This window comes from Globicephala melas, chromosome 13, assembly GCF_963455315.2.
Source record: "Globicephala melas chromosome 13, mGloMel1.2, whole genome shotgun sequence".
NCBI lineage: Eukaryota > Metazoa > Chordata > Mammalia > Artiodactyla > Delphinidae > Globicephala > Globicephala melas.
This window is the reverse complement of record NC_083326.1, coordinates 69,603,713-69,675,801: the sequence shown is the minus strand read 5'-3', so window position 1 is coordinate 69,675,801 and position 72,089 is coordinate 69,603,713.

Here is a 72,089-nt window from a genome sequence, read left to right as displayed (position 1 = left end):
GACTGCCTTAGCTGAATCATTGACAGGCCAGCTCACTGTGAGATGCTCAGCAAGCCATTTGCCTGCTCTGAGCCTCAGTTTGCACATCTGTAGATTAGGGATGTTGTACAACAGCCCATCTTCCCACTATTTTCTGAGCTGCTACTCTGGGGCCAGACTGTGTGTTGGGTGCTGGGTACACAGGGATGATTCTGCCCTGTGGATTTTCTTGCCTGTGGACAATGTCTGGACTTTGCACCTTCTAAGGTGGCTGTGAGGATGGATTAGGAAAAGGACATAAAGCAGGTGGCAAGAAACTCTACAAACAGGAGACATTTTAGTCCTACTTCACGTTCTCCATCGTCTGGGCTTTTCAAAGCTTTTTCCACTTCAACGGGGACGCCCAAGGTCACCTGTGCTCATGAGGAAGGTGGTGTAAAAATCGACACCTGGAATTATGTTCCAAGCAGTATTATTTATGCTCTGCTCCCCCACCTTCCTTATCTGCATCCAGGTGCTTTTTAAAAGGATGCCAGACACCCACATTCTCCCTGGAGCTTTGCTTCCGAGTCTCTTTGTTTGAATCCAGGGGAACTAGCCAAACATGAAGCCATCAAAACCAAAGTGGCCCAAGATGTTCAACTGGCCTGAATTAGCCAGAAAATAAGTATTTCCTGGCCGTCAAAAGGGCTCTGTCGGACGCAGGGTCCTGAAACCTCCATCCCTCCCCTCCCCAGGAAGAGGAAGGAGCAGCTGGCTCGGGTCACTCTCCCAAATTCCTAGCCCAGCAGTGGTTAAAATGTGATCCCTTTTATTCAAGTAATAGAGACGAAGTTCCTGGGCCTTCAAGGAGCATCAATCCTGAGATTTATTAACCAATTTAAAATACTATTGTCTTTCACTTCAGAGCAAGATTGAGGGGTGTTGTTGGAGGAATGTAAAGGCGGAGTGACTGAGCCTCAGAGCCAGGAGGTGTCTGTACCTGGGACTCAATAGATATTCATGAACATTCCTGTATTTAGTGAAGGAAATAACTTAATACCGACAGTGCGATGGAATAATAGCTATTTCCTGGCTGACTTGCAGGCCTCAGAAAATGAGATTGTGGCGGCTTCATTTTTCTTGTCTTTTCCCGCGCGCTCCCTGCCAGAGAAGGCGGCCACCGCTGGGATTCTTTCTGCATTTCCAATGAGCTGGGGCCTGCAGCCCCCTCTCAGCCCTGGTGCTTCCCTTATTACCCCCTCCCCCTGCCATGACCTTGGCCTGGGCTTCCTCGAGAGGTCACCCTGTGCCTTGTTTAGTAGTCCAGACTGGGATTAAAGTCGTTCAAGCTCTATTCAGGTGGAGGGGCAGGCAGATTGGTTCACTGGTTTGAATATTTGTTCATTCATTCATTCATTCATTCCATATTCACTGAGTGTCTACTATGCACTGTATGCTGAGGACACGTATAGGAATGCCCTCAGATCCTTCTCCTCTGGTGCTCACAGGGCATTGATGGAGATGCAGAGAAAAGCATTCCAGGGCCCCCAAGAGCTGTCCACACAAGGTCCAGTGATGGTCACAGAAAAGTGGGGCCCTGATACCTCAAGGGACAGATGGTCAGGAATGGCTCTGTAAACCATTTGCTTCTTAAAAATCTCCTCTAGTATGACTCATTGAGTGACCCCCCTGCCAAGCACTTTGTAAGTATTATTTCATCTGAACCTCACAGCAGCTTCATGAAGTGGACTATCATTCTTCCCATTTTATAGGTGAAACACTGAGGTTCAGCCAGACGAATTGGCTTCCCCCAGGTCATGCAGCTAGAAAGTGGCAGAAACAGAACTGGAACCCAGGTTTCCAGGCTCTGCACTGTCTCACTGTCCTGTTGCCCAGGTGTGGGTGTGGGGAGGGCATTCCAGGGGGTGGGAACAGTCCAGATAAAGGTTTAGAGATGTGAAATGACCTGATGCTTTTCTGGGAACCATGAGATGTGGCTTAGGGCTTGAGGGTGAGATGGGAGTGGGTATTGGAGCAGGGGTGGGGTGGGGACAGGTGTAGGGAGTGAGGGGCCGGGGGCATCCTGGGGAGCTTGGAGCTTAACTTGTGGTCAAAGAGGAGCTAATGAATGATTTCAGCCTAGGGGGTGGAGGGCTGTATGTGGGATGTATCCTGCTTGACCCTCCAGACTGAGCTCCATCCTTCACCATCCTGCCCTGAGCCCAGGAAGCTGACCTGATTGGACATATCGACATGTTCCCACGCCCTGTGGCCCTGGCTGGGTTCAGCCAATGAAGAGACTGGCAGGAGATGAGGGGATGGGAGGAGAGGAAGGTTGGGTGTTTATCCACCTGGCCTCCTTGGGCTGACTGTGGCCTTCGAAGGTCATCAAGGGGGGTTGCTCTAACGCCACTCTCTTATTCCCTTCCCAGCATTAATAACCACCGAGGCCAAAGGCTTTATTAACGTGCTTGTTCATTTATTGTGTTTTGCAGGCTCCTTCAGGGCAGAGACCACGTCTGTAGTGGTACCTTGGGCTAACATCATGAAGTGATTGTTATGCACTGGACCATCTTCTGAAAACTTTCCCTGGATTAACTGTCTGAATTCTGACAACCCAGTTCCTCCCATTTTATTGACAGCACACAGAGGTAAAGTCATGTTCCCAAGTTCACACAGCTAGCAAGTACCCACACCGTTATTTGAACCCAGACCATGCCTAGCTCAGAGGAGGCGGTCCATAAATACTTATTGCAAGAATAAAGGAATGGGTTTTGTTAGAAAAGAGCTAGACTGCGGACTGATTGCTTGATTGTCAAACCTTGTGGTTCATCAAGTTACCAGAGTTCAAGTCAAGCTAATCAAGTACAGGTCAAACTGATCAAGTGCCCCCTTGGGGTCCCAGCCTGTGACCAGACCTGACCTCCAGCTCCCCAAACACATATGGCTGCAGGACTGCATCACGGCGTTCCTGGGCTCTACGCACTTTTGCCTTTGTGGGCCCCTTCCTCCATTAAAAAAATAATTAAAATTATATTTTACGACTGTTGGCACGAGAAGGAACATTATTCAGGCTGGATTATATTACAGTTTGTCTTTTAAAAGAAGTTAAACATTTTCATGGGCCCCTAAAATATCATGGTCCCTAAACACTCCGCCTTCTGTGCATAGTGGAGAAGTCAGGCCTGAGTGACTGAGCTCACAATCCTGTTCTGGGCTCAGAGCATTCGTCACTGCATTTAAATTGCACACAAGCGTTCATAGAGGGTGTGATTATGTCCATTAGAGAGATGGGAAAACTGAGACTTGGAGAAGTTGGCCAGCTCACCCAGGAGCACAGAGTGAGTCCATGGCGAAGCTCACGTCTGAGAGTTTGCCATGTCATCAGAGAAAGTTCCAACAAGGGCACTCTTGGGCTGTGCTGAGGATGACATCCACGTGGCAGTGAATTTGTCACAGCGTCAAGATAAATGTGGGGCCGGCACAGGGATGGCCGACGGAACAGAGAGATTTGGGAGACTCAGACAGATTCTTGCTTGACTTATGGCCCCAGAGTGGTGGTGAGGGTGGGGGTCAGAGGAAGGGCCAGCTCCTTGTCCTTAGACTTGAACTTCTGGGCGAAGCTGGTGGCCTCTGAGTCTGTGACTCTGTTGGGGTGGAGACTGGGCTATTTATAGGCTGGGAATGATCCCTCCCAGCTCCGAATGCAGGTGGTCGGTGATAAGGTGGCTGCTCTGTAATGAGCTCAGTGGGAAGTTAATAAACGCCATTATACTCAGAGAGCAATTGCAGACTTGAGCATGAAATAAGAGAAATAGCCAAGGGGCGGCAGGACCCCTGAGCTGAGGAACAGCTGCGATGAGCACACCCTCCCCCCGCCCCGCACCATGTCAGAGAGTCTCCGCTTCCTGCAATGGCTCAGCTGTTCCCTGGTGTGTGACCTTGGGCGTGTGGCTTCACTGTCTCACGGCTGCCTCCTCTGTACATTGGGGCTAATGGGAATTAAACAGCGATGGCACCGACATCATGGGCACGCTAAGATGCTGAAGCCGGGCATCCTGTTGAGGGCCAACGCACAGGGCTGCTCTAAACAGCTCAGAGCCAGGAGCTCTTCCGCTACAGGTGAAGGACTGGAGCTTTGCTGATTCAGCCCCCAGGTATTTACTGAGTTCCTACGATGTACTGGGTTCTCAGCTGGGTGCTGCATCAGACAGGTCCCCTGGGCCTTAGGTTCAAGAGGAGGGAGACAGAAAATAACACATAAACAAGGATTATACAGTATGTCAGAGAGAGGCAGTGAAGGAGGGCAGGGGAGGAGTGGGGGGCTGCTCTTTTACTGAGGGGGTCAAGGAAGGATGCTCTGGTAAGGTTACATGTGCACAGAGTCCTAAAGACAGTGAGGGGACAAGCCATGGAAATAGCTGGGGGAAAAGCACTCCAGGTGGACGGACCAGCAAGAGCAAAGGCCCTGAGGTGGGACGGTGAGGTTGGGTTTGAGGAAGGAGGAGGCCAGGGTGGCCAGAGGCGGGGGAGGAGAACTGAGGCCAGAGAAGTCATGGGGGCCAGGTTGGGTGGGGACTTTGTTAGGACTCTCCTTGGGGGAAGGGCTTGTGGTCGCGGTGTTGTCACTGGCCAGCGGCCCTCAGCTGTCAGCCCCAGGGATGGCGCAGCTGCAGGGAGCCACCTTGCCTTTCCTTGCTGTCCACGTCCAGTAACTGACAACGGTAGGGGTGTGAGGGCCGGGCCACTTCCGCCCGATGTGGGCTAACTCCCACGGGCCTTTCTGGCTCCGGGGCTCTCCTGGGCCTGCCTCTCCACCTGACTCATCCCTCTGCCCAGGCTTCCCTGCCCTCCCCTTCCAGCGGCGTTGATCCCGCCGGGCGTATGCTTCACCCCATCTCAGTTTCTCCTTTTAGAAAATGGCATTGATGACCCCAAAGATTCTTCCATCTGAACCTTCTGGATTGTGTGATAAAAGGCTGTTCTGGCCAGGGTGCGGGGTGGCTTTTCATGCCTTTGCTTGAAATCCAACCTGCTACAGCCTCGTAGGGAATTTTAAGGACTCGGGCTTTCAATGAGATGGAGAATGCTTGGAAGGTTGGGCTCCCAGGAGGGATGTGACCTGATCTGCCTTTTGGAAGGATCACCCCGGCTGCGGCCAGGGTTGGGAGGCTTGTGGGGCTCAGGTATAAGGCGACAAGTCCCCTTTCTAGTCTCACGGCCAGAAATACGATCACTGTGATTGTTGTTACTGCTATGACCGCTGATAATCTAGGCAGACGGGGGACAAAAGTCCCGGTAAATAGGGGAGGAAAAAAATCACTTCTGAGTGTTGCTCAGAGGGGTCTTCTGGGGCATAATCTTCCCAGGACTCTTGGGATCCCCATTACCCCGAATTTAGTTGGGGTTCACTCTTCACCTGTACCTCTTGTGTGCCAGGTCTGTCCTGGGTGTCGGGGATAGAGTTTGACCAGAGTCAGTCCTGTCCTTGATGATTTTATGATTTACTGGGGGAGATAGACAAGTGGATGGCAGATTGCAACCCAGTGAAAAGTGCTCTGATGGGGAGTAGAGGGGCCTAGGATGCATTTGGGAGGCTCCGAAATTAATTTAGGGGGTGGTGCAAGGAAAGAGGGGGTGATGTCCTAGCAGAAACGGAAGCATGAGTAGGAGTTAGCCAGGGAGGGGACAGCATGGGCACAGGCCTGGAGGTGAGGGAGATAGGGATGGCTCCTAGTTAGGACTTTATCCTCTTAGTCAAGGCTGTCTTGCTTCAATGTCACAGCTACTCACATAAGAATTTGTGGCCATAGCTTTCCCTCTCATGGCTAAAAAGGTGCCCAGAGAGTCCCCCTTACCCCCAGGATGGCCTTTATCACACAGTGGAATGTTGAGATGGAATCACCCTTGGGGTCGTCAATTCTGTTTTCTAAATCGAGAAACTGAGTCCCAGACAAGAAGAAGTGATTCGACCAAGCATGCACTGTAAAGCTGGGCCTTGGTGTGGGACTCGGGCTCTTTCCTGCCTTACACGTTGAGGGCTCGTCCCTAAAGCTTTGCCCTGTGGATTGAGCGAGCAGCTAAAACTTGGCTGAAGCCCCCAGCGTGGGCTTGGCACATAGTAGATGTGCACTTAATATCATTCTCTTTCCATCCATGTGTCCTAGCTCTGCCACCACTCCCTGGCTGTGCAACCTTTGGATAATACCTCACCCTCTCTGGGCCTCATGTGCTTGATGGGAAGGTGGGATGGAAAACCACCTGGGGTATCTTCCAGGGCTAACCTTCTGAGAACAGAAAGGGACGGACAATCATTTGGCTAGCAGGATAGTTGCATGATTCCATTTCTGCTAAGATTTTCTGCCTCTCAGAGCAGCCTCTGGGATGTTTTACTTTGCCCACAGGCCTGGGGTGCTAATTGGAAACAGAGGCAGGGGGTCCAAAGGGGAGAATCCACAAAAGGCCCCACGGTGTGTGTTTGCATTTGCGTTTCGTCCCTACAGAAGGCTTATTTCCAAGCCAGCAGCTGCCCATCCCCTTTGAAGAGCCTTCACGGCAGCCGCCATCCATCACCCGCTTGGCATGACTGTTAAGTACCAGTGCTCAGCGCCGAGCGCTGAGGGACGGAACTCCAAGAGGGGTCAGCCCAGGGCCAGGGAATTAGAAAGAGGCAATCGAAGCAGAGGGGCTGGAGCAAACTGGTTAACACGCAGGCTTTGAGTGAGGAGGCTCTGGGTCACATCCCCGTGTGGTGGGCTATTGCTGCTCGGCTGCCTCATTCTGCTCTGTGGGGTTTGAGAACAGATTCTTGGTCTTCCTTTGTGAGAATGTACCTTTCCTACACCCTAAACCCCTCCCAGCCTCAGAAGTGGGCATGCAATCCTGGTTCGGACAATAGTACCTTCCAATCCTTCTGACCACAGAGAGCAGGTTAGATGGCCACACAACCCTCCAGGTTGGTCCAATGATACTTGCATTTCAATGGTGGGTGCTGAGTTGGTTTGGGGTACACCTAGAGCTGCTTTTGGCCATCTTACCTCCACGAGGGAGAATTCCCCTGGGAGTAAAACTATCACAAAAGAAAGCACACCAAGAGATGGAGAAAGACAGATACCGAGTGCCTAGATCCAGCCATGCCTGATGCTGTTACCTTAGATTTTCCTGCTACATGAGCCTATAAATTCCTTTCACTGCCTTAAAGGTTTTTGTTTTTAATTGGAAAGAGTAGCCATGAGTCCCCACTATTACACCCATTAGGCATATGATTTCACCTCTCTGGACCTCAGTTTTTTTACCTGTAAAATGGGGGTGACAATAATACCAGGTAGTTAATATTTAGGTTAAATGAAATAATGTATGTAAAGCACTCATCACAGTGTCTGACTCTAATAAATGCTCAATTCAGCTATAATTAAGCCATCCCCATCCCGTTAGGGTCCACAGAGCCCTTTCTTGGCCTCTTGTTCTCATGTGAAGGGTTCCTGTGAGGCTTAAACAAGGTGTTATGAATGCAAAATGCCTACCGTGTAGTCTGGCACATTCAGGTACGGTTGTTCAGTGGTTTTCTGGTGAGCAGGTTATGGAAGCCCTGAAGAACTGAAGAACAGGTGAATTGCGAGTACTGCAGAGCCAAGAATGGAAGGCAGGGAGAGGTGGTCTAAATAGGACAAACCATCCACCCTGGGGACATCCTATGGGTCCCAGCAGCACACTCCCCTCTCATTACCCGAGCTATATGCTCTAGCGGTTCTCCCTATGAGGGGTGCATGGGTCCTTCTGTTGTGGCAGGCTATGTGGGTGGTCTTGTAGGCTTGGTTGGCCCCTGATCCAGTTGGTTGCCAGGCCCTGCCTTGTGTGGAGTCTGCCGGCCAATGGTTGGCAAGGCTGTGTCTCGAGGTGGCTGACTACAGAACCCTAGGGTACCCCGGGGCTAGTACTGGCTCACAGGTGGGCGGAGTCAGGATACAGAAGACTCTAAGGCTGTTGCCCCCCACTGGTGGGTGAAGCCAGGTCCTGGGGGGCTAGTGCCGGATACTGGCAGGCAGAGCGGGATCCTGGAGTCTGGCTGCAGGGCCCAGGGGTCCCAGAGCTGGTGTCAGCTCACAGGTGAGGGGGCAGTTCCTGACACAGTTGGGTACAGAGTCTGGGGTGTCCTGAAGCTTGTGTTGGCCTGCTAGTGGGCCGGGCTGGGGCCCAACTGGTCCCAGGGCAGGGTCGGGCCTGCTGTCAGCTGGCTGAGTCCGCAGACTGTGGGGTTGCGGTTTTCTTGCACGTTATGTCCGCCCCAGGTGGGTGGGGCTGGTCCAGAGGCTCCCCGGGGCGGAGCCTGGCGCAGGGGATTCTGGGACTGTGGGTGGAGCTGAGTTCTGGGCCCTCTTGCGGGCAGGGCTTCGTTCAGAGGCCTCTGTGAGCTTAGGGCGTCTTAGGTCAGCCTGACTGCTGGTGGGTGGGGCTGTGTCCCCGCCCAGTTAGTTGCTTGGCCTGAGGCGTCCCAGCATTGGCCCCAGCAGGCTGTCGGGCGAGGCCAGGTCTTGTCGCTAAGGAGCTGGAGGCCGGCATCAGCCTCCCTCAGTGGAAGGAGCTCCCAAATATGGCTGCTGCCAGGATGAGCCCCAGTCTTCCCGCCTCACCCGGGGACCTTCCAAGACCTGCAGGTAGGTCTGGCCCAGGCTCCTATCAAATGACCGCTTCTGCCCCGTGTCCTGGAGCGCGTGAGATTTTGTGTGGGCCCTTTAAGCCCTTTAGGAGTGAAGCCTCTCTTTCCCCCGGCGCCCTGGGACTCCTGAAATGAAGGCCCGCCCGCCTTCAAAGCCAAATGCTCTGGGGGCTCGTCTTCCCTGTGTAGGACCCCGGGCTGGGGAGCCCGACGTGGGGCTCAGAGGTCTCACCCCTGTGGGAGAACCTCTGCGGAGTAATTATTCTCCGGTGTGTGGGTCGGCCACCTGGGGGTATGGGATTTGGCTATATCACGAGTCTACCCCTCCTGCCCGGCTCACTGTGGTTCCTTCTTTAGTGGCGGAAGATCTTTTCTGGTAGGTTCTGGTCTTTCTCATCCATGGTTGTTCTGCAGATAGTTGTGATTTTGGTATGCTCCTGAGGGGAGGTGAGCGCAAGATATTTCTACCCGGCCACCATGGCTGATCTCTCTTACAACGCCTTGATGGTTAATTTTATGTGTTAACTTGATGGGATAACAGAGTGTCCAGACATTTGGTCAGACATTCTGGGTGTGTCTGTGAGGATGTTTCTGAAATTCCAAAACCGATGATAAGTGCAGTTGCTCTCGCCAGAATAATGATGGTGCCAATAATGCTGCAGAAACTTCATGTTTTTTACTTTGTTTTCATCAAGGCCCATCTGCCCCTCTTTAGAACATTTGTTAAGGAGAAATGCAGCATATATCCGAAAAAAGGGTATATATCTGAAAAAAACCCCACTAATACGAAAAGATACATGCACCCCTATGTTCATAGCAGCATTATTTGCAATTACCGAGGTTTGAAGCAACCTAAGGGCTCATCAACAGATGAATGGATAGAGGATGTGGTGTATATATACAATGGACTACAGCCATGTAAAAGAATGAAATAGTGCCATTTGCAGCAACATGGATGGACCTAGAGATGATCATACTGAATGAAGTAAGTCAGACAGAGAAAGACAAATATTATATGATATCACATATATGTGGAATCTAAAAAATACAACAAATTAGTGAATATAACAAAAAAGAAGCAGAGTCATAGAGAACAAACTGGCAGTTACCAGTGGGGAAAAGAGGGGTAATATAGGCGTGGGGGAGTAAGAGGTACAAACTATTCGGTATAAAATAATCTACAGGGATATACTGTACCATGTGGGAAATATAGCCAATATTTTATAATAATTGTAAATGGAGTATAACCTTTAAAAATTGTGACTCACTATATTGTACATCTGTAACTTATATAATACTATACAGCAACTATATTTCAATAAAAAATAAAATAATACTAAAAAATAAAAAATGTAAGGAAAGCATTACAGGACTTACAAATATGATTAAAACAGTTTTGCCCTTGAAAAGCTTACAAATTAGTGCCAGAGAGAGACTAGAGAAAAAAAGTGTTCTTTGTCAATGTTTTTTTTTGCGGTACGCGGGCCTCTCACTGTTGTGGCCTCTCCCGTTGCGGAGCACAGGCTCCGGACGTGCAGGCTCAGCGGCCATGGCTCACGGGCCTAGCCGTTCTGCGGCATGTGGGATCTTCCCGAACCGGGCCACGAACCCATGTCCCCTGCATCGGCAGATGGACTCTCAACCACTGCGCCACCAGGGAAGCCCTGTCAATGTTATTTTGATTGGTTCTGTTGAATTCCATGATTTTTAAAAAACATTTCTTTATTTTGGCCATTTTGGCCATTCCTGCCCAACCCCCACCCCCGATTTTGGCTATTCTAAATGATGTTTCTGAAATGTGTTGTTTTCTATTCTATCTTGGCCCTCACATAGACTCTTCCCATGTGAAGGAGGGCACTCTTTGCCCTGTCCTCCTTTAATTTGAGTCATCCTTGAGGTTGCAGCCTAGACACGCCTCCTCCAGGAAGTCTTCTGGGATGCAACAGTTCTTGATCACGTGCCCCTCCTTCCTGTAGAGCCCTGTCCTTCTCTCATCACAATGTGTGATAAGCATCAAATGGCTTGCTTCTAGCTTGACCTGGAGTTCTAAAGATCCCAGGGCTGCATCTTATTCACAGCTGTAACTGGTACAATGCAGCACAAAATAGGCCACACTGTAAATACTGGATAAATGTTGAATAAACACTGCAACACACATCCTTGGATCATCGTGGGGAAAGTATTGGCACCCCTGTTTGATAGATGAGGAGCTTGAGACTCAGAAGGGCAGCGAAAGCTGAAATGAGGCAGAGCTGCATTCAGAATTTATTGAATAGTTTCCTCTGATTCCAAAGTATTGTTTCCACTTTGCTATACCTCCTCCATTTCAGCACCTCGGATTGCTTCTCCCATTCCTTCCCCCAGCTTTCCAGCTCCTGGAAAAGGCTAGAGACAGAGGTAAAGAAACTGGAAAGAGGGCTCTGTAATCTGGGGAGCAGAAGACATCACCTGCTCCAGCAGGAGAGGAGCTGGGAATACTCACATGTGCCAGCATTTCCCATTATTTTTTTCCGGAGGAGAACCTGGCCTCCTTCCCTCATGCTGGGGACTCACAAAATCCGATTTGAAATCTACTCAAGTGTACACTAACCAGCTTCCTCTTGGCACAGGCTGGGGAGCCTATAATTAGAGCAGACACCATACCAGTTAGCGGGTTTCATTCACATGAACAGAAAGTGTGTTTGCAAAGGGAGATGGCTGGAGAAGCAAACTTGGGAAACTTCTCTGGAGGGCTTGCACCTGCTGAGTGCCAAAAAGATGCCTTTCTAAGTTCAGAGATAGTGGCTGGCTGAATGTGGGTGGGGACACCACTCCAGGAAGGTGATGCCAGGTAGTTCTTAAGCACATCCCAGCTCCAACAGTCAGGTAAGTAACTCAGCTTCTCTGAGCTGTATCCCATCTGTGCGGTTGGGACATCATCACCGACCTCGCAGGGCTGTGTCGCAGGGCAAGGTCTAAATGAGACAGTGTATAAACAAAACCAGAGCAGGTGCTCAGAGATAATAACAATACTTATTATTCTTAAAACCACCACCTCCACCAATAAAATAGCCAGCATTTATTGAGCATGTATTATGTCCCAGACCCTGTTCTAAGACTTTACATGTGTTACCTCAGTTTCACAACATTTGGTAGGCAACGTATTTGAGGAAACTGATACCCAGGGATGTCACGCCACTTGCGCAAAAATCACACAAAATGGGTAGCTTTTTACTAACAATCCAAGGGGCGGGGAGAGCATGGCAGTATAAGACAGTGTATGGGGTCTTATGAAATATACAAACTCATCAGCGCTGGGGTCCACATTTTCCTTATTAGGATCCTGGGGCCCAGAAAGGGGAGAGAGTTTGCAGTAAACTAATTTATTTGGCACATCTAGTATAACCTAGCTGCTTTTACAGGTATTATTTTATTTAATTCTTCTGCCCGGGACATTGCAAGTGTGAAAGGATACACTCAGAGATTGATGTGTCTTGCCCAAGGTCATGCAGAGCTGTGATTAAAACCCTGGACAGTCCAGTCACAAGTGAATTGCTCATTTTGTAATACCACAAGATCACCCGAGCCCGTCAGGACTCTTTTGGATGCAGGGGCTAACTTAAGGGAAAAAGGAAATTTGTTGGATCATCAAATTGAAAACTTTTGAAGGAGGCCTTCAGGCATGGCTGAATCCAGGTGCCTGAATAAAGCACGCAGGCATTTATCTTTCAACCTCTCTTCCCTCTGTGATAGCTTCATCCTCAAGAAGTTCTCTCCTCTTTGTAGTGAGATCTCCATTGGCTTTTTGGTATCAGGCATTGGCTGCTTTCCTCCCACCTCCCACCATTGGCTTCATTATCTCACCCCAAGTTAGAAGACGAGGTAAGGTGGTCCCCATGGGTCAGCCTCTTGGAACCCAGAGCAGAGCAGGGAAGGAAGGAGAATGGGCTTGGGATAGAGGTCGAAAGGAAAATAACCAACACTCCCTCCCACTTCCCACCTCTAGGCTCCAGTCTTGGTTCCTTCTTAGGTGCTGTAGATTTTCTGCCAAAACAGGAGATTGTCCTGAAGCTCAGTTTTCATCCTAGGGATTGGATGCTCTTTACACTCCCAGGCATTGGCTGGGCCTCCTCCCAGTGGGCCAGTCAGGAGGAAGCATGAAAACACTCTCCCTCTGGCTTGGGCTCTCTCTCTGTCAAGACCCGAGGCCGTACCTCTGGATGCCTGACTTTGGATTTCTCCCTCCCCTAGCAGCCCACTCACCTCTTGCCCAAGTCCACCCAACTCCAGTAACTTCCTTGGGCTCCATTTCTTTCTCGCTTGTACCCTGGCACTTAGCTCTTATTCTGTCCAACCACATCTGTTCCTTACCCCTCCCTCATCCCATCCCCCAGGCCTTGGCCCATTGAGGCCCTCTCTCTGGCTCCCACCTCTTTCCAGATGTGGCATCAGGGAACCAACCCTCCTCATTCCTTCTCTGCTTCTTTGGCTCTTGTCCAGCTGGGGATGATTCATCTGCTGTGTGATCAAGGGTCAGTTACCTTCTGCGGGCCTCAGTCTTCTCAGCTGCAGAAATGGGAGTGATCCTTTCTGATCAGTTGGCTGCAGTGGAAGCCTGAGTTTGGCGATTGTATTTACAGTAACATGAGCACAATATGTGAGGAATTACTAGGAGGCTCTGGGCTGCCACGAGGCCGGATTTGTACTGATATTGCCCCATTACGAGGTGTCATGTTGCATTTGCAGGAGGTGGCTGTATGGAATTCCACTCTCTTGCACCATATGAAATATTCACCCGCCTCCCCTGGAAGGGATGAGAGCTTCCTCCCTGGTTCCTGGCTGCTCCTTTGTGGAGGGAGCCAAGCCCCAGGCTGTCACTAATACAGGATGACACCAGGACCCAAAGCAGAGCCTTGGGCATCTGGGACAGAGGGGTGAGGCTGGCGGGTGTTGCAGAATGGAGGGAGGGAACGTGATGTCTGTAGCGGCCCAGGGTCCATCAGACTCATTACTCACCTGTTCCCCATAGGCAAGGACACATGGGTTTGGAAGGAGTTACAGGTTGAATTGTGTGTCCCCATCCCAAATCCCTATGTGGAAGACTTAACCCCCAGTATCTTAGACTGTGACATTATTTAGAAATAGGGTCGTTGTAGATGTGAGTAGTCAAGTTGAGTTCATACTGGAGTAGGGTGGACTCCTAGTCCAATATGTCTGACGTCCTTATAAAAGGGAGAGCTTTGGAGACACACAAATAGGGAGAACTCCATATGAAGACTGGAGTTATGCTGCCACAAGCCAAGGAACTGCCAGAAGCTGGGAGAGGAGCCTGGAAGGGACCCTTCCCTAAGGTCTTCAGAGAGAGCCTGGTCCTGCTGACGTCTTGATTTTGGACTTCTGGCCTCAGAACTGTGAGACAATAAATTTCTGTTGTTCTAAGCTGCCCTATTTGTGGTGCTTTGTTACAGCAGCCTAGGAAAATAAGACAGAAGGGAGTTCATAGATCCCCAGGGGGCCAAGGAGGTGCTACATGGTCAGGACATAGAGGATGAACTCTGGAGTCAGCCAGAATTGACTTTGAAAGTGAGAGTTGAAGTTTTAGGAGAGAATTTGGTGTTGAGAGTCAGAAATCAGGGCTCTGGAGATAGAATGTGGACATCCTTACTTCCTTACTGGGTGACTGGGTGACTCATCTAACTTCTCTTGGCCTCAGTTTTCTCATTTGTAAAACAGGGACGAAGTACTGTTGTCTTCGTAGTATTGTTGGGAGATTAAATGGTATAACACCTGGGAAACAATTAGCATCTGAAATGTTAGCTTTCCTCGTTGCTCGCTGAGTGACCTTAGGCAAGTCACTTTGTTTGTATAGGCCTCAGTTCTCTCATCTGTAAAAGGGGGCTAATAATTCTGACCTCACATTTTTGTTAAAAGCATAAGGAAGGTATACAAACATTTGTCCCGATAACTGACAGTAGGAGATAAATAATTGTTTAGCTTTATTCTTTCTATTTAAGTTTCCCACCCATGTAGTTGCTCAGCTTCTGCTTGAATACCTCTAATGATGGGCAGCTCATTACCTTTTACAGTGTTCAATTCTATAGAGAATAGAAGCCTCACACACAGAATCCTGTTTCAAGGGACTTTGTAAGGTCCCATACTCTTCAAAATGAGGGACCTGAGGTCCAGGGACCAAACAGAAAGATTAGAAACAAGGTCTCCCAAAAGGGAACCCTCCTACACTGTTGGTGGGAAGGTAAATTGGTGCAGCCACTATGAAGAACAGTGTGGAGTGTCCTCAAAAAACTAAAAATAGAGTTGCCATATGATCCAGCAATCCCACTCCTGGACATATATCCAGACAAAACTATAATTCAGAAAGATTATATGCACCCCTATGCAGCACTGTTTACAATAGCCAAGACATAGAAACAACCTAAATGTCCAACAACAGGTGAATGGATAAAGAAGATATGGTATATATATACAGTGGAATATTACTCAGCCATAAAAAAGAATGAAATAAGGCCATTTGCAGCAACGTGGATGGACCTAGAGATGATCATACTAAGCGAAGTAAGTCACAAAGAGAAAGACAAATACCATATGACATCACTTATATGTGGAATCTAAAATATGACACAAATGAACTTATCTATGAAACAGAAACAGACTCACAGACATAGAGAACAGACTTGTGGTTGCCAAGGGGGTGGGGGTGGGGGAGGGTTGAATTGGGAGTTTGGGGTTAGCAGATGCAAACTAGTATATATAGGATGGACAAACAACAAGGTCCCACTGTATAGCACAGGGAACTATATTCAATACCCTCCTGTGATAAACCATAATGGAAAAGAATACGAAAAAGAATGTGTGTGTGTGTGTGTGTGTATGTGTGTGTGTATATATATATGCGTGTGTGTGTGTATATATATGTGTATATATATATGTACATATATATATATAAAACTGAATCACTTTGCTGTATAGCAGAAATTAACACAACATTGTAAATCAACTATACTTCAATAAAAATAAATTTTAAAAAAAGAAGTAAGGTCTCCCAGCTCCTTCTAGGCCCTCCATGTTCCGGCCTGCACACAGACCAGCTATCTCTCTACACACTTCCTCTTGAAGCTCTGTGAGTGTGAAAAGGGTGAAGGGGGAGGGTGTGTGAAAATGTGGGGATGTGGCCCCCTGCAGTAGCCCCCTCTTCCTGCCTCTCTCTTCTTCCGCATTTGCCTCTTCCCCGCTATGGCCTAAAATGTGAATTAGCTCACATCCTTTCCTGCTTCTGACTTTCAGTGGGTCAGTCCCCACCCCTGCGTATGAGCCTCCCTTACTGTACCTGTGCATTTCCACCATCATTCATGGCACCAGTTGCATGAATATATTTATTCTGTGCTTGTTTGATGAATGCCTCGCATTCTCAGCAGACCCAAAACTCCAGGGAAGCAAAACTCATGTTTTTTTTTGTTTACAGGTGGCCCCTTGGCACCTGGTAGGACCTCAGTAACTGTCTTTTGAATGGTTGAATTGCTTGCGTTTGAGTTTGGGTCTGGGGTGTGCGTGAGGTGGGTGGGACGTGATTGTCTTTCCCAGGGGACTGACATGTATCAGATTTGTAACTCTGAGATGACAAACTGGTGAGTGACCAGAACTGTGTTTTAAAAGAAACAAGTGACTAAACTGTGTGTGTTAAATCTGGCAAGGAGTAGACTTGGGGAATGTGAGCCATGTCACTGCCCCCACTGAAGACAAGACTCTTCCTGTTCACCATGATGTCTCCAGAATCTAGTCCAGTCTCTGACACAGAATCTAACCTTGAGTGAGTATGTGCTCGGTGGACGTCTAAAGAGAGAATACAGGGACACAGACCTTGCCTCAGTCAAGGAAAATTCTTTGTCATGTTTGGACCTGGCGCATGCTTGGAGGATAGTGAGTGGCCTTCACCTGGGGTCTTCATGTCCCTTTCAGCTCTGACACTTAATGCTCTAAGAAACCTTTCCCTGGCTGGGCAGACATGGACAGAAGACAGAGTAGCTTTCCTTCTTGCAGGGAGCACTGGGTGGGAGGGGTGGAAACAGACCAGTGCTTCCCTCCTCGACCAGAGTCTGGTCCTGTTTGTCTTAGCCCTGGGCCTGGAAGCAGCACTACACTCCCTGAGAAGGGACCTCCTCCCTTCTTCTCCCTCTGTAGGTCCTCAGGCATGAATCCTGAGCAAGGCTTGTTACCTCTCTGCTTGTTTAATGATTTCCCCAGGTCTCACAATGCTCATTATCAAAGTCACAGCAAACAGTCATGGCCTCCTAATTAAAAGCCAGCCTTCATTCGGTCCCTGTGCTTGGGACTGCAGCTTGGCATAACCTGTATCCAAGAAGAAAAACTAGTTGGCAGAGGCCAGAGTGAGAACGTGTTACCCAGGAAGTCAGGACAGAGCCAGTTCAGAGGGGCTGAGGGAGCCTGGACGTTCTCTCCCTGAGGTCAGTGGGGCTCATCAGGGTAGGTTGTATGTTCAAAATGACCCTCGTCGGGCTTCCCTGGTGGTGCAGTGGTTGAGAGTCCGCCTGCCGATGCAGGGGGCGCAGGTTCGTGTCCCGGTCCTGGAGGATCCCACATGCCGCGGAGCGGCTGGGCCCGTGGGCCATGGCCGCTGAGCCTGCGCGTCCGGAGCCTGGGCTCCGCAACGGGAGAGGCCACAAGGGTGAGAGGCCCGCGTACCGCAAAAAAAAAAAAAGAAAAAAAGAAAAGAAAAAAAAATGACCCTCGTGTAGAAGCCCAGTATGGTGAAAATAATTCGGACTGAGACAGCTAGGGTTTAGAGTGCCAGCTCCTCTAGGTGACCTTGAACAAGTCACTTCATCTCTTGGGCTTTAGTTTTCTTATCTGTAAATTGGGGATTACAACAGTGTTCACCTCTTAGGGTTGCTGTGAGAAGTGAGTAAAATAGTGAACACAGAAAGCTCTGGATGGTCAGCATTTTGCCTTGTGGGAGCCAAAGATGTATTTCTTATGCTGAGGAACTTACATTCTTCCATTTCTGCTGCTTGGCGCAGTAGTTGCCTAATAGTGGAGAAGTGCTTTTTTGGCCATTTTAAGTGAGAAATGTGGTCATTTCTTTCACTCCTGGAAAAAAATTGGCATGAGGAATTTCAGAATGTCAGCCGAGGGATGGATGACCTCAAATCCATTTAGCTTGACTCGCTGACTTTGAAGTTGTAATACCTGAGAGCCAGAGAGGGAAAGATGCTTGTCCCTGGTAACACAGCGTGTGCATGCAGAACCAAGATTAGACTCAGCAGTCTGATTTGCCCTCGTATGCTTTCTAGGAGGTGATAGCAGTATGGTAGTTGGTCATAGTCCAAACCCTATTGACGAGACTAGAAGCAGCCTTCCTTAGTCACTAAAGCTGGGATCCTGGACATTCTCTTCAACCCAAGGCCTGTGCAGGGCCAAGTCTCAGCATGGGAATTTGAACATAACAAAACCACAGGCTGACAGCCTTGTACTCACAAACACAGTGTTGGGGGAGATGAAGGGGAAGAAAGTGCTCTCTTGACTTTCCAAAGGAAAACAATTTTCTTTCTTGGTAACAGCAGTTACTTGAAAACCATGTCAAAACAGTCGTTTTTCTCCAATACTGTCTCTCTCTGTCTCTTTCTTCCTCTCTCTCCCTCCCTGCCCTCCCTCCGTTCTTTCTTACTACTGTTCAAGTGGCCGAAGAAACTGCAGGGTGATGGAGAGAGCAGAGATCTCACTTAAGGACCTTGGACAGAGATGCAAACCCCACCCCCCCCCACCCCGCCCCCCACTCCGGGCCCAGCTGAGCTCTAGTGGAAAGAAGGGCAGCAGCCAATTAATGCCCGAGTTCCGAGTCTGATGAGCTTAGCTCCTCACATGGGTATTTCATTGCGTTTTGGTTCCATTTCCTTATAAAGTGATGAGTGCTTTATTGATGGACATTTTTTTTTTTTTGATTTGTGAGAAGCTCGGAGGGCCCCCATCTCTCAGGAACACCCTAAAAAGGTTGTCTTCACTAAGTGAGAGTTGCTGCTCGTTCTAATTATGGTCCTCTCCAATTCTAAACCTCTTTGCATAATAAATAGATACTGAGACTTGGAAAAACAAAGGCTGCACCTTTAAGCCATAGACTAGAGTTCATTGGCAACTTTGGGGCCACTTAGCTCCATGACTGTTTGGACAACAGTGTCTGTACCTAAAACACCCAATTAATGGTCCTATTTCCACTGTCTGATTGCTGAACAGACTGGGGGAGAGGTCACTGGATTCCCACTCACAGAGTTAAGTAAGACACCTTTGTTGTAGGTTCTCCTCAGCACTCTCTGTTTAATTACAGAAACGATTGAACAAATTAATGTATCAATTTAGCAGAAGGGTCATTGTGTGAATGCAAAGCCCCTCCCAGGCCAGGAGAACAAGGATTTAACTTCCACTTCTGTCCCCAACCAAACTTGATTTATTTTAATCGCACATTTGTGACCTATTTGGAGTTCATGTCTCTGTTATTCATTTCTTTAGAAGTCCTGTCTTGTGGGTGTGATAGGCAACAACCCAAGTTGTATCTGCCCCCTTGAGACTCTCAGACCGTCAAGGGCAAGGAACAGACCTCACTTGCCTATAGAGTGCCAGACACAGTAAGTGTTCATTGAATGTATGATGACTGACTGACTGAGGGACTGCCTGAATGTTAAAAGGGAAATTGAATTTAAGCTCAATGAGTGCAGGGATCTTTTATTTTTCTTTTCTTGCTGAAAACCCAGCATCTAGAACAATGATTGCTACAGAGTAGGTGATTACTGTTTATTATACTGTGTGAATGTGGGAATAAATGAATATGAGAACAAGGGCTCCCTTTCCTTGCTAATTGTGTGAGTAGAGAAAGGAATTCATCCCTTTTTATGGCTGAAGCAGTGGAGGCTCTGATGAAATGATTTATGGGAAGTGGCTTGGTGAAGTATAAAATGATATACACATGTGTATTGGTTACCCATTGACACACCAGTGCTGGGAAAGGTACATGAAAAAGTGCTCAACATCACTAATCACCAGGAAGATGCAAATCAAAACTACAATGCGATATTTCCTTACAGCTGTTAGGATGACTATCATCAAAAAGACAAGAGATAAATTACGGTGAGGATGTGGAGAAAAGGGAGCTCTTGTGCATTGTTGGTGGGAATGTAAATCGGCATAGCCACTACGGAAAACAGTATGGAACAATTAAAAATAGAACTACCATATGATCCAGCAATCCCACTTCTGGGTGTATATCCAAAGGAAATTAAAAAGGATTTTGAAGAGATATCTGCACTCCCATGTTGATTGCAGCATTATTCACAGTAGCCAAGACATGGAAACAACGTTAAGTGTCCATTAATGGATTAATGGACAAAGAAGAGGTGGCATATATACATATACACACACAATGGAATATTATTCAGCCATGAGAAAGAATGAAATCCTGCCATTTGTGACAACATGGATGAACCTTGAGGGCATTATGCTAAGTGAAATAAGTCAGACAGAAAGACAAATACTGCATGACATCACTTACATGTGGAATCTAAAAACGCCAAACACATAGAAATAGAGAGTAGAGTGGTTGGGGGGTGGGGGAAATGGGTAGATGTTGGTCAAAGATGATAAACTTCTAGTTATAAAAAGAGTAAGTTTTGGGGATCTAATGTACAGCATGGTGATTATAGTTAATAATTCTATATTATATACCTGAAAGCTACTAAGAGAATAGATCTTAAATGTTCTCACCACAAAACACAAATGGCACTTATGTGACATAATCATTTGGCAATATATAAGTATTTCAAATCAACACATTGGACACCTTAAACTTGCACAATGTTATATGTCATTTATATCTCAATAAACCTGGAAAAAATTATCCTGTGAAACAACCATAAACCTCAGTGGTAGACAGCAATCATGTTTATGGCTCAGGCAGGCTGGGCTAGGCTGGGTTGTCCTTCTGGTCTTGCCTGGGCTTGCTCATGGGCTGGTTGTGGGCTGTCGGGATGGCCCCTGCTCAGATGCCTGGGATGATTCAGCTCTGCCCCATCCTCCAGCAGCCTAGCTCAGCCACGTTCCCATTTGCTAAATTCCCATTGGTCAGAGCAAGTCACGTGGTGGACCTCAGAATCAGAGTGGGTGGGCACTACTAAATCACATGGCAAAGGGCATGGAGGCAGTGGTCATTTTTGCAACCTACCACAAAATAGCAGATTTGAGGTTTTTTTCCTCCTCTGTGCAGACCTGGCACATGGTAGATAATCAAGTATTCACCTGAAGCAACCAAACATCCAATGTGGTGGAGGGTCTCAGAGGGGCGAGGTGCCTGGCATAGAGCTGGGTACATAGGCCTGTGGATTGGCTGCCTTTCAGTCAGGTGACCACCCTTGGTACGATCAGCTCTGGCTGGGGAGATGGGGGCTGGTATGTGATATAAAATGTGTCTGCCTAAAGTCTTAAGTTCTCAGTCCCAGGACTGTGGCAGTTTTTCCCTGCCTGAGCCAAAAAGAATCTCAGAATCTGGGATGAGGTAAAGGGGGATTAGTTTTCCTTTCCTCGCCTGTTGTAATAGCAGCTGTGGAGGAACTGTTAGTTGGTCATATCTGAGAGGATGGGTGTTTGGGGTCAAGTGGCCTCAACACTGGGGTGGGAGAGGGATGCAGGGTCTGGGAGATAGTACGGTCTGGGCAAAGGTTATCCAGGCCATCTCCTTGAACTCCCCATCTAAGCTGTGGACTTTTAAAATTGCATCTTATTTATCCCTGTCTCCAGCATCCAGTGGGACATCTGAAGCAGCAATTCTCAGTAAATGCATGATTGAATTTAAGAATCAACATGATTGTCTGCTCTGGGGAGGGTCATATTTTCCCATAGGGGAAATCTGAGAACAAAAATGGGGTGGTCAGAGGCGGGTGGACCCTGCAGGAGGATTGTGCTGTTGGCACTGTGCCTACACTTCTCACCAGGGAAGGCGGGTCCTTAGTTACTGGTTATGGAGAAATGTTACCCAGTGTCAGCACTGTTCAGCCTGCCTTCCTTTTTCTTGAGGACTGCAGAGACAACCCCCACCCCCACCCCGCAGCTGAGAAATGCCTCACAGGCCAGTCACCATCCTTTTTAAGCAATTGGGCAAAACAAGAAACTTTGGATGACTTTTGGAGGCAGGAACTGCTCATTCTTCTGTCTCTGGATGAGGGATAAACAGTTTAAGAGATTGAGTTTCTTCAATGTCAAACAGGTCTGAGTTCAAATCCAGGATCTACCATTTGCTCTACTTGTAACCTTGGGCAGGGAATGTCCCTTCTCTGAGCCTCAGTTTCCTCATCTGTAAATGGGTATGATAGTAGCAGAGCCCCATTCTTATAAAGATTCAGTAAGTTATTCTAGGACAAGTGCTTAGTCCTGATCTCGTCAAATACTTACTGAGGGCTAGCTAGGTGCCAGGACTTGAGGGATATATTGGAGACAAAACCAGACATGTACCTACCTCTGTTGTTCGTAGGAGGGTGGTGGTAACCGTCGAGTTAGACACCACACAGAGAAATGTGAAATTGCAGTTGTGATCACTGCAGTGAGTGGAGGTGCATGGATCTCTGAGAGTCTCCAGTGAGGAGTTCGACCATGGAGGTCAGAGAAAGCTTGCCTGAAGTAGTGACTCTTGGACCAAAATCTGAAGAAGCAACACCTAGAAAGCATTCGATATATGTATCATTCCTCACCTTCAGAGGTCAGTTTAGGAGCAGGAGAGGGCAGGATTTAGCCTTTGAGCACCAGCTATGTCCCAGACAATTTGCACTTTATTATCTCATGTAATTCTCCAGCAATCTCCCGGGAAGTAGGTAGGATTGTTGTTCTAACACGCTGAGTCTCGGAGATGTGAAGTCCTCGTTCAGAGGAAGGGACAAAATAGAGGTTAAAATCCAGGCCTTTCAGACTCCAAAGTTCTTTCCCCTGTACACACAGCAGTGTGGTTCATATCTTCATGGTGTGATTGATGCCTAGGAGTCCCTGCAATGCGATCTGCACAACCCTTGTCTTCCCAAAGGTTCACTATGCCTGGAATACCACCATTAGCATGGTAGCCCTTACAGTCCTCTTCTGGGTAGAATCTTTTCCCCCTTATTTATAGTGGCCAACAAAATGGGTCAACTTCTCATGAGGGGAGACAGATTTAAGATGCTGATCAACAGAGAGATTTGGGAGCAGGTACAATGAAAGGTAAGATGAAGAAGATACCTAGACTTCTCTACCTCCCCACAACCCTGTAATGTTAGAGAGGGTCAAAATCTTAGTATCCACTCATTTAATGACTGAGAAACCTGAGGCTCAGAGAGGGTTAGGTATTTGCCCAAAGGCACACAGTATGTGACTTACGGCATAGGGACTTGTACAAGGGTTTCTTAACTGCTCTTGTGCTTTCTTTTTCTCTGTACCACATTCCCTCTAGTTTTACGGGGGGACCTTAAAATCACCTCCTAAAGGAAGGCAGCAGATTTATGGGTTAATAAACATTTACAACGAGCTGCTGAAAAAACAGACTCAGGTAGACAGGAATTATTCATTCAAATTAACTATAAATTAAGATCAACCTAATTTAGGCCTATTAAAATGGAAAGCATATTATCTTTCATTCAAAGGAATTTGTATTTGATGCAAATAGAACAAGTTCCTAAACTTTAGAAATGTTCTTGGATTTTTCATCTGCGTAGTTAACCAATGGAGAATGGACCCCCAATTTAAAAACAGGGGAACATAAGGAACAATAATCAGTTATGTAAATAATGTGGCATTCTTGTTTATAATTAGTTCAAGAATAAAATAAAATTCATGCATGTCACAGGACTAATTTTCATATGCAAATGAACAATCAAAATTATAAACGGTAATAATGCAGTTTGGGAGATGTGACATTCTCAATTTATTAGCAGAGGTGCCAGTTACAGCTGATGATGGCTGACGTTGGGAGATTTCAAAGGTGCCCAGACCTGGAAAATTCTCACCCATCAAGAGGAGAAAATCTGGGCTTCCCTGGTGGCGCAGTGGTTGAGAGTCCGCCTGCCGATTCAGGGGACGCGGGTTCATGCTCTGGTCCAGGAAGATCCCACATGCTGCGGAGCGGCTGGGCCCGTGAGCCATGCCACTGAGCCTGCGCGTCCGGAGCCTGTGCTCCGCAACAGGAGAGGCCACAACAGTGAGAGGCCCACGTACCGCAAAAAAAAAAAAAAAAAAAAAAAAAAGAGGAGAAAATCTAACTAAAATATTTTCACCCGTTTTATGTTGCTGATGGCCCCAAAGTGCGCCCAGGGCTCCCCCAAGCTTGGAAAGACAGATGGCCACACCAGGGAGAGAGGACTCCAAGAGAATCTTTGAAAAGATTGCTCTGGAATCTGGCTGGTGGAAGGAGCCAAGAGAGGGCATTCTAACCTGGGCTCTGGACCTCAACTCTGTGTGTGACCTTGGACTAGCCACCTGCCCTTGCTAGGTCTCATTTTCCTCTTTTAAGATGGAGGCTTTGTGAAAGAGGAGGTGGAGGTTTTGCAATCAAACAGATTTGGGTTGGAACTTTGGTTCTACCACTTGCTAACTGCAGGGCTTTTCTTCCTTACCTATCTGTGCTTATGTTTCCTCATGTGTCAAATGGCAATAATAATAGTGTTCCTTGTCTGTAAGCAGTGCTGAATTAGCTCAGAGAAGGACTACGTACATGTTTGGAGGAAAGTATAATACCAGAGGAAGAAAAAGAATGAGATAATCAGCAGGTTTAGAAAAAAACGTACTTAAATTTTGGCATTTGTGAGAGCTTTGTGTTGTTCTGAAAAATAACTTGAAAGTATACCATGTCACCATGAAAATGTGCATCATGTTACTTGAGATTTACCTTTTCATCCATCCATCCATCCATCCATCCATCATCCATCCATCTAAATATTAGGAACATTTAGGTTAAATGTATACCATATGATGGGTGGAAACTCCAGTTCCATTTAACAGGTGGCACTCCAGATTTGGGATGGGAATTAATGATTATTGAGCACCTACTCTGTGCTGGGCTCTATCTAGAAGCTTTAGTTACATTATCTCATTTAGTCCTAACACAGCCCTAAGAGCTGTAGATGATAATACGTAAAATGATAATAGCTCTCATTTACTGAGTGTTGCTCTGCACTAGGCACTGTGATTAGCCCTTTATGTGAATTATCTCCATTAATGTCCTCAACAGTTTTGAAAAGGAGTTGCTCTTACTTCCCAGATTCAGAGAGGTTAAGTGACCTGCACTAGACAGTCGTGGGAGGAGGAAGACAAGTGCCTTAGTGCCTTCTCCCAGAACTGTCTCTGCTCCTGACCACAGTGGGCATCCCCTCCTGAGCACCCTGACAGGTCAGCCTGTGCTCAGAGCAGGCTGGGCGGTTCCTCCACAGCTCCCAGATGTGAGTACACACAGCTGCCAGGCTCCCAGGAGTCTCTGGATCCCAAGAGCAGTGGGGGACTCTTCAGGATTAATTGCTTCTCCAGCTCCCAGCAGGTAGGCAAGGGGCCGAGACAGTTTAGCTTGGTTAAGGTTGAAGGGAAGGCATGCAGGTGGCAGAGAGCAGACCCCTGTAGCTCAGGGGCCTCTGGTCTGCAGGCCAAAGAACCTACAGAGAAAGGCTCATGGCAGGTAGGGAAGACTGCAGAGGGCCTCGCTTCTTCCAGGCGGAAGATGTCAGACCCTGAAATCCTCTTCTCCCACGCAATTCTAGAATTACACAACTGGAAAAGGAGCCCCAGGAGGATCTGTTTTCACCTTCTTAATTCTTTTGGTGTGCGCTTCTTCCCTGTCTTTCTCTCTTCTTCTTCCACAATTATTTTTGGGCACGTACTGTGTATTATGCTCTGGAAATACCAAGAAGAAACAGGCAGACCCAGTTCCTGACTCCATGGAGCTGGGAGTCTAGTGAGGAAGACAGACATCATCAAATAATGGCACAAAGAAAGGCACGTTTACAAGCTGGGCTGAGGGTTATGTCAGGGAGTCACAGGTCTCCCTGTAGCAGGGACTGGCTTCCGTGGGGGGTTGGCCAGGAAGGGCTTTCCTGAGGGAGTGACATGGGCACCAAAACCAAAGCATAACCAGGTGAAAAGTCACTTGACCTCTCAAAGCCTCAGTTTTCTTGTCTGTTAAATGGGATGACGGTAGTACCTGCATTCTAGGATATTTGTGAGACTGAAATGCCATGAGACAAGGGAAAATGGATAGCATGGGGCTGGTACGTAGTGAGCACCCAACCTGTCATAGCCATGGTGGTATTCCCTTCACATGAAGCCACCATACATTGGAGGGTCCATCTTTGACCTAGGAACTGCTGCAAGGGGCAAAAAATTGTAAGCCCACTTCATGAAATGCTTTGATGGTGAAACGTACAGAAGAGGAAGGGCCTCACTGTGCCGTGTGTGTGTGTGCCTGTGTAAAAGAGAAGGGGCAGAGAGAGATAAAGAGGACTGCATGGAGAAGGTGGTGCCTGGGCCAAGTCCTGAATGGTTAATACTGTTCAAGAGAATGAAGGAGGGAAGGGTGTTGGAAGGAGAAGGAACAACAGGTACGAAGTGATAAAAGTATGAGAATAAATGTTATCTGTTGTCTGATACCTGAAGAAATTCAGATATGCACACAGGGCAGATGTTCAAACAAAAGAAGCTTTAATAATACAACACTATTAAAAAATACAACACTACTATTCCTAATAACAATGACAATGCAAATAATAATAACAATGACCACAAAAGCAGAGGGAGGCTACTCTTCGCCAGGCACTATACACGGCTGACTTCACTGACATGCTAAAAGTACATCCCACCCATTCTGTGATATGTTGCATGACTTGATGTCTGACATTGTGTGGGCTACTCACACAGATGAGGAATTGAGGGTAGAGCTGTGGAGGGATTTTCTGTTCCATCCCAGAAGAGATGCTTTTAATTTATGAAAGGCTATCCTCAGTAACATGAATGGTCTACACACGTTCGTTCTTTCTTTTTTTCTTGGAGGGTAAAATTGGAATGGAAATATTAAGGAAACAGGTTTAACTCAGTCAAAGGATGATTGTACAGAGCTCTAAGAGGTAGTGAGCTCCCCATTATTGGGATATGCAAGTGTAACCTGGCTAGTTCCTCATTGGAGATGTTTTGAGGGCAACCAGAAAGAAGTCAGAGGAAGGGAAGTGTGAGGAATTGGACTAGGAGACCCCTGGAATCTCTCCATTTCCAATTCCCCTCACCAATCACTCCACCCCTATCATCCATTTGATTTTCCTTTTACCGCTTATAAATACATCTCTGGACCTCTCACTTACAGCTAACTTATGTATGGTCTCTGTCTCTTACTAAAACATAAGCTTCTTAGAACAGGGGCTTGGTTTTCTGTTGTCATATCTCCAGTGCTGAGGACAGAGTCTGGTGCAGAGTTGATTTTTAAAAATATGTGTTAACTGAGGGGAAGAGGGAGAGGGATAAATTAGGAGGTTGGGATTAACATATACACACTACTATATATAAAATAGGTAACTAACAGGGACCTACTGTATAGCACAGGGAGCTATACTCAATATTTTGTAATAACCTATAAGGGGAAAGAATCTGAAAAGGATATATATAACTGAATCACGGTCCTCTACACCTGAAACTAACACAACATTGTAAATCAACTATACTTCAATAAAAAAGTATGTATTAACTGACTGAATACTATTTTTTAAAAAATTAATGAATGAATGAATTTATGGTTGCGTTGGGTCTTTGTTGCTGCGTGCGGGCTTTCTCTAGTTGCGGCCAGCAAGGTCTACTCTTCTTTGAGGTGAGCGGGCTTCTCGTTGTGGTGGCTTCTCTTATTGTGGAGCATGGGCTCTAGGGGTGTGGGCTTCAGTAGTTGTGGCACACGGGCTCAGTAGTTGTGGCTCGCGGGCTCTAGAGTGCAAGCTCAGTAGTTGTGACGCATGGGCTCCGTGACATGTGGGATCTTCCCAGACCAGGGCTCGAACCTGTGTCCCCTGCATTGACAGACGAATTCTTAACCACTGCACCACCAGGAAGTCTGAGTGAATACTTTTTAAAAGAAATATTTATTTATTTATTTGGCTGTGCTGGGTCATAGTTGTGGCACGTGGAATCTTTGTTGCTGTATGCAGGATCTTTAGTTGCAGCATGCGGGATCTTTAGTTGTGGCATGTGGGATCTAGTTCCCTGACCAGGGATCTAACCCAGGCCCCCTGCATTGGGAGCACAGAGTCTTAACTGCTGGACCACCAGGGAAGTCTCTGAATGAATACTTGTATGGGGACAGCAGTTAGCTATATGCAGAGAACATCACACATTATGTAGGTAGTTCTTTTAAAATACCATCCACTATTGGATTTCCTCATTTTAGGCATGTGAAATAAGAATACGCAGGCTTCCAAGACACCTTGGTTCTATTCCTAGCAGCATTTCTTCATGGAACAGGTATTTGTGGGGGCCAAAAATAGATACATCAAACTTAAGATTAAAGTTGAGAATGTTTGTTCATTGAAAGACACCATTAAGAGCGTGAAAAGGTAAGAAATCTAGTGGGAGGAGATATTTGAAATTCATGTACTTGGCAAAGAACTCATATCTAGACCAAATAAAGGATTCCCACAGTCAACACGAGAAAGGCAGATAATCCTATAGAGATATGGGCAAAAGACTTGAATAGGCATTTCACCAAAATGGATATCAAAATGACCAATACACATGTGTTCTGTTTCAGAGGTCAATAGGATAATGCAGATTAAAATCATAATGTGGTACTACTGCATACACACCATAATCATTAAAATATTTAAAAAGCTAGGGAATACCGGGTGTTGGTGAGAGTATGGAGTAACTAGAACTGTTTTACATTGCTTGTGGGAGACTAAATTGAGATAACCATTTGGGAAATCCGTTTGCTGTTTGCTGGCGTCTCCTAAAGCCAAGCTATGCATATCCTATGACCTAGTAATTACACTTCTTGGTATAAATCCAACAGAAATACATACATATGTACACCAAGAGACTTGTAAAAGAAAGTTTATAGCAGCACTATTTACATTAGTCCCAAGCAGAAACAACCCAAATGCTAACAACAGAAGCATGGCTAAATAAATTGTGTTACATTCACATGGTAAAAAACCAAGCACCTATGACAGTGAACAAACCACAGATATATATAAAAACATAGATGAATCTCACAAACATAATTTTGGGTGAAAGAAGGCAGACCCAAAAGAACACGTGCCATGTGAGTCTATCTACCTCAAGTTCAACAGCTGGACAAACTAATCTGTGTGTCAGGAGTTGGGAGGGTGGTTATTCTTTGGGGTAGGCATAGTGACTTGGGGTTAGGACAATCTTCTGGGGGTTGGGGATGGGGCTGGGGAGGTTGGAAATGTTGTGTGACTTGAGCTCAGTACTGGTTGCCCATGTATGTTTGGTTTGCAAAAATTTGTTGGTTGCACACTGTGACTTGCATCTTTCTGCATGTATGTTAGGTATTAACAGAGTTTATTTAAAAATATTTATGGGGTCCTGCAATGTGCAAACCGGGCTTGACTCTGGGGAGGCCTCAAAATCAATGGAGAGGGAAGCCTCCCCATCGTGGAACGAAGTATTCGGCATTCTAGTGAATGCCATGGACTCGCTGGGTGCCCTCAGGTAAGGGACATCATTTCCCTTAGAGATAAGGGAACTGGGTCTCATTTCCCTTATCTATAAATTGAGACTCCTGACTCTTTCCCCCAGTCACACCCAGCTGGTGAATTCCCTTTTCATTGCTCCCTTCGTCCCTCAAAGAGACTAGCCCTCCTCACCATGTCTCTTTATTTCCACTCATAGCTATCTTTCAGATCCTGGCCCCGAAAGGCAAGGCAAGGAGGGGCCCCGGCTTCCAACCTCTGTGAGTCCCAGAGCCCTCCTCCTGAGATCTGCAGAGGGAGCATGAAATATTTAAAAGCTCAAATTGAAATCCTGTTAGTGCCAGGTCTTGGAAAGCCGACTCCAGCCCCAGAACATCAGTATCTGTTTGTCGGTGTCATTTAGGGACCCCGGCTTTCCAAACCACTGATTGAACCTTTCTGTCAATCCAACACTTTTAGGGTAATTTAACTTAATAATACCTTTGTCTGCACCAGCGCCTGTATCTGAAGGGTGATTATCATAGAAGTTATTTTAGGTTGTTTAATGGAATGTAGTAAATTCTCAATTGACAGGGCAGATCCTCAGAATGGCTTTTCAAAGTGTTTACCTTTCAAAGCTTCCCCCCCTCACTTTACCAAACTTACTACTTTGAGCCGGTGAAGACTTCATAAATTATTAGCAATTGTTCTTCCCCCGTGTTCACATGCATCATTAATTCTTTGTAAAAAGTTCAAACTGTCCGGAACTTAATTGTTATCACTGGGAGAATGGCTGGAAATGTATGTGGGCTCTATTATTTCTGTCAGAAATTTTGACTTATTGCACTTGATATTTTACCCAACACATCATATTCTCAGTACAAGAGAGCAAAAAAGAGGAGGGGAGGGGGAAAAAACCCATAAATGCTTCTCCTTGAAACAAAAAAATAATAATACATATATTTCTGGGGAGAAAACTCAGAGATCCAGGTGACAAAATAATAGTTCCAATCCCCCGAAGAGAGAGGAAGAGGAGGGCAGCATTCAGGGGAAAATTTATGTTGTAATTTTTATTGGCTTGAACTGTATTTTTGTTCTAAGGTTTGAAGGTTCTATGATTCTAGGAGTCTAATTTTTAACAATTCTGAGATGTTTAAGTTCTATGTATCCAAGTTCTCAAGGCGTCAGATTTTAAGGATAAATTAATCTGACAGTCCAAGATTCAGGACTGCTGAGAAGTATGGTCTCTCAGAATTAGAATAGTATTGACAAGAGCCACACTAATAGCTAATATTTATTGAGAGCTTATTATGTGCAGGCACTGTGCTAAATGCTTCCTGTGCATCACCTCATTTAATCTTCAAGTCACCCGAAACTCTTGATCAACCCCATTTTACAGTTGGATAAACTGAGGCAGAGAATGGTTGAGTAACTTGCTCAAGGACACACAGCTGGTAAGTGGCACAGTTAAGCTTTGAACCCAGGCAGTCTGAGTCCAAGGCCCATATATGTAGAACCTAAGTATCCCATCTCAAGATACCGGCAGTGGTTCTTTTGCCCCACCTGGAATGCTGTGGACTAGGCCGTGTGTGGAAGTGCAAGGAATCACATGTGTGTTGCCAGACAGCATTCCAGGTGGCCCAGCTCTGGCCTGTCTTCTGCCTTTGTGGACACTGCTTGTCCAGTCCAGCAGGTCTTCCCTTCCTATTCATCCTACAAGGTCACCTCCTCCAAGAAACCTTCAACTCTGCTTTTCCACAACTTGAAGTGATTGCTCCATCCTTTGAAACTTCACAGCTTTTGGTTCCAGGCAGTGGGTGGGAGGCATCTTGTAAACCACCCGAAAGCATGGACTATGGGGTCAGTTGTATCTGCGTTGGAATCTTGCTTTAGTGCATTGAGCTTGAGTTAGGTGTGTCATTTGAGCCTCAGCTTTCTCATCTGTAAAATAGGCTGTTTTACAATCATAGGATTGTTGTGAGGATTAAGGGAGGTGCTCAAAAGGAGTCTATTGAACTGCCTCACGCACAGTCGGTGCTCAGTAAATGTTGGCTGTTGCTCTGACTTGTATTATAGTTATCTGTATGTCCTATCTTTTATACTGAATGGTTTATGGGTTAAAGCATAAGGATCGATATCTTTTGGGCATTTGCTGTGGGGTCAGTCTCTGTGCTGAAGGCTTTATGTTTGTGAGATCACTTGACCCTCATAACTGCCCTCTGAGCCCACGATTAACCTTTTCTTCAGAGGAGGAGACTGAGTCTCAGCGAGGTTGGTCATCGTGCTCAGAGTCACAGGGGTGGTGTGTGCTGGTTCTGGGAAAGCCTGGGTTTGCCTGCTTCACTGTGCTGCCGAGGGAAGAGGACCATGTATTCATCTTCTCCAGAAGCTCAGTGAAGGATATTTCGGAGGAGTCCCCTGGCAGCACCTGTCTTTGGACCTCGGCCAGGGAGGTAAGGCCATCGTCTGTACGAGTCAGGCAGGGAAGTTGCCATTTTCCTGGGGAGAGTCTCATGAGTTGCTTTGATTCTGTACCTACTCCCACTTCTCTTTTTGCTGGTCTTCATGGGCCTCCTTCCCAATGAAACAGAAGAAGAGAAGGGCCTGATGTCCCAGGGATGGCCAGAGTGGCTTCTGGATTGAGGGTGCAGGTGGGTGGGAAGTGTTGGGCCAGGAGTCAGGACACAGAGGCTTGAGCTGTGGCCCTACTAGCTGTGTGAATTTGGGAGGAACCTGGTCTCTCCCTGGACATCCTATCCCACAAATGCAGAAACGTATGAGTTGGATTATCACTTCAGTGGCTTCCATACTGTTTTAGTTTGTGGAGCAGTGGAACCAGATGCTGAGGTGAAATCGTCACAAGAAAGGCTTACGCTCAAGTCAGATAGGAGGGGGCTGCTGTGGGTGGAGAGGGAGTGCGGGTGTTGATCGCACCCTTCCTCTCCCCAGAGGTGCCTGAGGCACCTGCAGTGAACACCAGTGTGCCATAGACACTGTATGAAAAGAGACGGCCCGAAGGTCCCTACAGTATTACTCCTGCAGTAGTCTATGTCTCTTGTCATCCTGAACGATTCAGCCCACGGTTAGAACTTCTCAGTGGAGCAAGGTGAGCCAGTTCAAGGCTCTGGGAGTTTGAACAGAGAGGGTACTGTGGTCTTGGCCACTGATTTCTGTCTGACTTTGGAATGTGGGTCTACAATTTCCTCCAAGTCACAAGCCTGCCTGTGCCTCAAGTCTTGTGGGACAACAATCAGGTCCCTGTGTCCCTGTCCGGATGCCTTCCTGCTTGTTTGCTGAGTGACGAAGTGTCACTATCAACAAAAGAGGTGAGAACATTGTTGTGAATCCTAGCACATCAGAGATAGTCGAGGCTAGTCATCTACGGGGCGGGTAGAAAAGGCGTCTCTGTGGTTCTCCTGGGGGAGGAAGAGAAGGGCAGGGTCCACCCACCACCCCTTCCTTTTCTAGAGCACCTGTACTCTGACTTCCTTCCATATGCATGTGCGCTTTTAAAATTGTTTCTGCTTAGTGTTTTATTTTCCTCCGTTTCACACAGAACGCTAAGACTGTGGTATGTTGGAGCCTGTTTCTTCTGGTTCATAAGAACCTATTGTGTCCATCTCTTCCCAGCTCTAATCAGTGAAGTCACGTTGGTAGCTTGAAATAGGCCATGGTGGGAGTACTTATACCATGACGATTGGCCAACACTGCAAATCAGGGTTTTCCCCTAGGGAAGTCGGTTGTTAAACATTTATCAGCACTCCGCTAGACTAGTATAATAAACACTTATATACCCACCACCCCGCTTTGGTAAATCTTGACATTTTGCTATATGTATTTGTTTCAGACCTTTCATTTTTCTTTTAAGGGATAAAATAATACAAAAACAGTTGGCTCCATCTGTATTACTCTCCACAATCTCATTCATTTGCTTCCTGATCCAGAAATATAGTCTCATCCCAAACTTGGTGTTTATCATGTTTTAAAAATATTTTTACTACATATGTGTCCATAAATAATACATGGTATTGTTTTGCATATTCTTAGATTTATATCCATCGTATTATACCATATGTATCATTCCACAACTTTTATTTTAAAATACATTTTATGTTTTTTTGAAAGGCTTATACATGTTGATATATGTAATTCTAGTTCATTCATTTTAATTTCTATATGGTGTTCCATTGTATAAATATACCAACATTAATTTATTCCTTTTTCCACTGATGGACATGTAGGCTGTTTCCAATTTTTGTACACATCTCTTGGTGCACATATGCAAGAATTTTTAAGGTATATACTTAGAAGTGGAATTTCTAGGTGCAAGGATATGCATATCTTAATCTCTACTAGGTTTGCCAAGTTGCTCCCCAAAATGGTTGTACAAATTTACACTCCCACTAGCAGTGGATAAGAGTTCTTGCCAACAATTGGCATTGTCAGATGGCTTAATATTTTCCAATCTGATGGGTGTAAAATGATATCTCTTTGTGGGTTTAATTTGCATTTTCCTGATTAGTATCAAGATTGTGCATCTCTATATATGTTCAGTGGACATTTATTTTTCTCTTTTGTGAATTATCTATTCATTTCTTATGCTGTTTCCCCCCAAAGTGTTGTTTAGCTTTTTTGTAAACCAATTAAAAATATATTCTGATTACTAATACTTTGTGATTGTGTGAAGTGAAAAATTTTTCTACCAGTACGTGTCTTGTCTTTCAGTATTGTGTGGGGTATCTTTGTGTAGATATGGTCAAGTTTAATTAATCACATTTATTAATCTTTTATGTTTTGTGCTTTGTGTCTGGTTTAATATAAGTAGTCCATCCTGAGTTTATAAGAGATCTTCCTACAATTTACTGTATAATTTAAAAAGTTTTATTTTTCCCTATTAGGTCTTTAATTAACCTAGAATTTATTTTTGCATAATGTATTAGGTAAGACTCTAATTTATTTGTTTTACATGTATGTACCCAATTGTCTGACCACAATTTAAGAAATATTCCATCTTTTCATTTCTGATTCTCAACAATGTCTTGTAGTTTTTAGTGTACTGAATTCTCTCATTGTTTGTTAGATTTATTTCTTAGGTATTTGAAGTATTTAATACTATTATAGTTTCATAATTTTCTTAAAAATTGTTTCTATTTGTTCATTGCTGGTATATAGAAATAAAAGTGATTTTTGTATATTAGCCTTGTATCCAGTGACATTGTAAATTAAAATATTAATGCTAATAATTAATAGGGACTTCCCTGATGGTCCAGTGGCTACGACTCTGTTCCCAGTGCAGGGGGCCCAGGTTGGATCCCTGGTCAGGGAACTAGATCCCGCATGCCCCAGCTAAAGAGCCTGCATGCAGCAGCTAAAGAGCCCGCATGCTGCAACTAAAGATGGCCACATGCCGCAATGAAGATCCCACGTGCCGCAACTAACACCCAGTGCAGCCAAATTAATAAATAGTTTAAAAAAATGCTAATAATTTATAGATTCTTTTGGATCTTCTACATACCTAGTCATGTCACCAGTGAATAAAGACAATTTTATTTCTTCATTCTCAATTCTTAAGCCTTTACTTTCTTTTTCTTTCCTATTGCTCTGGCTAGACCCTCCAGTACAATGCTGAATAGAATTGGTGATAGCAGGCATTCTTATCTAGTTCCCTATTTCATGGGAAAAGCTTTCAGTAGTTCACCATTAAGAATAATCTTTGCTTTTTTTTTTTTTTTTTTGCTGTACACGGGCCTCTCACTGTTGTGGCCTCTCCCGTTGCGGAGCACAGGCTCTGGATGCGCAGGCTCAGCGGCCATGGCTCACGGGCCCAGCCGCTCCGCGGCATGTGGGATCTTCCCGGACTGGGGCACGAACCCGTGTCCCCTGCATCGGCAGGCGGACTCTCAACCACTGCGCCACCTGGGAAGCCCCTCTTTGCTATTTTTTAAAATATATTTATTTATTTATTTTTGGCTGCATTGGGTCTTTGCTGCTGAGCGCGGGCTTTCTCTAGTTGTGGTGAGCAGGGGCTATCTTCGTTGCAGTGCGTGTGCTTCTCATTGCAGTGGATTCTCTTGTTTCGGAGCTCAGGCTCTAGGCGCGTGGGCTTCAGTAGTTGCGGCACATGGGCTCAGTAGTTGTGGTGCATGGGCTTAGTTGCTCTGTGGCACGTGGGATCTTACTGGACCAGGGATTGAACCCATGTCGCCTGCATTGGCAGGTGGATTCTTAACCACTGTGCCACCAGGAAAGTCCTCTTTGCTATTTTTAAATTTAAAAAATCAGATAGAGGAAGATCTCTCCTATGTCTAATTAAAATTTTTCATCATGAATGTACATTGGGTGTTGTCAGATGATATTCTGCATCTATTGAGGTGGTCGTGTAATTGTTCTCTCTTTTCTGTTGAAGTGGAAAATTATACAAATTGATTTGGGTCATTGTATTCCTGGAATAAATAATCAACTGGTCATGATGTATTATCACTTTATTTATAACTGGATTTGATTTGCAAAATTTTATTTGGGATTTTTGCATATAAGTTCATGAGAGAGACACCACGTGTTGAAAAGAATTTCCTTGTTGAATTGTCTTGGGATTTAAAAAAAATATTTCTTTCTTTCTTTATTTGGTTTCACTGGGTCGTAGTTGTGGCAGGTGGGCTTCTTAGTTGCAGCTCAAGGGCTACTTAGTTGCAGCTTGCTGGCTCCTTAGTTGTGGCATGAGAACTCATAGTTGAAGCATCCATGTAGGATCTAGTTCCCTGACCAGGGATCGAACCTGGGCCCCATGCATTGGGAGCTCAGAGTCTTAACCACTGCACCACCGGAGAAGTCCCAGGGATTGTTGTTGAAAATCATCTCACCATATATGTGTGAGTCTAGACTCCATTCTTTATTTTTTCCAGTGTCATTGAGATATAGTTGACATATAACATTATGCGAGTGTAAGGTATACAACATGTTGATTCGATACATTTATAAATTGCAAAGTGATCACCACCATAATATTAGCTACTCCATCCCATCACCTAGCTATCATTTCTTTTTGTGGTGAGAACATTTAAGATCTACTGTCTTAGCAACCTTCAAGTATATGACACAGTATCATTAGCTATAATCATCACGCTATACTTTTGATCCCCAAGCTTGCTAATCTTGTGACTAGAAGTTTGTACCCTTTGACCAATACCCCCCTTTTCTCCACCTCCAACCCCTGGCAACCATCACTTTACCCTTTGTTTCTCTGAGTTCGTCTTTTTTACATTGTGCATATAAGTGATATTATACAGTATTTGTCTTTCTCTGTCTAGCTTATTTCACTTGGGATAATGCCTTTGAGGTCAATCCAAATTGCTGCAAATGGCAGAATTTCCTTCTTTCTCATGGCTGAATAGTATTCCATTGTATATATCTATGTATCTATTATATCTATATCTTTCTATGTGTCTATGTATGTATGTATTGATCTGTGTGCACCACATCTTCTTTATCCATTCATCTATTGACAGAACGCTTAGCTTATTTCCATATCTTGGCAATTGTAATGCTGTAATGAACATGGGAGTGCATATTTCTCTATGATATCCTTATTTCAATTTCTTTGGATATATACCCAGAAGTGGGATTGCTGGACCACATGGTAGTTCTCTTTTTAACACTTTGAGAACCCTCCATACTGTTTTCCGTAGTGGCTGTACCAATTTACATTCCCACCAACAGTGCACTAAGGTTCCCTTTCTTCATATCCTTGCCAACACTTACCTCCTATCTTTGTGGTGATAGCCATTCTAACTGGTATGAGGTGATATCTCATTGTGGTTTTGATTTGCATTTCATTGATGATTAGTGATGTTGAACACATTTTCATGTATCTGCTGTCCATTTGTATGTCTTCTTTGGAAAACTTAGATTCTCCATTCTATTCCTTTAATCTATATGGCTCACCTTTCACCAATTCTACCCTGTATTTATTACTGTAGCTTTATTGTAAGTGTTGATATTAGGTAGCCTAAGTCTTCTATCTTTGAATTTCTTTCAGAAATTGCCTTGGCTTTTCTAGATTCTTGGCATTTTGTAAAATTTTTATATTCAGCTGTTATTTCCTACGGCTTGGATTTGGATTGAGATTCCCCAACTTTATAGATCAGTTTGGGGAGAATTATCATCTTAACAGTATAAGTCTTCTGATCCATGAATGTGGTATATTTCTCCATTTATTTAGGTATTCTTTACAGTTTTTTTTAGTAATGTTATGTAGTTTTTAGTATACAGGTCTTGTATAGGTTTCATTAAATTTATCCTTAAGTATTTTATGTACTTACATGATATTGTAAATAAAATTATTTTTCCTAGTTTAGTTTTCAGTTGTTTGATGATACTATACAGAAGTATTATAGTTTTGTTAAATTAATTTATTAGTTTTGATAGTATTTTTATAGATTCCTTAGGATTTTCTACATATACGATCATATTTTCTATGAATAAAGACAGATTTACTTCTCCATTTCCAATTTCTGTGATGTTTATTTGTTTTCCTTGACTTTTTGCAATGCTTATGATATCCAGGATGTTGTAAAATAGAAGTGGTGAGAGTGGACATCCTTGTCTTTTTTCCAATATTTGGGGAAAATGATAACTATTCCACCATTGTTTGTTAACTATGTTTTTTTTTGTTTTCATGCGCCCTTTATCAACTGAAGAGGTTCCCTTCCATCTCCAGTTTGTTGAGAATTTTTATCATGAGTGACTGTTGAATTTAAAAATAATTCTTCTGTATCAATTAGGACAGTCATGAATTTTTGTCATAAATTCTCTCAAAAAGATCTTTTCAGTTCTTCAGTTGAGGACAATTTGAGTCTCAAATGAGAGGTGAACTATTTCAAATGTTTCAAAATCTATTTAGCTTATTATACTAATTTCTCTTTTAATGTGGTATATTAAAGTTTTTCTGTTTTAAAACCATCCTTGCATTCCTTAGATACACCTATTATAAGTATTTTAAAAAGTATTGCTGAATCTGATTTGCTAGCTTTTCATTTAATAATTTTGCATCCATTTTTATAAGTGAGATTTCTTCTATAGATTTCTTTAGTTGTATTATTCTTATTTTATTTTACTTTATTTATTTGGCCACGCCACGTGGCTTGTGGGATCCTAGCCCCAACCAGGGACCAAACCTGGGCCCCCTGCAGTGGAAGCATGGAGTCCTAACCACTGGACCGCCAGGAAATTCCCTTGTTTGATTTTACTGTAAAGGTCTTACTACTTTCAAATGAATTTGTGTTGTGTCCCATTTTATCCATTCTCTAAAATAATGCATAGATTATTGGATTTATAAACCTTTATTGGTCCTTTAGGGTTTTGTATAAATAGTTTGTAAAATTATCAACTCCCGGGAATGGAGTGGGATGGTGAGGAGAAGGGATAATATAGAGGCTTGATAGAATTTTTTAAAAAATAAATTTATTTATTTTTGTCTGCTTTGGCTTTTTGTTGCTGCGCACGGGCTTTCTCTAGTTGTGGTGAGCAGGGGCTACTCTTTGTTGCGGTGTGTGGGCTTCTCATTGCAGTGGCTTCTCTTGTTGCGGAGCACAGGCTCTAGGCATGCAGGCTTCAGTAGTTGTGGCGCACGGGCTTATTAGTTGCTCTGCGGCATGTGAGATCTTCCCAGACCAGGGCTTGAACCCGTGTCCCCTGCATTGGCAGGTGGATTCTTAACCACTGTGGCACCAGGGAAGCCCTAGAATTTTTAATGACTAGTATTCAGTTTAAAATTTTTTCTTCTTATGTCAATTTTGGTCATTTAAATCTTTTCCAAATTAACCATTTTATTTGTTTCAAATGATTAGTATTATGTTAATCATAATACTTTTAAAATAATTTGTAAATGTTCTACTGTTTCTGTAGGTTGAAAAATTATCATGTTGTGTGTTTGTGCATGCCCTCTCTTTTAATTTAATCAGACATGCTGGAGGTTTTTGTTTGTTTGATTTTATTTCTAAAAAATATTTATTTTATTTATGTGGCTGCGCCGGGTCTTAGTTGCGGCACACGGGATCTTCGTTGCTGCCTGCGGGATCTTCAGTTGAGGCATGTGGGCTCTTTGTTGCGCTATGTGAGATCTAGCTCCCTGACCAGGGATTGAACCTGGGACCCCTGCACTGAGAGCGTGCAATCTTAACCACTGGACTGCCACAGAAGTCCCTGTTTGTTTTATTTTAAAAAGTAGCTATTGTGTTTGTTGATCCTCTCTATTGTTCCAAGGTCTTGTGGTTGGAATTTTGGCAGTTGCCCTGCTGGTACAGGTAGACCTTGGAGAAACTGGGGGTTTGGTTCCAGACCACTGCAATAAAGTAAATATTGCAATAAAGCAAGTCAAATGAATTTTTTGGTTTCCCAGTACATAAAAAAGTTATGTTTACACTATACTATAGTCTATTAAGTGTAGCACCATGTCTAAAAAATTTGTACACCTTAATTTCAAAAAACTTTGTTGCTAAAAAATGCTATCCATTATCTGAGCGTTGAGTAAGTTGTAGTATTGATAGTAACATCAAAGATCACTGATCACAGATCACCATAACAAATATAATAATAATGAAAAAGTTTGAAATATTGCAAGAATTACCAAAATGTGGCACAGAGACATGAAGTGAGCAAATGCTGTTGGAAAATGACATCAATAGACTTGATCAATGCAGGGTTGCCACAAACCTTCAATTTGTAAAAAAAGAAATCCTCACAATATTTGTTAAGTGCAATAAAGTGGAGTGCAATAAAACAAAGTATGCTTATAGTCAGGTTCAAGGATAAAGAGTTTGCCTGAGGAAGACAGTGTTATAGTGGACAGTAATTGTTTGACATTATTAATTCCTTAAGGACAGGAAAAGGGCATTATTCATCCTCAGTCTTCAGTACCCAGAACAGAGTATCATATGTAGAAGTGCTCCATAATGGCTGGCAAATGGCTGAATGGAATTCAACCCATAGACATGCCAGAAACGAGTAAAAGCCTTTTTACCTTTGCAATATCCCACCTCTGACACCCTTACTGCAATCTTTGTAGAAAGTAAACTGGACTTTAGCAGAGATAGGAAGACCCAATCTTCTTGGGCTGTTTATTTGCATCAAACCTCCCTAATACAAAACACTCTGTCCATTGTGGTTTTGGCCCTGAATATAGAACTTTCAAGAGCAATTCTAGTTGTTAGACAGGAAGTGGCCCCATACCAGAGAGACTTTCTAGAATAGATGAATGCAAATTAGTTTCATCCATGCCAAGCCTAGCCAAGTGAACCCTAGAAAATTTACCCAACTTAATCCACATCAGTTCCACTGAAGTTCACCTGTATAATGACCCAACTCAGCCCAACTCTACTAACAAAATGCAACCCAATGCAACCTGATATTATTTAACCAAACCAATCCAACCCAACAAATTACAACCCTATACAACTCAACACAATACGATACAATAACCACTTCTCAGCCTTACAACCTAACTCAACCCAACACAAGCAAATTCAAGTCAAAACAGCTCCCTGCACAAGATGTTCCAACAATGCAATGAAATTCAATCTAGTGCAATTTAATAAATGGTCTTAACATCTTTTCTGTTTAAGGAAGGTAGGGTACTTTGGATATTATACCAAAATAACATCTATAAAATGTCTATTTGACTACAGTTAGTTTTTGCATGAACCCTTGAAATCATAGCCTTTTCAAACCTCCTTGGTGTAAATACGAGGAAACTGGATCTCATATATTAGAAATTTCTCCCTATTTATCTCCTTCCCCTTTCTTGCCCCCTGAATACTCACAACACTTTATTTTAAGTAGCCACTGGTCTCATCTGCACTAGATTGTGAGCACTTGGGGGCAGGGACCATGTCTAATTCACCTGTCTGCGCTCAGTACCTTTCAAAGGGCATTGAGGAAATGTGGTTTAAATGAATGAATGATCAGAGGAAGAAATCTGAGAAGCTCATTCTATTTTGAAGAGTCGGTAGAGTTTTATTCATTTTGGGGTCCTATTGAGGAGGATGTTAGGCAGAACACATAGATTTGAATCCTGGCTCTGCACTTCCTATGTGTCCTTGGGCAAGTCACATCACCTCTCTGGATTTGTTTACTTGTCCATAAAGTGAGGAATATAGTACCAACTCTAGGGGTGTTTTGACGATAAATATTGAGTTGATACATGTAAAGCACTTCATACTTTGTCTGACGTACAACTGAGGATTAATCAATAGCAACTGTAATTTTTTTCTGAGTTTCCTTGTTCAGCATTTTACCTTTGCAGTTTGGGGACGCTCCCTCTGTGGATCAGAAAAAAACTAAAAAATCTCTTCTAGACCCCTTGTAGAATAGTATCTTCTTTTGTCATGGTTTCAGTGGCATAATTATTAAATGGCCACCATTTGTTTTGTATTTTACTGTGGTTCCTTAGTTAAAATAAGCTTGAGAATGATTAGTCTGGGAGAAGTATGAATTTACATGCTTAAACAATTAGGGATTAGGGCACAGCACATTACAGTAACCACAGCCATTTGAACACACACTGTTTGCCAGGCCTGGTGGATATACAGCTAATGGCACGTGATTCCTGTCCATAAGGAACTTATGGTTTAGAGAGAAGATAATGTAGGAATGAGGTTGAAGGGCGCTAACTCTGAGGACTTCAGACATGGCAGCCGCGTGTGCCAGGCAGTGGGCTGGTTTTCAGGAAGATGGTATATTCTGTGCTGTCTTTGGCCAGGCCCTTTCCTCTTTGAGTCTCAGTCTCTTCATCTCTATAGAGGGGATCATGATACACACCTCATTGGTTGTTGAGGGGACTCAGTAAGAGACTGACCAGTTACCTGGCCTACAGAAAGTGCTAAATCCATATTGGTCCCTCCTTCCCCATTTACGTGGGTTACTATGCACCCTGGTGAACCACACGTGTGTGCACACACACATATACATGCACACAGGTACGCCTGAGTATTTATTAAGCACAGTTAAGACACCGATAGTAAAAAGGAGTCAACAGGAGTTCTGGGCTCAGAAAGCATCTCTCACTTCCTGAAGCAATACCCATTCCTTGAGTCATGAAAAATACGTTCGTCTGACTCCACATTCCACTATGAGAGACACGCCTTGCATCGTCTGAACTGCTGCACAAGCCCTCCGGGCTGTCAAACACACAAGTGGCCCCATCTGAACAGCTTGGTCCCCACCTTCTCTCTGGGCGCCAGGTTATCCCAGATCGGGGCTCACATCTGAGTCACATTTGCCGAACTGGGCTGCCAGGACAGCTGGCTCCAAAATCAGTTGCCTCCCCCACTAAGGAGCCGGGGCTGAATTCTTCTTCATTACAGCCTGGCTGTGGGTTAGGCATTATAAATAACATCGCGCAGACAGCCAGATGGACAGTATGCCTAACTGGGGGATGCTTCATCTGTCCCAGCAGAGACAGCCCTGAAAATAGCATCTGAGGGATTGGGCAGGACCCACCGAGTCACCTTGTCCTTCCCTCGGGTTTAGTGGGAACTCTTCTGTCTCATCTCAGACAGGAAGGAGCCTACCTGTTCTCTTTCTTATAAATCTCCACGAAGAAAGGAAAATCTACGCAGACCTCTTCTACTTTTTTCTTTTGGTAGTGGTTAGTGCAGGGTGACATCTTTCTGGGATAGGATCTGGGCTTAAATCCTGGTTGAGCCCTTCACAAGCTGTGTGACCTCAGACAAGTTACCAAACCTCTCAGTTCTCTCACCATCAAGATGAAAGATGAGAATAGTGCCCAGCTCAAAGGTTGCTGTGGGTCTTGGATGGGACAACGATCATAGTAAATGCTCGGGGAATGGGAACTATAATCTTAGGGAGGCACCAGATTAGCAAGGACAGTTATTTAGCTACTTTCCTTCCTGTCCTTCAGAAGGCTGGGAGCTGCCCATCATCACTCAGGGCAGGTCTAGCTCTTTCTGGATCTGGGGACTAAACAAGACCCTGTCTGAAGGGCCACTCTGGTGCCAGTGTACCCATCTCCCAGGTCTATATTATCATCCAGGAGACAGAGTAGCAGCATAATGGGAGGGAGGTCACAGAGTCAAGTCTCAGGTCTTGGGTGGATGATCTCAGTACATCTGCTGATGCTGCAGGAACAGAGGTGCCTCAGGGGCTACGAATGAGGCTCTGTCCACTTCCCCCACACCCATGCCCAGCCCCAGGACACTCTCCTGACACCTGATTTTATGTCTTAAAACTCCGTTAAAAATAGATTTATACTCCAAGAAAAATTTGAGAGTTGCTGCTGTAGCCAGTAGTCCCTTGGTTTACTCAGAGCACTGTAATCCACCTCCTGTGACATCATTCTCAAACTCATATTAGGGTGAGTCTTCTCCCTCCAGGCACCATTCCTTGGTATTCGGCATCTCCCAACCTGACGCTGTGCCCCCACCCCCGCTCTGCCCCAAGCTCACTCCTACATTTTGTCTGCATCTTTGGTGCTCTAGTTATTAAACTCCAGGACAGTCTCTGAATACGTTAGATGTGGTCCAGCATCTTTACCTCTGTTTATTGTGGCTCTCCTATCTGCAATGTTGTTCATCTGCTTCTCCATGTACTCCCATGCTATACTTACTCTTTCAGACCATGCTGAAATGTCCTTTTGTATTAGAAGGTTTCTGTTTTGATCCCTCCAAGCAGAGGTAAGCAATTATTCATGTATTCCAATGTTGATTGAATGCTTACTATGTGCTGGACATTGGAGGCAAAGGGTGAACAAAAAAGAGACATGGTCCCTACCTTCATGGAACTTATAGTCCTGATGGAAAGAGAGAGACAACTATCAGATACATAAACAATTGAACATATATTTAGGAATTTAAATTAGTGCCACTAGTAAAAGAAACAGGTTCTAGGAGAGTGTATAACAAAGAGATCTGACTTAGATTGTTGTGTCAGGGGCTTCCCTGAGGAAGTGATTCTGAAGCATCAGAGCAAGTTAGCTGGGTGAGTAAGGAATAGGGAGAACAGCACTATTCCTTGTGCAAAGGCCCTGTGGCAGGATCAACGCTGTATAGTGACCACATATTCGTGTCTGTTCCAGAGAGTCCAACTTGTCCTGGGTCATTAATTAGAAGCACCATCTTTCTCGCTCCAAAGTGGCCTGGCTTGAAAGATAAATTATACGGTTGCCCTACGATTGTGGCCTATTTGGGGAATAAAAAGAAGCCCAGAGTGTCAGGACCGCAGGGAGAGGAGGGGCCAAGGCTGGAGAGGTTGGCAGGGACTGGACCATGTGGGCCTTGATAGCTGGAGTAGTAGTTCAGTCTCTATCCCAAGAACAAGGTGAACCTTTGAAGGATTTCAGGCAGGTGTGCCAGGATTGGGTTTGCCTCCTGAAAACACCTCCCTCTTCTCTGTTCTCCTGAATGTTTTGGCCCATCCTCACTTGAAGATCCACCCTGTATATTATAGGTTGTGGTTTGCATAGCTCTCCTACTCCTGGACTGTGAGCTTCAGGAGGGGCAGTAGGAACTTTCTGTGGGCCTCCTTCGAATTCTTTTCCTCTCTGCTTGCTGGATGGCGGGTACCCAGGGCAATCTTGGAAGCCATGGCAGAGCCTCCATCAATTTGGGCAAAGTAGAATTTCCCCCCTACTCTCTGTCATATGCCAACCTAGAACCTCATTGAGTAGTTTATGTGAATGAGAAACTAACTTATTATGTCTGAGCCATTATAAATATTGGAAATAAATCTTGGAAATATTCAAAGGGAAAATACCAGCTACTGAGCATTGAGCGCATGGCATAAGTCAGACTCTGTATACTTTAAATGCACAATTTCCTTTAATGCTGACAATATCCACTTTATAGATAAAGGAACAAAGACTCAGAGAGGTGAAGTGACTTGCCCAAGGCCACACAGCTAATGAGTAGACAAGCTGGGATTTGAACCCAGGAATATCTGATTCCAAGACCAAATACCAACCATGGAATTAACCAGCCCTCTACTTCTCTCTCCATCACTGGAGCAGTGGGGGTGGGGTCTCCCCACCACGTGGACCTGGGATTTAGTCTGGCCATTTCCCCCTTCAGGCAGAGCGTCCCGGAGCAGATACTGGGGTAGGGGCCGTGGGTGGGAGAAAAGAGAGGCCACAGCCTCTGGTCCCATCTCTACATCGAGTACCCATCTCAGGCAGCGGCCAGTGGTGGTATTTCTTTCACCCGCCTGCATTTGGGCAGATTCCTCAGAGAGACATGCTCTTAGATTCATTTAAAAGTCTAAGCAGGGACAGCACAAATTATTAGTGTTTGAAATATTTATAAAGTCCCTTGTTTGCTGTGGCATAGGGAGTGAGAGACCACAAATAAAAGAAAGCTGTGTCTGTACCATGAGCAGCAGAGAGAGATGAGAAGGGAAGGGGTTTTGTCTGTCTGCTGCCTGGTTTTCCAAGGCTGCCCAGCCAGGTGCATTTTCACTCTGCGTTTGTGCAAACGAACTTCCTTTCTGCAGCTCCCACCACATCTCCACCCTCAGGATGATCCCCCAGACATTCGGACTGAAGGCTTAAAAATCACAAACCATTAACATTTGGGGAAGCTGGGTGAAGGGTAATGGGAACTGTCTGTGCTACTGGTTCTGGTTTTCTTTCTTCTTCTTCTTCTTCTTCTTCTTCTTTTTACTTTTCTAGTCTAAAATTATTTCAAAACAGAAAATTAAAAATATATCACAAAACGCACACTGTGTGTGAGCTGGAAGAGAATATGGAGAAAAATGTTAATTTTCTGATTTGACAGATGGAGAAAGAGAGACCCAGAGCATGAGGTCTCAAGTTACCCAGTGAGTCAAAGGCAAGAGCTGAGGTCTCCTGACTCTCAACCCAGACCTCCCCTTCGTTAACCTCCTACCATCAGCACAAGCTGATGATTTAGAAAAGAGGGGTTCTGGTCTTGATATGGGGATCATATAGCTCTGATTCAGTCATTTATGTGTATATGTATATATGAATGTATTATGTGTGTATTCATTCATTCATTCATTCACTAACTCAACAAATATGGTGCTTTGTCAGCAAGTCAGAGATGGTTCTGCCTTTAAGGACTTAGGAAAAGATGTGGGTTCAGATGAAGTCCATCCTCCAGCTGATCCCCAAGGAGCTCTGGAGCCTGAATAGCAAGCACCATAGAGTTGTCCCGCCCTGGAGCAAGGAGATTGGCCTTTTCTACCCTTGTACTAGTTAGTTAGTGGCAGTGGGACACCCCTGGGGGAGGGTGTATTCTTCCAGGTGTTTCCAAGAAAGATGGCTCTTTTAGCTGAGGGCAATTCTTAGCTGTAGGTTGCAGCTATGAGCGTGAACAGCCAGCATTCACAGTAGCTGGGGTTGGATGCACTGGCCTTTCCAAGAGATCTGAGTGGGGCACCAAGAGTGTCTGCTACCTGGGAAACTGGAGCTTCATGCCACTGGCAGAGATAGTATGGAATTTGCACCTCCGTGTGAGGGAGCTGGGCTATCTACCCACTGACTCCCACCAGTCATTACGGAAGGCTGCTCCAGGGGGAGTTTAATTCCCAGCCTGAACGAGCACAGCCTGACCGGTGTGGGGCCATGGAGAGATCCATCAGACAGAGGAAGCCCTCAGCAATGAGACCTGTGTGCAGAAGGGTGGGAGTTGGGCATGTGTGCCTGGAAATGAGAAGTGTTGAGATACGGGTGTGTGAGAACCAAGATCATCTGCTGCAGATGGCCTGGGCCAACCACACTTATCCCTCAGATATGTGGACTTGGGAAGCTGCTGGAAGCATGGGGTCTGTTGGCTGGAGCACCAGAGCAAGAGAATCACGGAGTCCCAGCTGGGTGGCCATCATGGCCTTTTGAGCACGGAAGCTGTGTGGGTGTGAAGTCAAGGCATCGTTAGAGTGGATGGCTGGGGAGAGAGTGGGGCAGAGCGCTGTGTGTGCAGATGCTGGAACGTCGCTCAGGGAAGGTCATGCTGGCCTGAGAACACGCCTGGCTTCTGATCATTCATTCATTCATTCATTCATTCTGCAAATATTTATTGAGGGCCTGCAATGTGCCATTATACATATTATGTATAACATTGGGCTAGGTGCAGGGAATATGATGGATAAATAAGACAGACAAGGTCCCTGCCCCCTTGGAGGTTATATTCTGTGTGTGTGTGTGTGTGTGTGTGTGTGTATGTGTGTGTGTAGAAGGTAATTAGATAAATAAACAAGATACTTTCAGATACGCATACATTTAGTAAAGGAAACCAACAGGATGCTGAGTGGAGAGTGTCTGATGATGATGAGGGCTCGGGCTCCTTTTGACAGGGTGATCGTAGAGAGACTGATCACACCCATTTTACAGATGAGGAAGCTGAGGCTTTGAGAGGTTCAGTAACTTGCCCAAATTTGCATTCAGCTAGTAAGTGGTCCAGTTTTAGATACCAAGCCCGTCTCTCTGTAGTAGCTTCTACTCCTTGGCTCTGATTTCATTGAGCCAACGCAGACTAAGCCTCTTTCCTCTTCCCTTGTAAGTCATTTTGTAATTTGGAGACCAAGACCTGACCCTCCTGAGTCCTGACACAAATTCTCCTGTTTGTGCCCTGGCCCTGGAATAAGCTGTGTCTGGTAGTTTTGGGGCCAGCCTCACCCAGGAGGCAGGCATCGAGGTCCAGGAGAGCACAGTAGCTCTGGAGACAGTGAGGCCGGTGCTGGCCCCATCACCGTGGGACCTTGGACAAGTGACCTCCTCTGTCACATGCTGATACCAATTGTTTTACCTCCTGGCATTACTGAGAAGATTAAATGAGCTAATGCTTAGGCAACACTTGGCACTGACGCTGGCACAGAGTGGACACTCACCTTGATCTTGGTGAGGCAGCCGTTTACCCCAAATATTCTGATCAGTTGTCAGGGGTCCAACGGGCAAGAGGCAAGTAGAGACTTTCAGCCCTGGTCTTCATGGCCCTCAGCCCTCGAGTGACCCCAGGCCAGTGCCGGGAGAGGAGAAGGGAGGATTTTCTGATTCTGGGTTGGGACTGCCAAAGCCAATTAGGGGCGTGAGATGGACAGCAGCCTCCAGCACCCAAGCAAACCGATGTGATGGCTGACGGAGGGGCCAGCTCGTTCTGACCTTAAACCCAAATGCTTCTGCCCACATCTGCAGCTAAATAAACCAAGTAAATCATGCTGGCAGATAGATAATTAAATAATTATCAGGCACTTAATAACAAGGAGTGGGTGTTCTGAATTACCATATTAGACAGTGTCTTTGAGGACTAATTGTTGCATTACATCAGAGTTACTCATTCATTATTCTTGTCATTTCGGGTGATAATTTGCACTTTAGGAGACAGCGACAATTTTAGCAGGCAATTAGAGACGTGTCAGGCCTGGCCCCGTGAGTTACTGTCACAATTATTGCCTTTTTTCCAGTGTCCTCATTGCAGCCGTGTATTTAAGGGGATTTGGGTAATTCCAGGCCTGGGCAAAACAACCAACCCACAGGATAGTGGCAGGGCGAGGACACGGCAGCCACCGCTGTCCGGATAGGGGACAGCTTCTGAGAAGTGGAGGGGTAGAGCTCAGGCCAGCGGGTGGAGTTGAATGAAGCATTTTCCTCCTCTGGTAGAAGGCGCGTTCAGTCTCCGAAAACTAGGGCTCTGCCTCCCCGGTAGTTCTTGAGCCTGTCTGTTCCTCTCCTGGTTCCTGGTCGCCCACCAACCCAGCCCTTTATTAACCCTCATCCGAACATTTGTGGTGAGTTCTTTGCAGGCTTGGGGGAGGCAGAAGGGAGGAGAGAGAAGAAGGGAGAAAAGAAGCTGTATTAATTATGTTTTTAAAAAGTTTTCTGTATTTTATGATGCTTAACATCTCAGCGCCTTGCAGACCCCTCCCGAGGTTAGCTAATTCCTAGAGGGCGCAAACATTGCCTTCCAGCACACCTTTGATATGCAAACCAACTGATGCAAAGGCCACGCTCTTTTACCTCCTTTTATCAGGCTCCTGCAGCTCAGGATTCCATCTCCCTGCCTGAGTCACCCCAGGGCCAGGTACCAGACAACTGGAGAACCACCAGCCCTATAGCCCAGAGTCTGCCGAAATTATTCAAACTAGCCAATCCTAAATCGGCTTACTCTTGCCTCACCTGTCTTTCCTGCAAAAAACACAGCCAAATCTCTGGCACATGCATGCTTTCTTCTTGCTCCTTCTGCCTCCTGACCAGATGCATCTCCTGGTGCTTCCCCACATGGCCCTGCCTGCTGTGGCCCCTTCTCTTGGGAACTGTGAGCAACAAACTGTCTTTTCAATGGCAGTCGTGTCCTGATCTGTTGGCCTCACCATTGCTAATAAACTCTTGGACATATTTTAAAAGACAAGAAAGGAAGAGAGAAAAGAATAGAGGAGGGAGGAGAGGGAAATAAGAGGGAGAAAGGAACAGGAGAAAGAAGGAGAGATTAAAAGAAGGAGGGAGGGACGATTGAAGTAAAATAAAGAGAGATGGAGAAAGGCAAGAGGAAGAGAAATCAAGGTGAAAAGGAAGGAAGGAGGGAGAGATTGGGAGAGGGAGATGGGGAAGAAGAGAGGAAGGGAGATTGCACATGAGAGTTATGTTTGAAACCAACATTTTTTTCACGGCTCAGAATGTTTACTTTTTGGCAAAATTCAATGTCTGGGTTCATTTAGCCACGCTTGACTCTCTTGACCATGGACAACTTCAGAACAGACAGTGTGAATCAGTGACTCAGAATAGGTTCGGAAAATATTTTTCACTGGCTTCATAGTGGGAATCAAGAAAAAGAAAGCACTATTCAACCCAAAGGCAATACTCTGCAAGAAGAGAAGGGGGGTGGGTTCCACATCAAACCAGCTACTTCTCAGGTCTGTCCTCAGCAATTAGGTAAGAAGAGACCGAAACGGCTCAGCTGGGCCTCCCGTTCCCTTTGGGTTAGCTTTGGAGAGTCATCAGCTCAGGACACACCCACCTCCAGGAGAGAGGGCAGCAAAACTCAGAGCTTACGGTGGTGCGTTTGAAGTCCTGGTTCTGCCACTTGTTTGCTGTGTGATCTTGGGCAAGTCACATCTCTGACGTCCTCATTTTCTCACCTCAAAGGTAGTTGGCACTGCCGAGCTTTCACAAAAGTTAAGTCTATAAAGATTGAGTGGGGGCTACTATTTTATAAGTATCCTAATTTTGCATTAGCATATGGTTTTCTGCCCCTGTGTGGTTTTGTTCTGGACCTACCATCTCCCTGGTCCTTATTGGGATGATTCAGGTGTCCAGTCTGGTTCCCCCTGGTGTGTGGACTACCCTCTCTGTGAGGGTCCCTCTGAGGGTTAGAATGCTTCCTTGACCTCACTCCTTAGGCCCTGCTACCCTGGCCCCTACATCACAGGTCTATCCCCTGACTGGGAATAGGAAAGGGGAGCTTCCGCAGCAGGTACTGAGCATCGACTGTGTGCCAAGACCTTCACTTCACTTTGTCATTTCATTTAAGCCTCACAGTAGCCTCTGAAATGGGTATAATTATTCCCATTTTACAAATGAGGAGCCTGAGGCTAAGAGAGATGGTGTAGGTTCTTTAGGGTGATACAGCCAGCCAATGGCAGAGCCAAGATGTGAACTTGACTCATGATCTTTCTGCAGTCCTTCCTGCCTCTAAGATGCAATATCATGACCCTATGTGGTCACCCCACAGGAGAATGACTTGGGAAGTGGTGCTTTAGACCCATTTCTGCAGCAAGATTGGCTTCATACAGCTTAGTGTGTTTTCTTCAAATATTTTAAAAATTAGATTTGAAGAAAAACACAAAGCATGGAAAAGTACAAGCAACTACAGGTAATGCATCTATCTATCTATCTATAGATCTATTGATTCATCTAATCTATCTACCTACCTACCTATATCTATCTATTTATCTATCTACCTATCCCTATCTATCTATCCATCCATCTTTATCTATCTATCTAGTTACCCCATCTATCTATCCATCCATCTTTATCTATTTATCTGTCTACCTACCTACCTACCTGTCCCTGTCTATCCATCCATCTGTATCTATCTATCTATCTATCTATCTATCTATCTATCTATCCATCTGTCTATCTAAACCATACATACACACACACTACGTACACTTGCATACACATATATGCATAAGCTAAATGGAGTCAATTAAGTTAAAACCACAGTAAATCTCACAGACTCAAGATTAACATGATGGTCAAAATTGTAGGAAATATAGCATTTTGAAAAAGAATAAATCCAGCCAATTACAGATTTATGTTGACGCCAGCATAGTTACTACAGTTTTACAATAATCATTGGTCAATCAATGTTTTATGACAAAACTATAATTTTCATGTGTTTCACCCTCACCTAAAAGTTTCCTCGTTTGCTTAATTCCCAGAATGCGATTCCATAAATCTTTCTCTCTGTGATATTAAGTAGATAATAAGAATGCCATGTAAGATTTGCTTATGGTTTAAAGCACAGTTGCAAATGATTTATAATTAGGGCCAAATCGAAGACAAAACATTATTAAAATCAAAACCTGCTGTAAATTGGCCCAGTCTGTTTAGGCCTTTAGCAATTTATTGGGGTTTGATGACAGTATTTCCTCTGGTGAGATCCAAGGAGTCAGCTGACACCAAGGGGAGATATTTATGAGTAAGAGGATGCTGTGGAAATCATTAGAGCGTCCCTGGTGGCATCTGCCAGGGGTACAGATGTGACTCCATGTGCCACCTTCGAAGGCAAAACTCTTTCTGCAGTTCTGTGGGTTCCTCCTGGCAGGTCAGCCACCGATGAGGGACCCAAGTCCACCCTGCTTTCCCCACGGGCTGATCACGTTGGAATTTTCAGTTCAAGAATTTATTTGGAATAAGTCCAAAGAATAGAGAGTCATTCGTGCCAAATGTGTTTAGTGAGCACCTGTTATGTGCAGTGTATGGGGCCACGGTGGTTTGAAAATGAGGCAAATGTCCCTGCTCTCATAGTGTAGAGTGGGGAAGAGACAGACAAGATCTCTTCCTGGATAGTGGTGGTGGGGATGTAGGTGGGAGAGGGGAGGGATGCATGGGAGGGTGGGAAGGAAGTTGGTAGGGGATGAGGGATGATAGTAAGAGGTGGGAGGGATGCTGGTGGGGAATGCGGAGGGATGCTGGAGTGGGTTGGGAGGCAGGCTGGTAAGGTCCCTTTAAAATAGAGTGGTCAGGGAAGCCCTCCTGGAGGAGGTGGTATTTCATCAGAGTCATGGGTGAGGGAGTAAACCACCGGCTGTCTGGGGAAAGAGCATCTCAGTAGGGGAGACCAGTAAATGCAGAGGTCTTGAGAGGAGAGTGTCCCCAGCAGGAGCCCAGTGGGACTGGAGCAGAGTGAGAGAGAGAGAGAGGAGAGGGGTCAGGGCCTACCCAGTGCACTGAAAGCACCTCGTCATTCACGGTGATGGGGAGGCCATCAGAGGGCTCTGAGCCAGGTCTGATCAGATCAGCATTTAAAAAAATGATTGTTCTCGCTGTTGTCTGTAGAACAGACTGTAGGGGGCAGGAGTGGAAGCAGAAAGGTGAGATCAGAGAATTTCCTGCCTACCAGCTGTGAAGGGAAGGTGGCTTAAACCGGGAGGTTGTGGTAGAGAGGGGGAAAGAGGGTTGCATTTGAAATAGTTTTTGTCACTGAGTTGACAGGACTTGTTGACGAATTGGATATTGGATGTGACAAGAAGACAGGAGTAAAGGTCGAGTCCCAGGTTTCTGGCCTGAGCAACCAGGTAACAATGTTGTCATTTTCTGAAATGGGGAGGACTGGGGAGTGGTAAAAGATTGGAGAAAGGGTGGGATGGCATCAAGTCTATGGTGATGGACGTGTGAAGTCTGAGATGCCATTAGTGTCCAGCTGGGGATGTCAGGGGGGCAGGTGGATGTATGAGTCTGGAGTCTAGGAGAGAGGTCAGGCTGGAGATATAAATTTTGAAGTCATCAGCCCAAGGATGGTTTTAAAGCCATGAGATCACTGGGAACTGAGGACAGATAAGTATAAGAGAAGGTCTGCAGGCTGAGCCTTGGAGCCTGCAACATTCAGACATTGGACGAAAGGAGAAAAACCCAACATAGGACATCAAGAAGGAACTGTCATTGACATAGAAGGAAATTCAAGAGAATGTGGCGTCCTGCAGTTGAGAAAAATAACCAAGGGTGAAGCCATCAACTATATCAAAGACAGCCAGGAGGTCAAGTAAGATGAGTAATGCAACCTGACCACTGGCTTTGGAAACATGGCAGTCACTGGTGACCTTGACACCAAAAGTTCTGAGTTCTTGGACCACACTTTGACATTTCATCATTGACCTTCACCAAGAGACATTCCAAGAGTCACTGGTATCAAAATCGCTTTATTTCTTGGAGAAGTGTCTTTGAGGGACGTCCTGCACTGCATCACAGCTACCTAGGCATGAGCACCCATGCAGGTATTTCTACCAGAGGAACATCAAGGAAACCTCCTTGTTTTGAACAACCGAATCTTCCATTTTCAAACTCCTGTATTCCTGTTTCCTGCTTTGCATCAACCACCAGTTGCCTGGCACCTGCATAGGGATGGACTTTTGTGTGCTGAACTTACTCTTGGCTCCTTCTTATTTTTTATTCTCATTTTTCTGGTTCCTTTCCCCTGTTTACCTTGTCTATTTTATTTTAATCCTCTTTTAATGTGTGCATTTCTCTTGAATATGTGTATTTCTGGAGTGTAATCGCTGAAAATCTTTTTGGAACCATATGGGGGGTAAATGTCAAATATTATGATTGTTTCTTAGATACTACTGGGTCTTGATTAAGAACTTGCATGCATCATGATGGAGAGGAAATAGACCTGGGCATGCAGCCAGGAGATATTTATTCTAGTTCTGCCTCTGCCACTAAACAGCTGTGTGACCCTGGCAATAAGTTCCCCTCTCTGAGCTTCAGCTTCTTTGACTATCACACACAGGGGTTACACTAGCTCGGGGTTAGCAAATACGAGGCACACATACACTGACCATCACCTAGCTCCATAGCGGACATCACTAATCAATAAGGTACTCTTTGGCATTAATCTTAAAAAAGACATCAGAATCTTTCTTAACACAGTACTTCAGGCTACAACTACAAATTAATAGGAGCTGGCATGCTAAATGAGATCTTCTTGCATTACAGGACTAAATAATGTCTCAGGGTGAGATTGATTGCTGGCCATGAACTAGAACTGTAGTACTATCTGTAGTGACATTCCATTGCCCCCAAGAAAACATTCCAAAGCAGAGTGGGTGGGAAAGCTCTGTAATAATTGTAAAGGGCACCATGCATATCCTAGCATTTGTCATTGAATATATGAAGAATGACATTTGGACACATACCTTCTATGTACTTAAGGTGAGAGTTTGGGAACATGAGATATAAAGAATTGCTACCTACCCCAGTCTGAATGCTTATTATCAGAGATAGGTTTGTCTTCTGTTGGAAGAAGCAAACTCATTTAATTTCTACAATCTTTAAAACATTTTTATATGTTTTCTTTCCAAATAGAAATAGCAATATAACACAGTATTTCTATTCAAATCATAAGTGTGGGGGGGAAAACTTTTCTTCATAGACAACCTAGGTAATTACTTTTAAGTTAATTAATTGATTAAAGAATTCCCTGTCACTGCATATAACAGAATATTTATGTCTGTGTTCTTTGTCCAGGATTCATTGAGCCCTAACTGTGATTCAGACTAAGACTAAGTAGTGCTAAGACTCTTCCTTCCTATAACCTTATGAGGTAGCTAATTTTATTATTCCCATTTTATAGCTAGAAACTTGAGGCTCAAAGAGCTGAACTAATTAGACGAACATGTTTTATAAAGACACCTTCAATGGCATCTCTGATGTAATAAAGTTCTAATCATAAAATTCTTATAGGAATTCTGATTTCCTACTTTAGTTTTTGGAACACCAATGAGCAATTGATGATGGCTTTAATAGAGGGTATGTGAACAGACTTTTATCTCAGAGAGAAGGTGATATTTTTACATTTATCTATTTCCTCATTTAATCACCTCTTCAAACTGTGAGGTAGGCAAGACTTTGGAAGCGATGCCTTGCCAAAGGTCATAACATTTGAACCTTATGTTTGTGTCACTCCACATTCCTTCTGTGATAAACTTCCTCTCAGGATTCAGTACAAGCAGACATCACTCCTGTTCAGAAACAAAGATGAAGGGACAAGATGATTTTGGGGATTTCCAAATGTGGACCCTTTAAAAATTCATACGCACAGATGCTGGGGGCAGAGGGAGAGAGACTTAGCCACTGGGACAGACATGGTGTCAGACGGCTGCTTCCATATGGTGATCTTGATCTCCTTGTGGGTGACAAGTGGGTTACCAGGTTCTGCAGGCAGAAATGAATTTTGGGGATCCACTCCAGTCCAGGCACTATTGGCAGTCAACACTACCTGAATGAATGATGATCGAATGAATGAATGATTGGTCACTCTGCTTATTCCCCCTCTGCATTGTCAGACCAGACTCTAGTGAATATCCTCTGTGCCGCATCTTTTAAAAACCACTTTACAGTGTTGAGCCTTAAACATCGTGCCTGCTCTGCCCTCCAGAGCTCCAGAGGCACTAACAACCCTCCCTACCTTTCTGCCTTTGGAGCCGCATCAGGGAATTTGCTGCAGCAGCAGGAACTGGCTGACAACACAATTCTTCATGTTTCCTGGGAAAGCCTTTATTTTGCTTTGTTCTGCACTTGAAAGTGAGCAGGCACGAGACTGTCAAGAACAGCTCCTTTAGACTGAGCTGTTTGGGACCCAAGGGATGCTGGGCTGGGTGGGGGAGGGGAAAGGAAGCCAGCCTTGGGGGCAAGGTTAGATTTGAGTCCATCCCTGCTGTGTGACCCTGGATATGTCATTGGTGCTCACTGCACCTAGGTTCCACTGTGTTTGAATCCAGGAGGCTGGGTGAGATGCTCCTGAGGTCTTTTCTAGGTCAAAAACATACGTTGAGGAATAAGTTCACGATCAGTGCCTTGCGGAATAAATCCTTGATGGTCTGATTTCAAAAACAACAGATCCCTGCTCCTTCCCTGAGTGCATCTTTTGAGAGAGGCAGAAACAGAGCCGCTTCTGGTTCTCGAAGCAAGCAAAAATAAAGCAGGAGGGGGAAAATGTGGCGTTTATTTTGGAGCTGTATCGGAAGCAGAAGCGTCAACTGGCTGAAATGCCGACTTCTCGCGCTGGTTAACGGTGTGGGTGACAGCCCGCACATCCAGATGAGGGAGCGATTAGACCACGCTTGCCTCTGAAGATGGATTTCTTGGTTGGGGGAGTGGGCTGGGGGCTGGGCTGGTGTAGAGGGGACAGCAACATGAGGCGTTGGCAAGTTAATTAGGGTTCAGGAGTCCAGCGAGCAGGGAAAGAGGCTGGATTTGCATAAAGCTCATTTACATAATGTTCTTCACAAATTGTGCAGCCAGAAGGCTTCTGGGCTGGCAGGAAGGTGGGAGGGGGGGCGGTGGTGGTTAGATGCCTGAGGCGGCAGCAGTCAAGGGGGAAGGGCGCGGCCCAAGGCGGGGCCTCCCCCTTGCCTCCTGGCTGCCCTGTCTGTCCCTACCACGGCCCACCCTGCAGCAGCCTACCCCCCAGGCCTCCCCACGCCATTCATGTCCCAGCCCCGAACTGCCCCACACCATCCAGCCGCCCCAGTGCAGTCAGATTTCTCAAGTCCCGCTGAGATCACAGCTCTCCCTTGCTTAAAGCCTTTTGGTGGCTCCCTCAGGATTAAGTCCCATCACCGGAACCAGCTTACTGACCCCTTCTGCTCCCCTGACCCCATCTTCCCTTTCGTCCCCTCTTTCTACCTAAGCTCAGTCCCCCTGAATGACTCTTGGGCCTCTAAACATGTTTTGCTGTCACTGGCCTTTGCCCCTGCTGTCACCTGCCTTGGAATGTCCATCCTACAAAGGCCAGCCTCTTAGTGGCAAACCCCTGCCTCCTGGTTTCAAACTCCCGTCCCGCTCTTGGGGCATTTCCGCACGTCCCTGCAGCCTCTCCAGTGGACTGAAAGCCCCTTTGGTGTGGCCAGAACTTGTCATGCTGTGCAGTACTTGCTCCAGGGAGGGTCCCTTTCCCCATCAGGCTGTGACTCCTCCAGGAAAGGGTTGTGCTCGACTCACCTCTGTATCCAGCTGGGCAGGGCCATGCAAACAGTGGGCACCCAATAAATGTTGATTGGATGAATGAGATATGTCATCTCAGCCACAGCTGGAGACCAGGTTCCCATCTGCCTGAAATGAGCCAGACCAGCTCTTTAATTTCTCTGGGGTTCTCTCCCCACCTCCTTTCTTGCAATCATCACCCAGTCCTGTGTCTGAGCTGCAAAGGATGAGGTGAAGGCCCCCAGGAGGGTAGGTGGTGTCTGAGCTGGACCCCCAGCTGGGAGTAGGCTAATGAAAGGCAGACAGAAGGGAAAAGGACAGCCCAGGCTGGGCAAACAGGGAGGTCGAAAAGTGCACGGACCGTTTAGAACATGGGAAGAGGGATGAGTGGTCTGGAGCCAGCGGTGAAACAGGAAAAATTTGGTGAGTCTTCAGTTCGGAAGAGGCTGAAATAGATCTGGTAGATTTTTGTAAGCGTCTGAATGTTTGTGTTCAAGGAGAAGAAGGAAAACCGTGGCACCTGAGTACCTACCATGTGCCACTAAACATGTGATTTCATTTCACAGGCACGCACAGTAGGTATTACTCCCCCCATAATTACCAGTTCAGAGGACAGGCATGCAGTCCTCACTCGCCTGAATCTCACAGCTCAGAAGTGGTCAAGCAGGGCTTTGAACTCTGGTTTCAAATCCTAGTTAGCCTTCTGGATCTGATTTATTTGTGTATTAGAGAAATGTGAAAAAAAAGGGAACTGGTAGAGAGAGACAGAGGCCATAGAGAGACAGGCAGACAGATTGCCAGAGAGAGAAGGAAAGGAGGACATCAAGGGGAGGTGGCTGAGAAAATCAGAAGAAAGGAGGAAATTCACAGGTGTCAGTTGTCCCCCTCCCCTCCCCCCACGCCCCACTCCAGCCCTGGGGAGAGCAGCGGGGATGCTTTTGCTACAAGACAGAACCATCTAATAGAACTTTCCGTGATTATGTTCTCCATCCACTGTCCAATACAAAAGCCACTAGCCTTATGTGGCTACTGAGCCCTTGAAATGTGGCTGCACAGCTGAGAAACTGAATTTTAATTGCATTTAAATTTAAATGCGAATAGCCTTGTATTTAAATGTATTAATTTATATTTAAATTTGAACAGCCATCTGAAGGTGGTGGCTATGGTATCAGAGGTGCTGCTCAAAGAACAGTCCTTCTTCGAAGTGAGAGAGTAGCATTGACATATATACACTACCAAATGTAAAATAGATAGCTAGTGGGAAGCAACTGCATTGCAAAGAGAGATCAGCTCAGTGCTTTGGACCACCTAGAGGGGTGGGACAGGGAGGGTGGGAGGGAGACGCAAGAGGGAGGGGATATGGGGATATATGTATACATATAGCTGATTCACTTTGTTATACAGCAGAAACTAACACACCACTGTAAAGCAATTACACTCCAATAAAGATGTTAAAAAAAGAAAAAAAGAAAAAAAAGAAAGAAAAGAATAGTCCTTCTTTTTTCTATCAGGGGTCTGGCTTGGGTTTCCTTTGGGTCCTCCTCAGCCTCCCAATCTGGGACTCTGTTCTGAAACAGGCATTCCTGGTATTTCTCTCCCTCACATTCCTGGACATCCCTCCCACACGGAGGTTTAATTTTAGCTGATTCTCTCTCAAGGACAAAGTATATATTTTTATTTTAATTTATGTCGCCTGAACCATTTCCAAGTTTTACTTTTAGAACCTGTCAATATTAGTGACAAGTGGCATTTTAGGTGCTTTTCTGCTGGTGGGGCCGAAATTTATTGTCATTTTATGTCACTCAGCAAAATGCACAAAATGCCAGAAGTGTTATAAACAGAGACAATTTATGTTCGGGTTGGGGTGAGGTTAAGAGAATGAATATAATCCATTTTTTTTCAGAGACTTTTATGTGAGTGTGCCTGCCGGCTGGTAGGTACACATTTGACACTTGGTGGGACGTCTTTTCCAAGCAACAGGAGATGGCAGATGGAGATGGGTCCCAGTTACTGCTGCTCTGTACTGATCATGCTGTGCTCGTGTGTGTGCGTGTGTGTGTGTGTGTGTGTGTGTGAGTGAGTGAGGATACTGACCCCTGGTCTCAGGTACCCAGCATGGGGCTGTGCACACAGTAGGTGCTCAATTAAAGCGTGTGGAAGAAACAATGAAGAAGGAGAATTTGAGACATAAATGGGAATTCTAGTGACTCCTCTATTCCGCCCTCATAAGAGTGATCTTTTGGAAACTTGTCACTCCACTGCTCTAAATCTTTCAATGGCTCCCTAGGACCCTCGAGTTCTAGCTTATCAGGTCCATCAAGATCTGGCACCTGAGGGTGTCTCTGTCTCACCTTCTCTGAGTCACTTTCAATCTCTGAAACTCTCATATTCTTACTCCATCTGCTTTTGCTGTTCCTGCAGCTGGAAGTGTCCTCCTCCTCCTTCTCCTCTTGGTCATTCTTCAGTAACTGGCTCTAACTCCTCTGTCCTTTGCAACCTTCACCCCTCTATCTTCGCAAAAAGAGTTGATTGCTCCTTCTTTGGGGAATCTTCTGCCATATCTATATATCTGTATCTATATATCTTTATTGAAGGACTTTTCACATTGTCTTGTTTGCTTTGCTCTCTGTTGCCCCCAAAAGATCATGTGCTACTTGAGGGCATGGTCTGGGGAGCCGCATTCATCTTATTCTGGGTCTGTATGGAGAAGCTGACAAAGGAAAGCTAATTGGATGCCATAAAGAATGGGTTCCAATTGGGTTGGTCCCCAGCATCCCCACTGCTGGCTTCAGATTCAGCTATGTTGGATCTGCTAAGTCAATGACCCTCGTCCACCTTCTTTCCAATTTCTAAACCTTATGGCTGTTGTCTTTTCCTCAATGCACCCTGTCCTTAGATGTTTATGCCTTGAAAATTTCCTTTATTGCAATTTTATTGGGTTTTGTAGAGGGAAATATATTAAAGGGGTGTGTTCAATCCGCCATTTGAACTGGAAGTCAATAACAAATGAAAGTCTCTGTTAGACTTTGGGCAAATTGCTTCTCTTTTTTGGGTCTCTGATTCTTCACGTATGAAATGAGGGAGTTACGCTGGATGCATCCTAGGGTCCAGCCAAAGTCCGAGAGGGGGACAATGCTGGGTCAGATGTGCTTGACGGGTCGTGGGCAGGAGTTTGGATTTTATGTGACTGCAGCCACTCCCTGTGATCCTCTGTTACGACCATCACTCTACTTGTGTTGGAAATTCTCTTTCTATCACTGGTGTCCTGCCTCCCAAACTCTGCAGTTGGTGGACAGTTTTGAAGTTCCCCCTTATTCAACCCATGGTGACAGTAACTGACTCTCATCCAATTCTGCAGTTTGCCCAGAGCTCTCACCCTCACCTAATGGAGCTCTTGGGCCAACCCAGTGAGAAATCTTGAATCCCATTTTACAGGTGAGAAATGCAAGCCTTGGAGAAAGGAAGGGACTTGCCTAAGGTCATAGGGCAAATCAGTAAGGAGCCAAGTGCTAATCTTGGTCTGATTGAACTTCGACTCTGATGTGTCCAGCATCCCACCTGTCATGGATGCTCAGCTATATTTATTTGGAGTGGGAAGTGATGACACTTGGGTTAGGTCGTTGAGGAGCCATAAAGGCAAGAAACATTGTTTAAAACTTAATTATACAGTATGATGTTTTCAAGGTTCATCCGCATCATAGAATGTATTAGTACTTTGTTCCTTTTTGTAGCTGAATAATATTCCATTGTGTAAACATGGACCACATTTTGTTCATTTATCAGTTGATGGACGTTTGGGTTGTTTCCACTTTTTGGATATTGTGAATAACGCTACTATGAACGTTTGTGTATAAGTACTTATCTAATGCTAAGTGAAAGAAGCCAGACACAAAAGGTCACGTATTATATGAAATATCCAGAATAAGCGAATCCATACAAACAGAAGGAAGATTGGTGGTTGCCAGGATCTGGAGAGGAGGGAATGGGAAGTGGTTTCCTTGTGGGGTGATCAAAATGTTTTGGAACTAGAGAGAAATGATGGTTGCACAACATTGGGAATATACAAAACGCCGCCAAATTGGACACTTTAAAATGGTTAATTTTATGTGATGTGGATTTCACTTCCATAAAACAATTAATTACTGTTTGAACACTTCGCTCAAGTAACATTCAATCAGGCCTACTGTGTGTTTGGTAAGGTTAGGCTCTCTGTTTGCAAACATATAGTAGGCACTTGGGAAAGATTTGTGGTGTCAATTCATGAATTGTCCCGTTGACTGTTTCTATATCCAGCCAAGTCTAGTCCCCAGAGCAGTGGCATCAGCATCTCCAGAGCTGGTTAGAAATGCAGGACCTTGGTCCCAATCCCCACCCACTGAATCTCTGTGTGAAGCACACGTTTGTTTGCCTCTTGAACCTACTTCCTTAATCTTCTTTTCTTACCACTGAAGAGAGAAATGGCAGGAGAGGATTGAGGATAAATCCCCCTGAAGTCTGTCGTCACTGAACAGGACTTGTGGTCTGTCTGTCTGTCTGTCCTTCTCTCTCCCCTCCTGGTCACTCTCCTTCTGTCTCTCCCTCCTGCCCTCTCCTCCCCACAGTGCTTCCCCCATTCAGCTGAGTCCCTATCCTCCCACACTCTCTGAATTGATTTTTCTTACTCATCTTGGCAGGTTAGTAATCACGCTTCTCAGCAGAAGTTCCTTCCGTTTCATTATACCGCGTGAGAAATACTGGGCAGCAGGGGGTGGGCTGGGGGCTGTGTTTCATTTCACTCCCATCTCTGTGTCAGGTGGGGCCGGGGGGGCTTCCATACTGGGCACCCCATAGGAAGGAGGGCAGTGGTGTGAAAAGGAGTAGAGACCACTTTGTTGTTCTCTCCAGCCCCAGGGTCCTGCCCCCAGCTTGCTCCAGCTCTCAGGCACCCCTGCCTTTCTCTGTCCTCAATCACCACTTGCATTTTGAGGGCTTCCTATAGCTTACAGAGCCCCTTTCTATGCATCACTCCTTTTAATCTTCACAATACTTTGAGATTGGAGTTGTCACCTCCATTGTACAGGTGGAAAAGTGAGGCTTGGAGACATGGAGCCACTTGTGAGACGCTTGGGAATTAGAAGCAGATCTCCAGGCTCTGGCAAGGTGTCCTGACCTGCACCGAAGCTGGTCAGTGAAGGGACTGCTCCGTCTGTCTTATTGCCATGGTGTGGTCCTAGCAGAGAGAGCTTGGCATTTGTGGTCTCATGGGCTTGGGTTCCAATCCCAGCTCTGCACTTACTGGGCATACTGCTCTGGGCAGATGCTCCAACTCCCTGGCCCTCCCTCTCCGTAGCTGTCCAATCAGGATGGGACAGAGCTGCCAGAACACAGCTCCCAAGACTAGGAACGCTGTGATGCAAACCTGGGCTTCCCCCTTCACCAGCTGTGCCACCCAGTGGAGGCTGCATCACCTCTCTGGGGCTCCATCCCCCATCCTCAAAGCATGTTTAGAAATAACACGTGTCACTCTGGATTATTGCAAGGATTACATGAGCTAGCTCCTTTGCAGCTTTTAGCACATGCCCAGCACATGAGCAAGAGCTCAATAAATGCCCTCAGTTGAAATAATATCATCATATTTCATCAAATCTAAGATGCTGTCACAATGACAAGATGTACCCTGAATTCAGAGGTGCTAACATATGAAAAAAATGTGCTTAGAATCAAGAACTCCCTACTGTGTGTGGTGCCTGCCCCATGTGAGGCATAAGGATAGGCATCTTACATACATTTCCTACTGAGTCCTGGCAATGATCCTAAAAGGTGTGGTTTATTCTCCCCATTACAATGGTGAGAAGGCTGAGCCTTAGGGAGGTGAAGTCACTTCCTCTGCTTGTATTGTTTGTAAGAGGTGAAGTTAGGATCAACCCAGGTCTCTCTGCTACCAAATCCAAAGCACAGATGAAAAAAAGCAGACTTGATCATGTTCTGCAAAGTACAAAATTCCAGCCATATGTGTTGGGGGAGAGGAGGAACACTAATAATATTATTATTAATAATAATAATGTTGGGGGCTTCCCTGGTGGTGCAGTGGTTGGGAGTCCGCCTGCTGATGCGGGGGACGTGGGTTCGTGCCCCGGTCCGGGAGGATCCCGCATGCCGCGGGGCGGCTGGGCCTGTGGGCCATGGCCGCTGGGCCTGTGCATCCGGAGCCTGTGCTCCGCAACGGGAGAGGCCACAACAGTGAGAGGCCCGCGTACCGGAAAAAAAAAAAAAATGTCTACTTAGCATTGCGTGCCTACTATGTTCCAGGCACTGGGCTAAGGGATCTACCTGGATTACTTCATTTAATTCCTGTAACAACTCTCTTATAATCCCTGTTTTACAAATGAGCAAACTGAGGCTCAGAGTGGTAAAGCAATTCACCCTGGGTCACACAGCTAGGAAATAGTGAAGCTTATGGGCTCCAGAGTCCATTTAACCCTTAACGTGAAATTGGAAGCTGCTCACCTTGGGTGCAGGGAGCTTAGTTGGACGGACCCTCTCTACCCTTGGTGGCCCCCCCATGGCCCCCTGCCCCACCCAGGCTCCAAGTTCTGCATCCACTAGGTTCTCACCCATTTTTCTGTAACTCGTCTGTCTTCAGCCCCTCTCCTTGCCCGTCAGGACCCCGGCTGGGGCGGCAGGCAAGATGGAGAGAGCGTGCAGTATGCAGATCGCCCCATTAAAATTTCATGTGGATTCAAAAATTCAGTGTTGACTCCGGTGACGCAAATAGGTATGAAAATTCCGAGGAAGGCACACTCTTTCTTACCGAAATCAAATGGTTGAACGGCCACTAATGAGGCAGACAAGGAGCCCTGCTCACCCTCTGAGGATTGGGGGAGACGAGAGGAGCAGTCGCGCTACATTATTCATACCCTCTTGTTTGAGTTTCAAATCTCAAGGAGGCTCTGGAAGGGGAAGGGAGAGAGGGCAGAGGCGGCGGCGGGGAGACGGCCCCACTCTGCCAGCTGCAGTAGGTCGGGTGACTAATTGACAAGTACTCACAGAGCCCTTTCCCCAGGGCGCCCCTCTCTTCCTGCTCTCATTTTCAGCTCCTGCCCACAAACACCTGCCACGGTGCTAGATTTCTCCCGTCGGTGGCGGTGTTGTGTGTGAGCTTGAGATGCCAAAGGACGAAAGCGCGCATGCGCAGCTGGCCTCCGGTCCTGGCTCTGTGTGAGCTCCGGCTGGTGGCTAAACCTCTCTGAGCCTCAGTTTCTTCCCCTGCAAAGTGGGGAAGCCAACCAGCACCTCTTCTCCCTACTTTGTGGAGGGGGAGTGGAATTGCTGAGGTTCAAATGCTACATTGTAGCGCTTCTCACGCTTGAATCCTTAGGAATCACGCGGGAGTCTTGTTGGATGCAGATTCTTTTTTTTTTTTTTTTTTTCTTTTTTGCGGTACGTGGGCTTCTCACTGTTGTGGCCTCTCCCGTTGCGGAGCACAGGCTCCGGATGCGCAGGCTCAGCAGCCATGGCTCACGGGCCCAGCCGCTCCGCGGCATGCGGGATCTTTCCGGACCGGGGCACGAACCCGTGTCCCCTACATCGGCAGGCGGACTCTCAACCACTGCGCCACCAGGGAAGCCCTGGATGCAGATTCTGATTTAGCAAGCAGGGATGGGGCCTGAGATTCTGCATTATCAGCTAGCTCCCAGGTGAGACGGGTGCTGCTGGTTTGTGAACCCCACCCTCTGAGCATCAAGCGAGGCCATAATAATAGGGAAGCACTTTGTAGGGTGGATCCGCTGGTCCTAAAGCCTTTCTGTGCATCCGCATCCCTGGGCAGTTTGGAAAGACACTATGTCCATGGCATCCCTTGAAGGTCAAGTTTAATTGGTTGGGTCCAGGCATCTGCAGTTTTAAACCCCCACCCCTCTTGGTTCTTATATGCCGTCACATTGTTGCAGTTCTTATTACTAATACTTCTCTATTGTTTATCCCCTTCATCTTTCCTGACCATTTTGCAGGACCCTGTCTTTCCCAATTCCCCTTCAGCATCCAATGCCACCATGCATTGGATGTGTAAGGGGATGCATTTCTTCCTTCTCACTGAGCAAAATCGTTTGCAAGAAAGAGCCTGAAGACCCACTCACTTGTTCTCTGAGGGGAAAGAGATGCTGCATCCGAGGGGACCAACCTCTCTCCAGGGGCAGCACCCCGCCTCCCCAGATTCTAAAGGTGCACTTGGGGTCCACTCTCTGGAGAGGCGGGGAAGGTGTGAGTCGAGGGTCACCTGAGTAGCCGTCCCTTCGGTGCATTCTAAGATTGCTGCCCAATCACACTGGTGACACATTCTTTAAAAGTGTAAACTAGACTGTAGAGGAGCCATGGAGGTAAAGCCAGCTTGCCGGAAGGAGTTGATCTCCACCTGCGTGGAATGTGCGATCCCACCGTTGACCACACACCCGGCATAACTAATAAACAGGTTCCTGAGCAGAGCACTCCCTGCATTTCGTAATTATTACCCGGCTATAAAAATCCCTTCTCCCTCCTGCCAACATTATCTTAGTAAACGTTATGAGCGCTCACGAGGTTAATGCAGGGCCGTAAATCTGCAGTGGGTCGAACAAGTGAGACTTGAGGAACTGTTCATAAATCTACCGGAACGGCTCCAGTTTGTTTATTTAATAAAATATCACCTCATAGAAATGCACAGGGCACTGTGGGGTTCGCACCTCGGCGGGCGCTTGTGGGGAGGGGGTGAGGTGAGGTCTGCAGAGGATGGCAGGTGCATGCACACGGGTGTGCAGAGTACTCCGTGCACATGGGCTGAGCACGTGGCCGCCTGGCGCCCGGACAGCCCTGTGGTCTATTACCACACTAGCCATTCTGAACTCAGAACCTGCTCCACTTAAGGCAGACTGTTGTCTTGGAATTCTTTAATGGGCCTCGTCAATATTTGAAACGATGCTGCAAAGCCCAGGACATGTGTAATGCTGTTTGCACAACACGAACACCTCCCAGAGCCAATCTTCTGGGATTTGTTAGGGGCGCTTTGCCCAAGCTGGGCTGTTAAATCAACAAGAAGTCAGGCTTCCCCACACGTCGTGGAATAAAATGCCAAAAGCACGGGCATTGGAGGAAACAGACGTGGGTTCTAACACCAGATTCGCCCCTTACCGGGAAGATGGCCTTTGGTATTCACCTCTCTGGCCTCAGTTTCCTTCTCTGTACCATGGAGATCATCGTCTGTGATGTGAGATGCAGGAGGACTGGAAAGGGGAACCAAGATGGCTTTCTTTGCTGTTTCATTCACCTGCAAGTCTGAGGCATTGCAGTAACCCTGAAAGGCCTTTGTTAATCAGTTTTGGCTGCAGGTCATCTTCAGGGCCTTCATTCTTTTCTTTTTAATTGGCTGGGCCCAAACCTGGAAATAAAAGACAGTGAGATGGGGTCAATAGAAATGGCAGAAGTTCTGCAAAACCTGGAGGTGGCATTCCTGCCATGTGGGGATTTGCATCCCTGAGCCCATAATGGGAATCCAGTCACTCAACAAAGGAGACAGACAGTGTGGTCTCGTGGTGAGGACCGCGAAGTCCATGGACCAGGGTTCGAGTCCTGACTCTAACACTTAACTCTCTGAGGGGCCTCTGTGGTCAAGCAGTTTAACCTCTGGATTCCTGGGGCCATGCCACGCGGCATGTGGCATCTTAGTTCCCCAACCAGGGATCGAACCTGTGCCCCCTGTATTGGAAGCTCGGAGTCCTAACCATTGGACTGCCAGGGAAGTCCCCCCGTGGAATGATCATAACGTCTACCTCTTAGGGTTCTGAGCATGACATGAGCTGATGTGGTAAAGTGTTTGCATAGGCCTGGCATGTTGTACAAACTCAATAAATAATGGACAGATGGATAGTGGAGGAAACGAGAGGCAGAAATGAGGGTGACCAACATGTCTCAGGTGTTCCCTGGACTGAGGAATTTTTATTGGAATCTGAAGGGTCTCATATCCCGGGAACTCCCTTTGTCCTGGAAAAATTGGATGGTTGGTTGCCCTAGAAAGAATGGATAGGTCAGTGCTTGAAGCACTCTCAACTCTGGGTTTAATTTGGCCACAGCTATTGATGATTTAATAACAGCTGGCTGATTATAGAGGCTTCATCTAAAAGACTCTGATTCCCCAAGGCTGATTGCTGAGCGCTTGATTTACCCGGTGGTTCTCATTAGAATCACCTGAAGAGCTTTCCAAACATACCAATGCCTGGACCTCACCCCAGACCAGGGTTTCTCCAGCTCACCATTATTGACGTGTTGGGCTGAATAATTATTTGTGGTCGGGGGCTGCTGTGCGCATTGAGGGACGTTGAGCAGCATCCCTGGGCTCCATCCTGAAGATGCTGGCAGCAATGCCCTAGTCTCATGATGACCAAAAAGAACTCCTGGATAAAATCACCCCAAGTTGAGAACTAATGCTCCAGACCAATTCAAGAATCTGGGGGCAGGGTAGGAACTGAGCCTTGGTATTTTGTATTAAGTTCCCTGCCCCCAGCTGACTCTAGCATTCACCTGGGGCCAAACTCCTTGCGAATGTGGGTGGATGCTGACGTTCAAGGCGATCTTTGGAAGGGGCTGGAGCGGACTTGGTGTTTGGCCCATGGTGACCACCGGGAAGAGAAGGTATGCACAAACCTCATGTGATAAGAGGTGCTAAATTCCTGTCCTCATATATGCCCCTCTCTCCCACCTTCTTCACAGCCCAAATCTCACTATTATTACATAGAAGTTCCTTTAGGAAGTTTCAAGTGCCCCATTTGAGCCCTCTTTTAAGATACTTTTGGAAGGCAGTACATTGACACTGTTGTTGGTCGCTCATGACTTCTTCAGGGTGGGAGGCTGTGCTGGTTCTCAAAACATTTTGACATGCTAAATCATTTGATCCTTAAAACTCTCTGCGGTCGTGTAGATTTATTTGTACACATTACAGGAAAATGGCTTTCAGAGAGGGTAAGCAATTTTCTCAAGGTCACACAGCTGGTTGGCAACATGGCAGAAAGCAAACCTCAGGACGAGTCACTGACTTTTAGTGACTGGCCTGTTCTGCCTTTCATTTCCTCCTGTCCCTCAGAGGACCGGGTGCTGGCTGAACTCTGTGGGGGGCAGAGGTATGACAGGAAGATACCTGTGTTCCACCTTGGCTGGGGAGGAAGCATTCCTTTATGCTAAGTCTTATATTACTTCCTTGACTCACCCTGACATCCCTATGCAGGAATTGTTGTGATTCTCCCTTTTGGGGAGAAGAAAGCTGAGGCCTGAAGAGGGGAAGCAATTTGCAAGTGGAGGTGTCAGGACTTAAAATCAGGGTAGGGGGGTACAGCATTCTATGGAGAAAATTAATGGAAATTTCAATATTTAAGTTTTCCAGCTGTCAACATGAGAGGCACTCCAGTTTTTGCAGGATTCCAGTCATTCCAAAATTACTTAGGTCTGAGTGGAAGTGGCCACCAATTAAATCCTTGGCATTCGGATTACTCTATACACTCCTGTAAGCAAAGACTTCTTTCTTCTTTTAGATGCAATCTGGATGGGCCAGTGGGAATACAGAAAATGAGGGATGGGGGACACAAGGTCTTCTACGTTGACTCATCAGAGCCTCGCCCTCCCTCTGCTAACAATGCCCTTCTTCAACCCATAAGGGTTCAGCACAGTTTTGCTGGGTTGGCTCTCTTCTCGCTGGAAGTATTTACAGGTCTTGGAGCTGAGACGGGAAGTGACTCGGAGTGAGGTCAGCATTTCTCATATTTCCTCCAAGGTGAAGGGTAGTCACTGTGTAATTGTGAAAAGCAATTACAAGGACCACAGTAGTACAAATCGAGAGTGAGTTTTCTGACTGCCAGGAGAGGAAACATTTTAGGATTGGTTTCCTAAGAGGAATCCATCCTTTTGATTTTAGCTGTGGCGGTGAACACAACGTTCAGTCTAATTTTAGAAACATTCTGAGACAGGAATATGTTGTGCCATGTCTTTGTCAGACAGTAACTTACGTTTTCTGAGTCTAGGATGGATACTGGCTGAAAATTTACGTTCAAAGAAAGTTCTGTGTCTTTAGAATCACACCAGAAATTTCTAATGTAATGACAGTGATTCCTAACCCAAGTGGAAGTATGTATTGGTTGAACTATCTGTGTTGATAACTGTTAAACTTGGAAGTGAGAGAGAAGGGAAAGATGTGGTTAAAAGAAACCACATCTCACTTGCATCACAGAAGAAACTTGGAAGATAAGATGGAGTCCATTAGTCAGAGAAAGTGGGAAAGTCATGAAGGCAGGAACAGCACATGCAAAGCCATGGGGCCATGAGGAAACCAGTTGTATTGTGGGTCAGGGAAAATTTCAGTGGCAGGAGCAGGGAGTATATGGAATGGGGAGGTCAAGAGATGCAGCTGGTTGGGGAAAGTCTGAGAATTCTTACCCTGCAGTAGGCTTTCCCTCTAACACTCAGCAGAAGCAGGCTTTTACCCCGATCCCCACCCCACCTCTGACTGTTGGCTTGGATGCCTGGCTTCCTGACCTTCATCATCACTGGCCTCCTTTGAGGATTGGAAACTCATCTTCACCACCCTGTGGACTTGTGACTTAGGTTGCATGGCAAAGGAGAATTAAGGTTGCATATGGAATTAAGCATGCAATTCCACTGCCCTTAAGATGGAGAGATCATCATGGATTATATCAGTGGGCCCAGTATGATCACAGGAGTTCCTAAAAGCAGAAGAGAGAGAACTAGAGAGATGGCAGCATGAGAAGGAATCAGCCTGACATTGCTGGCTTTGCAGATGGAGGAAGGGGCCATGAGTCAAGGAATGAGGCAGCCTCTGGAAGCTTTAAAAGGCAAGGAAACTGGTTCTCCCTTAGAGTCTCCAGATGGAATGCAGCCCCATTGACACCTTCATTTTAGCCTAGCGAGACCCGTTTCAGACTTCTGACCTCCAGAACTGTAATATAATAAGTCTGTGTTGTTTGAAGTCGCTATGTATGTGGTTATTCATCACAGCAGCAATAGGAAACTCATTCAGGTCCCATTTCATCATCTGACAAATGAGTTTAATCATCATGCCTCTTTTGTGGTGTGTTGAAAATTGAGTTAATGGACATCAAACATGTAGCACAGCTCCTGGCCAACAACGTGTTCTTTTCTGTTAAAGCCACAGGTGGATTGCATCCCAGGCCTACTAGCCTAGCTGTGTTTGGCTGCTCTAACGAGGGACTGGAAGAAAGAATTCTGGACTAGGGATCACGAATACTGGGTTAAAGTTATGGCTCTGCCTCTCACTAATGGAAAAATGATCTTGGACTTGTTCTTAATGTGATCTGGGTCTCATTTTTCCAGTCTGTGTGATGGGTGTGGGGAGAGATGACACATAAGCATCCTTCCAGCTGTGACCTTCTTGTGAGGATACAGACTGTGTGTGGGGGGAAGGGGCGGGGGGACACTTTTGTAGCTCACTTGAAGCTCTTGGAGTGGTTTTCTGTGAATGTGCACCTCACATTATGTTCTTGAGACCTCAGACCTAATGGTGGTCACCCCAATTCACTTGCTTCTCCCTTCAGAGAAGAGAAGCCTGCATCTTGAGTAGAGGGCTAGGGTCTAGGGAGCATCCTGAGGCCACAGGCCAAGCTGACTAGTCTCTGCTGGTGTCCAGTCCATGACCTTGGGCAAACTCACAAAGCAAATCAACAGCTAAACACATAAGTATCTCTTGGTCCCCTTAGTCAAGTCAATTCCTGAGGCCTCGTGGTGCAGTGGAAAGACTGTAGTTTTGCTGTCGAGCTGAGATGGGTTTCAGTGGTGGTTGGGCCACTTGTTTGTGAGCAAATTGCTTAACCTCCATGAGCCTTAGTTTACCAGCTGGCAAATGGGGATAATAATAGGCAACATTAGACTAAAGTAGATTCAACCTCATAAAGCCATTATGATAACCAATATATTAATTCAAGTGAAATGGTATGATAATTGCTATGACTTGCAGGAGGCATGAGGAAGTGTGGGAAGTATTAACCCTTGTGGTGGGGGATGATAGTCTTAGAAGTTTATACCTAAGCTGAACTTTAAATGGGGATAATGTATGTGAAAAGCTTAGTACAATACCTGATGTGAATTGTATGCTCATAAAGGAAAAGGAAGAGAATAAGAAATGAGGTTGGTGGGGGATCCAGGGTTCCCTCCCGGCTCCCTACTGCGTCTGGTCCACCTCAGTCCTGAGCCTCCTCCTTCTCCTGCTTCTCCCTCTTGCCCCATCGCTGCATGCACGCTTTGTCCTCCCCCCACACCCTGAATCCTACTGCAGGGGCACCCAGCAGGCACAGACATGACAGGAGAGGGAGAGAGGCAGAGCTGAAAAGAGGGGCTTGAAGAAGATTGATGCCGGCATTGTTGTCATGGCAACGACAGGATGGGCTTGAGGCCCCACTGCCAGGAGCAGCTCCTCCAGCTCTTCCTGGATTCCAGAGCCTTTGAGGGGAGGCAGGAGGCTCAGGTAGGGGCTCTGAGAACACAGGTGGGGCCTCAGGGTGACAGCCAGTGAGAAGGGAGGCTCTGGGATCTGCCGAATCAATGGACTCTTAGAGAAGACCCGTCCAAATCCCTGAATTGAAAAATGGGGAAACTGAGTATTAAGGAGGACAAA